This window comes from Epinephelus moara, chromosome 24 (genome assembly GCF_006386435.1).
Source record: "Epinephelus moara isolate mb chromosome 24, YSFRI_EMoa_1.0, whole genome shotgun sequence".
In the NCBI taxonomy this organism is placed as follows: domain Eukaryota; kingdom Metazoa; phylum Chordata; class Actinopteri; order Perciformes; family Serranidae; genus Epinephelus; species Epinephelus moara.
Window position 1 is genome coordinate 24,070,469 of NC_065529.1, and position 67,819 is coordinate 24,138,287.

A 67,819-nucleotide genomic window follows, 5' to 3' on the forward strand; every position below is an offset into this window, starting at 1 on the left:
AACCAACACCGTCCAGAGAAGATGGGTATGATATCACAGATGAAGTGGTGGTGAGTGATGTTTGACTGTGGGGTCTGTTGGCCCGGCCTTCCCCTCATGGCTCGAGGCCTCTGGCTGTGTTCATTGGTGACAGTGTACGTAGCCTGGCAGCCTGCATTCCTCTGCCTCTCCCCACACAATGGTGAGTATCTGCAGCATTCCTCTGTCTGTGTCCGCTGTCTGAGATGCAGCCAGGCCTTGGCAAACCCCAGCACTCAGCCAAGAGGTTGGCACCAGGTTTAACAGATCCTGATGGACACATTTGAGTGTTTTCAGTGAACAGCAGCCATCTGTAGATGTTACTCATTGTGTAAAAGTGTGTCATAGTTACATCAAGAGCGAACATCTTAGTCACTATTCAATAAAAAGGCCTCTGCAGAACAGATTTTGAAATAATTTAGGAGATGATGATGCTTCCTCTTTAACCTGCTTCATCATCTCGTTCTGGGTTTTTTTTCCGCACAATTGCTCCTTCTCTCCATCTGTTTTAAAAAATGCAAGCATGTCTGTTCTAAATCGTTTTCACTGCTCTTTATCCTTCTCCAGCTATTTTGCTTTCTCTCTCTTGTTCTGATGCCACAGCCGTGCAGACACCTTTCCCTCCTGCTGACTCAGTAGCCAGCCTCAGGCGCTGTGGGCTCGGGGTGTTGGTGGCGGGGGGGAGGAGGAGGAGGAGGTGGAGGAAGGGGGGGGTTGTGTGAGGCTCCCACATCAGGCCCACCAGCCTATCACATGCGAGGGAAAAGAGCTGGCTAATCGTTTCTACAATGGCACCCTGCACACTGTCACACAGTACTACGAACCGCTCTCCTCGCCCAACACTTCTACTGTATTATTGTGCTGTTGCTTAAAAAGCCTCATGTGATGTATGTAAGTGCGCAAACATACCACACCGAACAAGGAAACACACTGTTTAAAAACCACATCTACTAAAATATGTCCATGTAAAATATGTGCAAGTATACACATACGTTAATGCATACCTTGTTTTAATGTTCTCCAGTATTGCAGGTGCAAATATACACTTACACTTCAAGTAGGTCAATCTAAAATGCTCTACAATTTTGGAAAGTTTTAGATGATGTTAAGCACTCATAGTTTTAATATTTCACCCCATTATGTCTTTTACAAATTACACCTAGACATTTGAAATTATATTTACTGGAGACAAAATAATAAATGCACAAAAAAACTATTCTAATAGCAAAATTCTTCAATAATAATTAATAGTGATTTTTGCTTTCTGCACAGCAGTCATCTGAATTTTACTGTTAATGAGGATATTTACAAAATAGAAGAAATTTAAACTGTGCCTGTAAACAGAGTCTTGTGCCATATATAAGAGCCACTGATTAATGAGCCTTTCCCAATAACATTAAAATACAGAGGAGCATTATTCATTGCCGTAACCTATCTGGTTATTTTCTGCTACATCCTTGATGTTCACAAACGCACTCATCTACGTCATGTACTCCCAGAGCAGCGAGCCGACCTTCAGGGATTAGGCCTGTTTTCGGAAGGAAAGTGTTTTTGCACCTGTGGTGTGATTTTAGAGCTGCTTTCTCTCAACAGAGGGGTGAGGGCAAAACTGTCAGGGGGTCACACATGAAAAGAGAACCTGGTTTCCAGGCTAAAGGGTGGTGCCATTAACAGAGCCACCTGGCCAGCTGAACTCTCACTAAAGGAGGAGCGGTGGGAAAGTCTCCCCTGGCAGTGAAAAACTCTCTAAGATGTTCAGCACACAGGCCCAGCTGAGGTTAGAAACTCAATTTACAATGTGACCACTTATCACACATAATCACAATGGCCTTGGAGCTATTATGGTCAACCAAATATTTTGTGTAGTCCTGAACTGAGAACAATCTGTTGTCAGGAAATTTGCTTGAGGATTTCAAAATGTAACAGGACAGAAGAAAAAAAAAAAAGAACATAAATGAAAACAATCCTCCGGAGCTGGCTGGAGGAGCGCGGAGCTGTGTGTGCCGTGGTTGTTGTTTCTCTCTTCCTCTGTTAATGAATGCAGAGGTGATCTGTTTGTCTGAGGAAGAGAGCAGAGGGGAAGCCTGATTTCCACTCCATTTTATCTGTGCCCCACAGCCCCTGCCAGTCAGCCCCCTGTGCTCCCACATGCCGGGGTCCCACAGGAAGCAGCACTCCATGAAGGGCAAAGGTCAGGGAAGGAGGGAAAGCCACTCGTCCTTTCATTCACCACCAAACCATCAAAACACAGCAGTGTGACTGCGCTCCTTCCTTTGGCCGTCTTAAAACAATAATAATAATTCATGAATAATCATGAGGTAACATGACTTCTTAAAACTCACAGTGTGAATTTATGTGTCATTTAAAAAATGTATATGGTCATAGAATTATGTCACAGTAGAATGGTATTGGAGGTGATGTTTTTTGTGTGCTTTTAGTCTCAACTGCACACAAATTAATCAATTTACTTTTACATTTTTTATACTGTTTTTATATAACATAAGCAAAATTGGAAATTAGCACCAGCCACCAGCCAAATGGTGGTAAAATATGCAAGTGATTGATAGATTTGCTTTACTTACCAGCCTAAACACAATGCTAATCTATTAAGTAGCGGATAGATTTTGGAATCCACCATCCACAATAGCAAGTGGACAAAAAAGTTAATGTTCAACCCTGATTATAAAACTTAAATACCATAATTCTAGTGTCCACAGATGTTATGTTGGATGCATCTTCTTGTACTGATTTAGGATTTAAAAGCATCTCCCTTTGTGTATTGTGAATATGATTTTCAAAAATGTTGAAATAGCTCTCATAAGACTAACAAATCAAAAACTAACATTTATAGTATGTCATAAACTAAGAAAACTGTGCATGTGATGCAAATATTTCACTGTGTGGACAGTTCTTTTGAAGAATAGTAATTCCATCAGCAGGTGAGACACAATTTTAAAAAGTCACAACAGGTTTATTGATCCATAGCAAATTAAAAACAGAGTGAATGAAAAACAATTTGCATAATCATATATTATCTTAAAAAGAAAAGCAAATAAGGAACACCGTCTGTCCAGCAGAATCAGATTCATAAAAATAATAGAAATGTCATTTCTAGCATAATTCCTTTTGCGTGTTGTCTATTTTAAGGAAGCAGGAACACAAAATATAATTTGATCTACAAAAACTAAGCAAAGCAAAATCACCAAAATGAAAATTTTATGAGTAACTGAAGCAAAAGCATTAAAGTTGTATATTAATAAAAAAGGGAATATTCTCTGATTTCAAGTATCTCCTTTCAGACAAAATACAGATACGCCTGTATAAAATAAAAACATCTCATACATGTCCTGCATGCATGCTTCATTGTAATTTTCCATTCATAACTTGTTGCCTAGTTGCATTAATTACAATTATTTGAGTGATATCCGTATGTCCAACATTAATTAAAACTTGATGAATCCATGGGACTGTGTGTTTAAGAGCAAGACGAGCTGTCAACATAATGCCTCCCCATGGAAAACGATCAGTTCTGCAGGAAATCAACAAACTCACATTAAATACTCGGGTGAGGAAGGGTTGTCACTGGTAGACCCAGTTTCGTGGTAACAGTTTGCACCGGACAGTTTCTCACATTTTTGTTTGTATGCATCCCTCTCTCGCATCAGTCTGTTCAGTTCATGTTTCAGCTGCTCGACCTGTGACACCAGGCTCGTCTTCTCGTGCTCCAAAACGTGTTTCTGCTGGACGCGCTTGTAGCGGCAGGACTGTGCGTAACCTCTGTTTTTCAGGGTCCGGCGCTTCTGCTTCAGACGCATCACCTCGTCCTTGCTGAGGCCTCTGAGGAGTCGGTTGAGCTCCCTGACGGACATGGACACCAGCTGGTCGTCTGAGAAGTGGTTCTCGGCGTTGGATCGTCTGTCGTGGCGGCTGTGCTGCTGCTGGTGGTGCGCACCGAGGACCTGCTGGTCCTCCGGAGACTCTGGGGACGCGCACCCCACGTCTTCTTTGAGATATGGGTCTTGACAGTGACTGCTGGGGATGCCTTGCATGTCGGGGTGACCCGAGAGTCCCGGGTAGTGCTGGACAGGCTCGCTGAGGTGTCCGTACCCTTCGTATTCAGCTTGGAAAGGTGGCGGATGGTGGCCGTGCGGCACAGATGGGTGTCCCTGCTGCGCCGTAGCGCCGATTAGGGCCTCCATTGCGTCCTCGGGTGTCAAACCGAAAGCTTGGGGGTACATTTGCTGAGGGTAACCCCCGTTGTTGGGTATCCAGAAGTGGTTTCCCCCGGCGTTATTTCTCTGCTCGTTTGGATTGAGGTTTGGTGAAGAGGGTACCGAGTTGCAAGGGGTACTGCCAGGGGTGGAGGAAACAGAGTCCGGTCTTTGAAGCTGGCTGCATGGCCCGATGAAGGAGCGGTCCATCCCCTGCATCGCCTCCTTCTTAACGCCGAACTTCATCAAGTCGAAATCGCTGACGAAATCCATGGGGGTTTTCTGCAGTCCCAAGTGTGAATGCGCTTCAGCGGTCATAATAAATGGCAAGCTGGTCTCTTCAAAGAGCTCCAAATGTCCACAGCTATTTTCATACAGTCAATCAAAGCGCGCAGTAATTCCAAACTTTGATTTCAGCTCAGAAAGAGAGGAAAAACATGCGTGCGTAAAAGCCGCCCACCCTCTCAAACTCTGTGCGAACTGGTGAATCTGCACCGCGCAGCCTTTTTGCCTTCAGTCGCAACACACCGAAAGTCCAGTGATACCAGAGGACCGGACGCACCTCTGCCTGCTCAGGAGAAGCGCACTTTCTTCATAAAGCTGCATTGGCATGATGTCACGCCTTCCAGGCTACACCTCCACGCTTCTCTCCAATGAAAACACGCAGAGGAGGGAGATTTGCATAAAAGCTGCTACGAATCTGTCCCCACGAGCTATTCGTGATAATCATTTGACCAGAACCTATAAATGTCTGCACAGCGGCACATTACCTTATGCAATATGTTTTTTTTCCCTTGTTTGACTTGTCCTCCATTTTACATTTAGGCCTGTTTGTCCCACAGGAGTGTTTAAATTTATCAAAGTGTGTATGAAGCTCAGTCCCACACACACATACACACACACACACACACACACACACACACACACACACCCCTGTACAGGCAGTACTTTCATTGTTTTTCAAGCATATCCACTAAACATATGGCTTTCTTTTGCTTACTTCAAACATATATAAATATAACTGAATACAATTTTATTTCAGCCATAATTCGATTTATATTAATACCCGAATTTGTGGTGGTTTCTATACGTTGTCATGACAGCCTAATTTCACTTGAACAACAAAAAGGCTGCACAACAATTCGTTTGACATTATTGTGGTGACTGTGCTCTTTAGTTAGTACACAGGAAAACACTGACATCTTGTGGCCATTGGTCCACACTGCAGAAGTCCCAAACTGGACCAACTCAGCGCTGAGGTGAAAACCAGCACAGGCTTGCATGAGTGCAAGATGAAGCAAACGATTTTTGTGACCTGTAAACTTAGGATCATGTTTTATATGTAAATTAACATAATTAAGAAAAACATCCACGTTGTTAGACTGATTCAGATGAAAACATTTTAGAAATCATCATCATATTACAAGGCGTTCCAGATCCTTTCATGGTCTGTTTTCTTAATTGTATGATTTTTGCTGTTTTGATCTGTGTTGTCTTTGGAGATATTTCAAGCTCTACCACTCTTGTATTGAATTTACAATACTAGAAATTCTGGGGGAATCTGTGGAAGAGACCTCAACGTATTGTAGTTAATGAGCCACACACAGCCCAGTTTTATATCCAGCGGACCAGTAAAACCATGGCAGAATAACCTGTGAATAATGCCAGTTCTTTTAGTGTAAAGAAGTGCAAGCACATTCTTTCATCCATTTACAAAACAGATAATGAACAGACTAAAAAAGAGAAATAAATGTGATTTCAACAATATGTCTCACCTTTTCCTTATTCAGTCAGTCTACCTTACTGCTCAACCTAACCAACCCAACCAACGAAGGCAATGAGCACTAGCCAGTCAGAGGGAAAGTGGGCTGGGTCATGCCTTCACCATTATAGGAAAAGAAAGTTTGTGCCTTACAAACCATTTACAAATCAAAAGTTTTGGCAGTGCCTTACCAATAGGGTTCCACCAATATTGTTTTAAGATAGAAGTCTGATACAGATTATTTTGTACTGAAGTGGCTGATTGAAAATATTTTGCAGTGTTCACTATCTTTAAATGACCAAATAAGTTTTCATTGTTTTTTTCCAGAGAACTATATTCTGGTCCTCTGAAGCATTTTGTAGGCAAGTGGCGTACGGTAATTGCCATAAGCTATATGCACACTATTGTGCATATCATCTCATCACATGATCAAATAGAGACTTTTAATTGGACAACAAAAAACAGGCATATTACCGAGCAATCGTCATTGCTCACAGGGGCCTGTTTTCCACAAGACATACTGCTGGAGGCTCCCCCAACTCACGGGCCCCAGGACCCATCGTCTATATTTAGGCCCCTGAAGTTGGCTACTCACTGTTTAAACTGCTCTTAAAACCTGGCACCTCTTAGCCATCACAAGTGCATCAATATCAGGTGTGCAAAGTCATCTAAAGGGCCAGGGGCTGAATATTTGACACCCCTTTCTTAGACACTTGCTGATTTTACAGTGGGTCGGCACAAGGCTCCGACAACCAGAGGAGGGCAAAGCATCCCACCAGAAATCACGAGCCCCCCGACAACAGCTCTTTAACATCTCTCACACAATAAAAACCTGGCATGTTCCAGGATGTGCTGTCTGATTCAGGCATGTCACCCCTAGTGGTGTCCAGAGGTGACAAGGCTGCACGGGATATCAATGGGTTAAGCGACATTCCTGCCCTGAGGTGACCCTCTCAGTCAGTGCTTGCTCCAAAGATAGTGAAAGCTTCACTGACAAGATAGAGGACTCAAGCCAAAACCAATAGAAAGTGCTGTCCGAGAACACAGAGGCATTGTTTCACTCAGCTTTAGTTGCTGGGAATAAAGGAAAAGAGGAGACAGTGAGGCTGAGCAAGGACTGTTGAGGGACACATATAAGGATTTATGTCAGCACGGCAGGGTGACAGTATGTGGTATGCTAATGATAGGATGCTTAACAGTAAGTGCACATCACCAGCAGACACGTTTTGCCACAAAACAGCCACACCTCGTAACATTTAATTTCTACACACGATCAAAGCACCAACAGCTCTTGTAAACAAGGCTCCACTTTATTTACATCTGACAACTGAGACCATTATGCTGACATGGATATTAATTTCATATCAATTCTGTGTGCCAACCTGCCTACAAACTCCACCAATCATGTAGCTTCTTGTTTAAGGTTGGGGCTAAATGCAGTTGGGGTTTAGGTCTGCCAATTCTGTTAAAGTAGGCAGGATTTATCTACTGCCTGAGAGGCTGGAAGCACAAATGCTTTCACATCCCAAGGCCCACTTTACACGTACTGTGCTGCCATCGATTATGAAACTGATGCAGAAACCACATATAATAAAAGACAAGCACTGTCACTAGTGTGTTTTTCTGGTTTTCTGTTGCCAGACAACCACATGATGACCTTTAAAATGTGACCTTATTCAAGTTTAGCCAGGCTGACGCATGACGGTGTGTCTTCTAGGAAGCTGTAACATCCATAGCCACCCAGAGTTTTGTCTATTTTGTGTCACAAAAGAAAACAGCTTGCATCACAACATCCTTTAACTGGCCGTAGCTGGCCGATTAGCACCATGAAGGCAATTAGCAAAGGTTGATCATGTGGATATCAACAGGCATTCACTTGCTTCTCCCAAAATATGAACAAATGTGACTACTGGAGAGATGTCCTATGTACTGTCGGAACAGCCAACAAGAATACTAGTGATAGCTTCAGCCTTAATAAAGGATGAGAAAAAACACAGGACCACTCTTTGTTGGTGGATGCATTATGACTGTGTCAACCTCACAGAAATGTACGACGTCTTCTTTCTGTATACATAACATCTTTCCCTCATGGCAATTGGGGTTCTTTGTGTTTCAGTCGCTATTATGTAAACACAAGGGGCTGTAACTAAGAGTTAGCTTCACTTACCTTCCAGTCCACTGATAATAAACATGGAGCGAACAAGTAGCGTTAGGAGAAAAGCCATGGCCAGACAACATAAAGGAGAAGTCATGATTGCTGGAGAACAACTCAGGTATGAAGAGAAAGAGAGAGCAGGGGAACATAATAAATATCTATGATCAGACTCACAGGAAATGCAAGGTTTAAGGTTAAACATATGGCTAATCTGAATCTCATTTCAAGGTTGAGACTTCATGATGGAAAACTTATAAAGGACCGACGCTATCATCTGCGCACGTATCCCAACTGCTTTGTGGCACAGGAACTTATAGACTGGCTTGTGAGCCATAAGGAAGCTCCAGATCGAGCAACAGCTGTCTGCCTCATGCAGCACCTCATGGACCATGACATCATTCACCACGGTAAGAAGGAAGCAACAACAACAACAACACACATTTCAGCAAGGGAATATTGGAAGACCTCCTGTACAAATGAAAACTAGGATTACCGCCTGGCAGTTGTATGTCTCCATGGACCAGTCAAGTTGCAGTTACAGTTTACATCCATGTTTGTCCAGACTCACATGTAGCCATGACAGTAGACAATCTTTCAAATGTGGATGTTGCTGCAAAATAGCAACATATTCTAAAACGTGGTTGCTTCACACACATCGTCAACCCAGTAGCATTCAAGATCTATGCAATCAGCACAGTTTCAAGATGGACACCTAAGATTAGTGTCACCAACTCAGTGTCCGACCAAATGTCTCCTGTCTTTGTTCCCGAGTAATGGCATTAAATAATGGCAGAACGTTCTGTCATCACTTCATTATTTAACCCTCTTGGACATTTCTGTGAAATTGTGTCATAATAAGCATATGAATTCTTGACCTATGGCCAAAAACACATTTTTGAGGTCTAAGGGACTTTTGACCACCAAAATCTATTGAGTTCATCCTTGAGACCAAGAGGACCTTTGTGCTAAATTTAAAGAAATTCCTTCACAGTTTTCTTGACATATCATGTTCATGAGAATGAGACTGATGCAAGGTCACAGTGGCCTTGACCTTTAACCATCAAATTCTGATCAGTTCATTGTTGAGTCCAAGATGTGCCAAATATGAGCAAATTCCCTACAGACGTTCTTGAGGTACGTAGTCCCCGAGAATGAGAGGAGCATGGTCACAGTGATGTTAACCTTTGATCTTTGACCACCAAAATCTAATCAGTTCATTGTTGAGTCCAAGCGGACGATTGTGCCAAATTTGAAGAAATTCCTTCCAGGCGTTCTTGAGTTTTCACGTTCACGAGAATCGGACAGACAACCCACCACAGATATTGCTGGCATGGAGGCGTAAAAATGTTACTGTAGCATCATTCAGAGACCAACTAACTTATCTAAAACTGTATGTTGCCTTTTCTTAGTCTGTGATAAGAGGACAGTATTGAAGGATGCCAAACTGCTGTACCGTTTCCGTAAGGATGACGGAACATTTCCCTTCAATACAGAGGTGAAAATCTTCATGCGAGGACAGCGACTCTATGAACAGTAAGAGCTGCTGTTTGTTTTGTGCTGTGATTCTCTTGTTTGACCTTGAAGTCAACTATTACAGTCGTGATCTCTCTATGAGCTGGGGTTAAAATTCCACACACAACAAGACAGTAATATCCAGTCACATCTCCTTCCAGCACTTTTCAAAAGTAATTTGCAGGTTAGGACACATCAGATCAGTGTTTTTGTGTCTGTTATAGTCTCATAGCGGACAAGAACTCCATTCTGCAGCTAAGAGAGGAGCATGGTGTTGCATATCAGCGCTCCTTTCCTGGCTGCCAGTTGATTGACTGGCTCCTTCAGAACGGAGAGGCAGAGAGCCGGCGTCGGGGACTGGAGCTGTGTCGCGCATTGCAGGAGCATGGCATCATTCAACATGGTGAGGGGAGTCCTCGTTTGCCCTTTGATGTACAGCACCAGGAGTAAGCGGGCTGTCAGCAGCTGCTGGCAGTGGGTGGCCAGCTGGGACTTTTGCAATCTAAAGCAAATAACACCCATCAACTTTTTGTGAAAATACCATTAAATCTATAACGTGTTGTTTTGTGCTCTCTCTCCCAATCCCATCACTAGTGGCAAAGAAGCATGATTTTTTTGACAGTGGACTGCTCTATCAGTTCTGCATCAATTTTCGCCGCAGACGCCGCCTATCTGAACTGGTAAATGAAAGTGAACAAAACGATGACGAAGGTGTGGCTGTGTCGACACCAGAGGACAACCATCATGATAGTCCATTTGCTCTGCGCAAAAACCCATCCCAGGAGGGCAACAGTGCTTTCCAGTCTGGTAAAAAATAACTCTCCGCACTTTTTGCCCTTTACACACTTCTTCTGTGAATCCTGATTATCACATCATGATTTTACTACTAATTCAATCCCAGTGGGGTCAGGTAAAGATGTAAAACAGGCTACCAGTGGACGTCGAGGCAGCTTGAATTCCCTTCAGCTTCACTCTGCTGGATTTGCACCTCTTGTCCAAATGTCTTCAGCTTCAGTGGTGAGATACAATCCTAAATCAGGCAAGTGTGTAATTAATTTTCATCAAATGTTTCAAGACACCTTGTATATTAGGGTCCAAAATTGGAAAATGGTGACTGTTGAAATGTTTTAATACTTTTACAGTGCTTAGAAGACATTTTACATGTGAAGAGATATTGGCACCTGGTGCACCTTTCATCAAGAAAGTGTTGACGGTGAGTTACTATCATGGCTAAATCATGGCTATTTAAGAGCTAACAATTACAGTACCACCAGGATTTTAACAGCATTCATTCTGTATAATCTGAATAGTACTCCAAAGTCAAAAAGTGGATAATTAAAGCATTTATCTGTGATGCAAGTGAGGGACAAAACTGAGGTACTTCTTTCAAATGGAAACTTGGGATGAGCTTTGCCCACAGCTTTTGTGGCATCAACACAAAAGCATTCTTGTCTATTTACCATTTTAAACAAAGCATTAACTCGGGCCCCCTTCACAACTTACATTAGAAACAAGACACATTCCTGGAGAGATTATTTTCCACATGAACAAATGAAGCTGCATCTCACCAAGAATAAACCACATAGATTCCTTTTAATTCCTAAAGAATTAATGTGTAATTTATCTCACCCTCCTTCCATCAGGTGATAGGAGATGCCCTGGGCTGGGGGTTTGTTGTCAGAGGCATGGCTCCCTGTTATGTGCAGGCTGTTGACCCTGAAAGCCCTGCAGCATCTGCTGGAGTCAAGGTATATACGTTACATTCATGATGGCACTGACAGAGAAAACAGTAATCTCAAAGGAGTCTGAAAACAGCACATATTTGACTCTGAGACAAAAAGCAAACCCATGTGCTTCACATCATCTTCTTTAGGTGCGGCAGTTTGTGTGCCAGGTGAACGGACAGTGCGTTCTCTACATGAACTACAAGACAGTCTCAAGACTGGTGATGACAGGGCCCCGCATTGTTGTACTGGAAGTTATGGAACCACTGGAATGACAACAACTATCTTCAAGTCTGTGCCGAGAGGAAAATTTGGCTGCTTACAGTGGTCTTTTCTTTGCCTCATCAGAAATAAATCTGCCTCTTATTTGCTTATTTTGAGATGACCAAATTCTGATCTCTTTCTACCCTGACGAAATAAGGTGCAAAATACGCCTAATAAATCAGATGACTTCTTTTGCTGTGCTCATAGGATTCTGAGAGGTTTTTCCGCTCTGAGAAAAGATAAGACATACAGTTGAGACTTGGATTTGATCACTGAGACAAATTTCTGAAATTGTGCACACTCATTCATAAGTCAATCAAAATTTCTTTCTTTCTTTTTCTTGTTATCTCATTGGCTGATTATTTCAGACAATGATTACTACAGTGAAAGAGGAAAATTAGCATTTTACCATCTCAAATCAGGATTAGGTTAGAGGTTACATCTCAGGAGCTGAATTTAGGAAGTATGAGGGAAAATGGTCAAAATCTCACATTGATGTTATATTGAGCTCAGTTAGACTATGTCTGGGAGAAACAGGCTGGACAAGGACAAGATCTTATTATGAATTTTCCTTTCCTCTGGGTGTCTTAAAGTCTTTGGCTCTTGTTTCAGATGCAACTACATTTGCTGGAACTGTATTATAATACTATGAATGTATTTGTTTATTAAATTATAGACTGCTATAGGCAGGGTACATGTGCTGATTTCTGGGGGGAACAAAATCAATGAAAATGGTTACCTGGGTGGCAGCAAGAACATGATAACTACAGTACAAAGGGTGTTGTGTTTTCATTAACCTGCAGTCATGAGCAACAAATGCCATCTTTTTGTGACTGAAAATAAAACATTGCATTAATACGACCCCAACGAATACTAACTTTTGGCCATCCAGCCCCTGCCCAGCACCCTGCTACGACTTCCGTCTTTTTGTCGTCGCCATTTTGGATTGAGAGTTGGCTCACTTAGAGCAGATAGCGGTAGCTAACAGGCTGTCCCGGCCACCAGTGCAAGTACAAGAATTACCAAGAGGAGTACTGGTAGTCAATAGTTTCTGGAGTGTACTGTTTTCATTAGATGTGCACCACCCTGTCCCGCCTTTCGTCCCTCCAGCTAGCCGGGAGCTGCAGCAGAGCAGATGTGACTGCTAACCAGCTAGCTTGGTTGGCTAGCTGTGGAGCTGAGCATCAGCACCGGCTCTGAGGAGAGCGAACACACCACTACCAATCTGCACATCCCGACCAGCCACTTTAACTTCTTTGTTCGCCATTTATGTTGTGAGACGACCCGTGTAAAACAAGTCCTCAGACGTATCACAAGGTGAGTGCAACGCGTCGACTGAATTCGTCAGTGAAAATGAAGAAATAAATAACGCTAACCGGCTATGCAACGCTAGCTTTGGTGCTGGCTAAGTAACGTTAGGTAACCAAGCTGATATGAGCGGGCAACACGGCTAATGTTGGCTAGCAGCTCACAAAGCTAACAACGTGTATTGTTAATTTCCCCCAAATCACTGGATATAGCGGATGAAGACAGGTCACAGATCTGCTGTGTCTCAGTTTGTCTGATCAAACCAGCTCTTAGTCAGTGATGAAAGCTAACTTGAAGCTTGCTCTCAGAAACAGTGCTGGGCCCCTGAAGACGCTGAAGTGTTGAAAAAAGATAACGTGACCCTGCCATCAGAAGTAAATATGTTGCCAGTGATCTATTGATTGGACACAAGTGTTGAAGGGCGTGTCACCTGAAGTCTTTTTTTTTTTTTTTTACTATGTTAGTGGTTAGTGATTGAACCACAGTGTTTAATTATAAAACATATTGAATACTTTGCTTTCTGTGATTTGTCTTAAAATTAAGACTTTCTCAGACTAATAAACCATTTATTTTCTGTTTGTCAGGAGACATGTATCAACTTCCAGTTAATAACCTTACAAGAATCAGGAGGGCCAGGAAGCAAGTGAAGAAAGCACTTGGAGACATTGGACTGGAGTTCTGCAAGGAGGCAGCAGAGGTGAGTGTGCTCTAGTTTCATGTGAGTAAAAGCTCCAAGTTAGACTGAGAATCATGGCTTACCATGGATGTTTAGCGATAACATTCATTCATGCTTCAAAACATAGTGTTAGGAGTGTATCTCTGTGACATTCTTTTATATCTATTCAGAAAATATGTGAAAGAAATTAAAGGCAGGGTAAATATATGCAAACTCAGCAGAATTTGTCCAAAGCCAGTGTGGCCATACTATTATTGTGCTTTAACAACTCTAATAGACATAAACAATCACAAGATATAGACGGTCAGTCAAATACATTTACTTAACAGCCAAAACTTACAGTAACTTAAGAAAGAAAAAGATAAATAATAAGAATCGAGAGACACACACAGTAAGACACTTTAACCAAAGGGACAGATTGTACCTGACAGCTTCAGTATAGTCTAACTACTCTTTCTTTATACATATTCTTGAACAAAAAAAATTAAAACAGCCCTTTAAATCATTCTGTGGAGAATTCATAGTTTGACCCTAACCACTGAAGTATGCATCTGCTTTAATGTAGTCTGTGTGGTGCTTAACCCTTGGAAACCTGGAGCGATATCACTTTTCTTGTGCTGCGCTCAGACACCTTTCACACATATTCAGACCTTGGAACCCTGAGCAAATTGGTGCAATATCTTTCAAAAACATGGGGAAAAAAAGGCAATGAGCATCTTGGTAAGAAATGTCACACAAATTGCACAACTCATTTTCTTGTTTTTTAACATTCTCTTTTTCTTATGTTGCTCATTGCCTTCTTCCCATGTTTTTAAAAGAAAGAAAGTTTGCTCAGGTTTCAAAGGGTTAGAGGGAAATTTCTTTTGATGCTCCTCATTTTCTGTAATAATTACAAATTTTCTAGTAATACTCTGCTTTTTTCCCTATACATAACTAACAGTGTCTGTAACTCAACTAAATCTTAAAGCTTCAATAGCCCCAACTTAATAAATAGTCTATTAGTGTGTTCTCTTGGATCCACTTTATAAGTAATTCTTACTCCTCTTTCTGAAATATGAACAATGGCTTCATGTTACTAATGTTTGTGTTGGCCCACACTTACACACAATAACTTAAGTATCGCAAAATAAGTGAACAGTACGTAATTCTCATTGCTTGTAATTTAACACACATTATGCTTTGTTCAAAACAAAATATTTTTTTAGACACCTTTGCATGATTGTGTATCATTACAAATATGCCTCAATCTTTTCACATCTGCCCACAGGAGTTCAAAGAGTTTTGCCCCGATGAGCAATTTGTAAAGGGCAGTCTTTGCCTTGATATCTGCGGATGGGATCCATCATCCTCTAAAACACAGGTAAATCGTATTTCTGTGCACAAGGCCTTTTGCGAATGCATAGGCACAAATCACCATATTTGGCTTAATGCCATTGTTTTTTCCTTGATGTCTTTTAGGAATACAGATCGAAGCCATTTTGCTGCACAGAGTGCCCATTTTCTTCCAAATACTACTCAGGCTACAAGAATCACTTCCGCAATGTACACAGGAAAATCTTTGAGAGTAAAATTCTGCTCAACTGTCCATACTGCACGTTCACTGCAAGCAAGAGAACTTTGGAGACGCATGTTAAAATATTCCACATACCCAGTTCAGCACGGCAGAATTATGGGAACTCACAGGCAGCAGCATTGGGAAAGAAGGACAAAGCGTACTTTGATAGAGTCAGACAGGGAGATGGTGTGGAGAAAGCAATGTACTTTTGCAAAAAATGCACGTTTCGGGACACGCTCTACAATGTTGTGAGAAGGCACATTTACAGGGAACATTTTCAGCATATTGTCTCACCATATCTTGGTATGGTTTCCGAATCGTCTGTCAAAAATGGTGCTAATTCTGTCAATGGCAACAACATCCTCTGTAAACGCTGCCAGTTTTCCACTCGTAGCTATGAGGCTCTAGTACAGCATGTTATAGAGTACCATGAGCGCATTGGTGCTCAAGTAACCACCATGATTGGACATGCTAATATTGTTGTTTCCAGGCCTCAGTCCTTGCCAGCTGCTCCACAGAAGGCCCCTCTGATGATTAGCAGGGGCCACACACTCAGAGCTGACCAAATAGCGCAACCAGTAATTGGCTATTTAAAGCCAGCGCCCCCTAGTGTTAAAAGTCAGTCCTCCATCACAGCCAGTCAGGTGCATGTCACAGTTCCTGGCAACAGCACTGTGGCTGAAAATAATGCTGGTGGTGTTAACACAGCACAGACACAGAAGTGGAAGATATGCACAGTTTGCAACGAGCTCTTTCCTGAAAACCTCTACAATGCTCATTTTGAGAACGCACACAAGGCAAAGAAAGTGTGGGCACTTGCCAAGTACATCATGAAAATCCACAACTTCACTAGCAAGTGTTTGCTTTGCAACCGCTATCTGCCCAGTGATACACTGCTAAACCACATGCTAATCCATGGGCTCACTTGTCCACAGTGCCATGCTGCTTTCCACAATGTTGAGAAGCTGATAGAGCATGTGGCCCAGGCTCATCCTGCTGACTTTGTTGGACCCCCTGGTGCATCACCTCTGACCTTTGATCTCACCATTAAACAAGACAAGTCCAGAAATGTACAACTCGTTGTGCTCACTTTTAACATGAAGGAATCTGTCAATGGTCAAGATCAGTCAGCTGCTGCTCAGAATAGTGTTCCACCTCTGGTCAAACTAACCGCTCCCAGAATGATTGAAAAGAAAAGTGAACCACTTGCTAGAAGTTACCCCTCTCAGGCTAACAAGACTGAGGTTGGGAAGACTCTGTGTCCACTGTGTTTCACCATCCTCAAAGGTCCCATCTCTGATGCTTTAGCCATGCATCTGAGAGAGCGACACCAAGTGCTCCAAACAATGCATCCTGTTGAAAAAAAGATGACATACAAGTGCATTCATTGCCTGGGAGTGTACACCAGTAACATGGTTGCGTCTACAATCACACTGCATCTTGTGCAGTGCAGGGCTGTTGGTAGGAACCAGGCAAGCCAAGGCTTCAAGTCTCCCCTGACCCTCAACTCATCCGGGGCTGGCTTCCTAAAGAGGCAGCCACCAACACAGGCCATGTCCAACCCCAAGAGATTAAAGCTGAGCAAGGACTCAAAGATTTCCTCGACAACCGTTGGAAATCAGTCCGAATCCGATGGCCTCGCTCTGGATCCTAGAAGCTATGAACACAAGACTTATGAAGCTAGGAAAAATTTCTTGACTGCCTACTTCAACCGGCGACCATACCTCTCTCCTCAGGAAGAGGATAAGCTGTCTGCAAGTTTGTGGCTTTGGAAATCTGACATTGCTAGTCACTTTGCAACCAAGAGAAGGGCGTGTGAGAGACAGTGTGAGACCAAGAAGGTGTCCGTCCTGCTCGGCTTTGACATGCACGCTCTGAAGAAAGTTAAGCATGACTTGATCTTTGAGGAGAGCAAGCCTGTTGGCACCTTAGTGGGGAGATCTGTAGGCTTTAAGTCTGGTACTCCAAGCACAGACCAAAACAAGCAGGTTGAGACACTAAACTGTACCTTAAAACTCAGTACATGCACAGAGACAATTTCCATTGATTCAGACAGTGAGCCAGAAATAGAGGAAAGACCAACCGAGAATGGAAATGTTGACACAAACCAAGACGAGAATGTAAAATCTGTGGAAACGGTAAACCTGACAGAAGAGCCAGAACCTTTGAACACGGACGAGCCCTCTAAAGAGGAGAGCCCTTTGCAAGATGGGAACACAAACGCTTGCATGACTCTCTGTTAGTGTCCCTGCTTAGCAGTGTGCCTTGGTTGAGAAACGGTGTATAAATTAAGACAAGGAAGAAAAAAAACACAGGCCTACAGATGGTTACAAATCACAAATATTTGGTCAAATGGCATGGGTGACTAAATTCTTCAATTCCAGGTGTTAACCTTGTTACCAGTGTTGGAAAGAAGAAAAAAAAGTTACATCATAGCGCATAAATATATGGCGTATGTAAGTGACATTGTATATATTTAGCCATTGTTCTTTGTTAGTTTCTTCATACAATCTGTGTTATTCACCTTTTAACTGTCACAGGATTTATGAAATGAATATGGAAGCTTCCCCACCTCCATAGGTTTTTTTTCCCTCTACTGTGACAAAAAACTGTATCATATTGTCATTTCACATTTAGAACGTGTAGGATATGCTAACTGCTTATGTACATGTTTTAATAAATATGTTTGTTAAATAAAAACGTTTTGATTTTTTTTTTCCCTACACCAAACACTCAATTATCTTTAGTGCCAGGTCTTGAGAAAACAGCCATTTTAAAAACATTATGTAGAGAACATGATGAAGCTTTAAGAGAAGCAAAATTGGTTGGAAGGAAGGTTTATGTAACTGATGCCTAATCTTAACAGGGACGTAATGGAAGATATGCCTAAAATGTCTTTTTTTTAGTTGTATAACTTTGTAAGGTGCAATTAGCGGGAGATAAATTAAAAAAAAAAAAAATCTGCAGGTACATGCTTTTGTAATAGTTAAGTGGAAGGCATCAGCTATTGGATATACATTAGGGAATTTTTTATTCACCACAGTAAGCATTAAAGTGTTAAAAACAACTACAGATGCCTAAAATAAGCTTTATATACAAGAGGTACAGCAATAGCTAAAACACTGCAAACATTTTACAAGCGAGGGGACCCCATTGAGTTCATTTTCAAGTAAAATAAAACATCTTAAGCTTTTTCTACATCATATCTTAAATTAAGATGCCATATTTTTTAGTATGAAAACAAATGATGCAGGCAGTTTTGAAGAAAGTCCATGTTGATTTGTGAATGTGAAATTTACCTAAAACAGACTTTTTAGATCTTCAATGAACAAACATAAATACATTATCATTATATACACACAGAACTATCCATACTGGGGCACATACAAAGTCAAAAAAGTAAGGGAAAGAAAAAGATGAAAAAGTGATAGTCTGTAAATCCAGAATACTGTCTCATTGTTTCATAGTTCATTTTTATTGCCTTTTTATTCTGAAGCCCTGTTTTTGCAGTGCCATATTGTTGTAGATTTGATAGTTAAGTTCAGAATCTGGTTTGGAGTCTGCCCACTTCTTGTCATTGTGGAATCTTCCCAATAATAAAAATGATTGTCCAGATAATATACAGTGGTGTGAAAAAGTGTTTGCCCCCTTCCTGATTTCTTACTTTTTTGCATGTTTTCCACACTTAAATGTTTCAGATCATCAAACAAATTTAAACATTAGTCAAAGATAACACAAGTAAACACAAAATGCAGTTTTTAAATGAAGGGTTTCATTAATGAGGAAGAAAAAAATCCAAAGCTACATGGCCCTGTGTGAAAAAGTGTTTGCCCCCTAAACCTAATAACTGGTTGGGCCACCCTTAGCAGCAACTACTGCAATCAAGCGTTTGCGATAACTTGCAATGAGTCTTTTACAACGCTGTGGAGGAATTTTGGCCCACTCATCTTTGCAGAATTGTTGTAATTCAGCCACATTGGAGGGTTTTCGAGCATGAACCGCCTTTTTAAGGTCATGCCACAGCATCTCAATAGGATTCAGGTCAGGACTTTGACTAGGCCACTCCAAAGTCTTCATTTTGTTTTTCTTCAGCCATTCAGAGGTGGACTTGCTGGTGTGTTTTGGATCATTGTCCTGCTGTAGAACCCAAGTTCGCTTCAGCTTGAGGTCACGAACAGATGGCCGGACATTCTCCTTCAGGATTTTTTGGTAGACAGCAGAATTCATGCTTCCATTTATCACAGCAAGTCTTCCAGGTCCTGAAGCAGCAAAACAGCCCCAGACCATCACACTGCCACCACCATATTTTACTGTTGGTATGATGTTCTGTTTCTGAAATGCGGTGTTACTTTTACGCCAGATGTAATGGGACACAGACCTTCCAAAAAGTTCAACTTTTGTCTCGTCAGTCCACAGAATATTTTCCCAAAAGTCTTGGGGATCATCAAGATGTTTTCTGGCAAAAATGAGACGAGCCTTAATGTTCTTTTTGCTTAGCAGTGGTTTTTGTCTTGGAACTCTGCCATGCAGGCCATTTTTTGTCAAATCTCTGTCTTTTTTGCCAGATACATTTGATGCAAAATTTTAAAGGAAACCTCTTTAACTTTGTTATCAAGACAGTACTTGTCCCCAACTAGCCAGACTTTCTGCCAATTAATTTCATCATAAATTGAAGCCCAAGAGTGTGTTTAATTGAACACATCAACTTCTCTGATGAATATACATCTATTAGGTGTGTCAGTGATTGAATCCTCGATTAATGAACCTCTCAAAAGCTGTAGCACCCCCCTTGGCAATGCATCAAAAACTATTACATATTCTTTGGGAGAAACTTTTAAGCTTAATTTGGAGAAGAATTCAGTATATGTCAGTATATGATATTGGACTTAAGAGATAAAAATGAAACTGAAATTGAATTGAAATTACAGTTTGTACAGCCCTTTGAGGCATGTTTTGTGATTGGTATACAATGAATTTTGACTTGACTAATCTGCAAAGCACTTTGGGTTGCCTTTGGGTATGAAATGTGCTATATAAATTTGCCTTGTCTCGCCTATCTCCCCCTCAGTATTAAGAAGTTGTCTCACCAACACAATGCCATTGTGAACCTATTTCACATAATTAAGACATTTTTTAATGTTGAACATTCTTATTGTTCCAAATGAAATAATTAGCCATTGAAAAATTATATTTGTAAGACTTTTTCCAGGCCAGCATAGCTTGTTTGTGTAATTTGGCTAACTTTACAGGTGACTTATTTATGTTGTTATTATATTTTAGTAGAAAATGAACTCCATCTATTAAATTAAATACATAATTAGGGAAGGTATACCGAATGTTATCATTTGGCTTTAGTCAAATTAGTTAACAATTTCTCCTTAAAAGTATTATTAATGTTTCAAACTTAGTACCTCCAGACTAGGACCCTACAATACCAGACCACCCTCAAACATGCTTTTCCAATGAATTTGCTTTCATTTCACGGGCCCCTTAATTTCCGGTCTGTCTCCGACGTTGATTGGTGCAGCGGCAGGAGGGGGCGGGACTTCTGGCTGGTACAGTAGCAGAATTGGCCAAACGCCAGCGTGCATCACGGTCCAGGCCACAGAGTGCAGCTGCAAAGATGTCCATATTGTGTCTGCATTCACAACTACAGCTTTTAGTAACTCCGTAGCTGCCCTCTGAAAGGGGAAACAACCTTTTAGCAGCTGTAAGTATAACTGTCAATAATTATTACCTCATTTCCGTCCCACGGGTGTAGTTTTCAGTTGGTTTTGAAGCGTCTCCTGTGGACTGTTTATAAACAGCTAGTTAGCATATGAAGCTAAAACTGGTAGTATCTACGTGACTTGTAGTTAGAGCTGTCAGCGGTGGCAGGTTGGCATCTGGACGCACATATTTGGCATCATATACATCGTAATGATTTAATGCCGCTGGAGTTTAATATACTGAGCTCGTGAGGCTGCTTTTTAGCTAATGTTTGCTAGCTCGTGCTTATTTTCAAATGTTTGCTAACGTCACAGTATTATTCTTCACATTCCAGCTATCCATCAGTTTATATTCATTTCTGTACAATAAAATCTATCAGCAGAGTGCTAAAACGTGAGGTGAACAACTTACACACTGTTATTGTGTACTAATGCAGTGCAAATACTTCAAATTAACATAAAATTAAAGAGGAGCTACGCCCATTTTAAAAGTCCATACATGGTATTCCTATCATCTAAGACAGTCCAAAAATATCGTCAGCATCATCAGCTTTCTCCCAAATCCAAAAACTAGAGTGCTAAAACTCAAAGATGTGATGTCATCAAGTATAAAGTCTAGAGCTGCTCCAAAAGCAATGAATTGGTTCAGATTTTACAGATGACACTGAGCAGCCAGGGGAATGTGCTGAGTTCTGAGTATATGGGTACATTTTCTATTTCACAAATGCAATCACTACAACTGAATAAAGATCATCAGGGTATAAAAAAGGAAACAAAAAATTTGTGGGTAAACAAAATCAGGCTCCCATTAATTGTCCATGGAGCAGCTCCAGACTTTATCAGGGTGTCTACAGGTCCTTAAAAAGTCTTAAAATATCTTAGATTAGATTGTCTTAAATTCAGAGTCGATGTGTCTTAAATATTTGCGGTCACATTACCGCGAAATTTTTCCAGCCTGACAGACCCAATGACTGTTTACAATCATTGGACAGACTGAAGAATTACAATAACAAATAGCATTTATAACAGCGATGAGATTGTTTTTGTTTTACATTAAACACATTAAATTTAACTCATGCAAATTTTTCCTTACTGTTCATTTTGATCTGACATCAGTGTGTATACTTAGAGTACTTACTCATGTGTCTCTCACACACACACACACACACACACACACACACACACACACACACACACACACGGTGTGTATTTCCTTGCAGGTTTGGTCTCAAGTTTCATATAAGGTGTGATTAATTTAAATTTAACTTTGTTATATCTGTAGGCACCGTTATTGACATCACAAGTTTGTGCTTACCTCTCTGGTTTCTGGCTTTGAGAGATAGGAGGTCATGATTGAACCTTGTTAATCTAAATTTAGGTGGTGTCCCCCTTTAAACTGAAATGCCCAGCAGTGACAATGTAACTCACAGTCTTGATGTTCTCTTTGATGGTTTTCACACCTCAAGTTTCAAGTGTCTCCTGATAGATTTCCATGTCATACAGAAACTAATGGCTTACAGGAATTGATGGCACTTCTTCTCACCCCTCTCTGTGTGCTTCCAGGCTGCTACTGCTAGCTGCAACATAAGAAGAAGAAGCTCTGATGTGACAGCTGACAGAGAGGAATGGCAGGAGAAACCATAGGATCTGATTAGGCTGGCTGTGTGTTGGGGGTTCACAGTGTGGAAATAATGTCGTACAGTAACAGAGAGCTGGTGGAGTTCTTTGTAAGCTACAAGCTGTCTCAGAGGAACCACCCGACCTCTCTACTTAGGCCAGAGGGTGCTGAAGGAAGGACTGAGCGAGACAAGGCCAGCTCAGCTGCCAGTAACGGCTTGCTGGTCAACAGCAGGAATGGGGGAAGTCAGCCGGGGACGTCATCACCCCCGCATGGTGACATAGAAGCTGTAAAGGCAGCTCTGCGGGACTCAGCAGATGAGTTTGAACTGCTTTTCACGCAATCATTTAGTGACCTTTCCTCGCAGCTAGACATCACTCCTGACACAGCCTACCACAGCTTTAAGAGCGTGATGGACGAGGTGTTCAAGGATGGAGTCAACTGGGGACGTGTAGTGGGCCTGTTTGCCTTTGGCGGTGTGCTGTGTGTGGAATGTGTAGAGAAGGATATGAGCGAGCTGGTTTCCCGCATCACAGACTGGATGACCACGTACCTGGATGAGCACATCAATCCATGGATCCAGACCCAAGGAGGATGGGTGAGTCAGCAGAGGATGAACTCAGCATGCAGCTTTATTTATGGCACTGTGACTGTGCCTAGGGATGTGTCGACCCAATACAGATCTGTGTTCTACACAGTGAGGTATACAGATTTTAAATGTGGGGGGGGGGGGGAAGAGCAGATCAGCACTCAGTATTGTCAGAAACCCTGAGTTGAAGTATTGGAATTATCTGAATTGAAAAAAGTTGGATCTAACTCACACAGTTTAAAAGAAAAAACACTGAATATCTACCACTTGATTGTCGAATCTTCACTGCCTAGATGCTTCAAAGGTGGCCCTGAAAACATTGTAGCTTCATTTTCATGGAGTACAGCAGCTGCAGTCAGCTGAGAGTCACAGCAGTTACAAATTATTCCAAGGACTAATGGCCAGAAATTTGTCAACAACCTCAATCATTGTTTATCACAACCCATAAAAGTTACTGAATTTTTGATATTATTGACCACGCCATAGGATTTAAAAGAAGATTGTTTTTGTGAGTTTGTCTTTGTTTACATAGCAGTAACAATACCATAGATTTCAAACAAAAAATGTGTGTTAAATATCTTTATACCTGTGCACATACCATATATAAACATTTACATAGATACCCATATACTTAATATATATACATATATTTAAAAGTTAGTACCAACAACTCGTGTGCTATTCTGGTGTTAAGTTTGGCATTTCAACATGGGGGTCTGTTAGGATTGGCTCTGTTTTGGAGCCAGCCTCAAGTGGCAGTTCATTTTTTGGCTTCATTTAACAGCCTCGGTGGTTGCTGCTTGAAAGAAACCTAGCTGTTGTTTAACAACAAAATTTCTCCTTTTTGTCTGCATCATTTTTCTTATTCCAGGACTGCTTTGCTGAGATTTTTGGGCAGAACAGCGCTGCAGAAGCGAGGCGATCTCAGGAGAGTCTGAGAAGATGGCTGCTAGTTGGAGTCGCGCTGCTCATGGGAGTGCTGGTCGGTGTGGTCATCGCCAAGAATCACTGAAGGTGCCGCATCTCGTTCACCACGGCACACCCTGTGTAATGCTACGCCAAGAACAGTACAACTAAATAGTTGATGTTTACAAAAAGCCCAGTCTGCTTGTGCACTGACAGAATGTGGAGTGGTTGAAGCAGTTTGTGGGAGTATCCATAAAATGTAGCTTGGTGAGCTGTAACACTCCTCACCCCGCTTTGTCTTGTGTCTTTTATTTTTTTTAACACACAGCAGAGATTTCAGATGTTAGAGGGAGTTAATTTCCAGACTGGAAGTGCTTTAAATTAACCTGATAAGCTAAGAGACAGTGAAACAGATTCAGCTGGTTTGATGAGACTGCTTATTTTTATTTTTTTCCCTTTGTGTGTTATCCAAGGACCAATTTTTTATAACTTACAAACTGACGGACAGAATATAAGTTATACTTCCTTTTCACTGTGTAATGCTCAGCTCATTTTGTTGGCTGTACTGGAGTTTTAGGCATGCTTGAAAAATAAATATATTTATGTTTTTCTTGCGTCTTTTTTGTGTGTTTTATAGATCACCTTAAACAACTAGTTTCAAAATGCACAAATGTCTGTCGTCAAGCTGAGCCTTTTCCAACAAACTGTAATATTGCATGATAACTCTAGTTGACTCCAATAGAAATGTCATAGCTTCCTGTTACAATGTCATATTATTACATAAAGAAACGGCTTACATCTCAAATTTATTCAACAATTCAAATTCATAGAATTAAGTGAAAGCAAATGGCAATTCAGTTTTATTATCGGGCTAAAAAATTACAATATTGTGAGTCCAAATTGTCTCATTTTCAGGTACAGAGAAAATAAATTTACAAGTAATAAATACAGCATTTTATCTGGAGCAGATGCAGTGTGAGGAAACCTTTGGGAGATGTGATGCATTGATAAAATGGCCTAATAAACAGATACTTAATCTCATGGATCAATTCATATGCAGCCTAGATAAATAGAGTAATGCCTGCACACAAAGTTACGTTGGTACAATCCCGGTTGGATCCTCTGTCAGGTCAAAATGCTGTTAATTCAAAATTTTATATTTATACAATATAGACATACAAAAAAAGAAACAGAGGACAACATCCACCAAAACAACCACAACAAAATTTACCGCACAGTCCAATGACACAACTGAGTACTTGCAAATAATACTATTACTGAGCAACTGTATGTGGGTCTATCTCAAGACCATGGCCAAGTACGTTTTATAATAATGAAATGAATGTTTAATTTGTGTGTTAATACACTTGAATATGCCACCACCACTCCTCCGCATCCAAATTATTTTTACACGAATACATTTTTGTAAAAGTGTTCAAATTATAAGGTTTAGTATGTCACTGGTTGTAGAAACAGCTCTATCAAATACTCCGCATTTGACTTCACCACACGACAGACTGTATAGCTGCGGTGGAAGTGGGCCAATCGTGTTGCATTAAATCTAAGAATGCTTGCCATCAGTGACTGGCAGCAAGCAAGACCATACAAATAATCATTTTTTTCACAGGCCTGGGTGCAAAAAGGATGGATTGCAGGTATCGTTTGACAAGAGAAGTTTCATACTCCATTATCTCGGTCAATACCGAAATGGATACTGATAATAAGCCCTATACATAAAACAATTTCCATGCTGATACATCACTGAGTACATTACATATATAGGAAGTAGGATATATACATAAAATACTTATTATACATTTACCAAAAATATCCCCAAAGTTTGTAAGTTATATAAAAGGATAAATTCAAATTTTTACATGACGGAATACACTAAAAATGTCTTTAACTTAATAAACTTAACTCATACACATCATGTTCTTTCTACTAACATACACGTATGTGATCATCAAGACTGCACAAGAAGCTATACCCAAAATAGGTCCAAATTCACAGAATCTCAGTTTATAAGAAGTATTTTATTTTAGAATCTTGATTCACTCCTCCTAGTGTTAGACATCCAAAAATATAAAGCATGGACACTTAACTTGCTTTGCCCGGGAGCTACTTTTGCAAAGTGTCGGGAGGCAAGTGGCCAGTTAATAAACCACCATTTATCATATATTTATCAGTATGTGTAATAAAGGGGGCAGCACTGTCGCCTCACAGCAAGGGGGTTGTGGGTTCGATTGCGGTCTTGAGGAACTTCTGTGTGGAGTCTGCGTGTTCTCTCGGTGTCTCTGGGATTTCCGGCTTCCTCCCACAGTCCAAAGACATGCAGGCTGAGTGAATCGCTTACCTTAAATTGCCTGTAGGTGTGAATGTGAGTGTGAATGGTTGTCTGTCTCTATGTGTCAGCCCTGTGATAGTCTGGTGACCCGTCCAGAGTGTACCCCGCCTCTCGCCCAATGTCAGCTGGGATAGGCTCCAGACCACCTGCGACCCTGAATAGGATTAGCCATATGGATAATGAATGAATATAGAATAAATAAACATTTTTGACTCGCACTAGTCAGGTGTGCACAGGGGCATTTTTATTTGAGGACATTCAGGGCTTAGCCTGCACCTCTGTAGGGCGTCTGGGAGGATCCTTCCCCGGCCCTTTTTCTTGGATAAACAACCTCTATTTTTTTGCATTTTACACACTCTGACACCTTATTTGTATTCAAAGTACAAAAAACAGCCTCCAGTGTGAATCAGTTTATTTTAATGGTAAATTAGAAAGTGTTCGGCAGCGCCTTATCTGGCCTGCAGGCCCTAAATTAAGTATCAGTGGTGTAAAGCCTTCCTCAATTCATATTCAGCTCAGTACCATTATAATATGCATCAACAGTGTACATGACTATATGAACTCCACACACACACACACACACACACACACACACACACACACACACACACACACGTGTTATCTCTAAACTGCAGTGTGACGGGTTTTACATCCTGTGTCAGTTGGTGAGAAACTGGAGCTGCAGTGATGTGTTCTTACCTTTGGGGGGTGCACGAGCACCACATGTTTCAACAAGACTACACATCATGCAGTGGTGGTTTCATTTACCTCTAATGTTTTTCTGGCTGTAGATATGACAGCGCAGTTTTGACATGTGTTCTGTTAGTCAGAAATGCATCTGTTTCCTCCTCCAGGAAGGCTGTAAATTACACACCATCAAAGCATGACTTTGCCCAAAGATGGTTATAATCTATATTTTAAAGTCTCCCAGAGTGTCGAAGATTAAACAACTCATCCAATCACTCCCCTGTTGTAATAGTTTATACTACAACTAAAAGCACTGTACAGCTCTGCAGGATAGAACATGCTGAGTGGGAAGAGAGACAAACACTGAAGGAGCAGGAGAGAGAAGGCCACTAACGGACGACCTTGTGACTTAACTTGAGCAGGCCTGTGGTTGCTAATCTATCCCCGTCATTTGTTGCCATTTCCCCAGAGCAGAGCTGGCGGCCGCAGCAGATAAACAGCAGATAGAAACAGTTCATTTTTTACATCTCATGTCTTTTTTTTTTTTTTTTTTTTACACTTAATTGTCTCATGATTCTTTCATTAGTTCTGATCATTCTTGAGGAGGGAAACAATGCGGACTTTCTCTGCTTTAGTGTGATTTAGGATAAACTTTGGGTAAATATGGTAAATGGACTCACATAGAAAACCCCTTGTTTCATGCTGTGACTTCAAGGGGCATTAATACACCAAATTCCCATCAACACGGTCCCGGGGGAATCAGGGCAGTGAAGCATAACAATGGCTGACTGCTAATGAAATTAAGAAAATATCGCCCACTTAATGGCTTTGTTCTGCTCTGATGTCAACAGGCAAAATGCTTATAATCAAAATATCTGCCTCAGAATTGGTTTATCCTCAAAACACTGATAGGACAGACTCTGTGTATGTGTGTGTGTGTGTGTGTGTGTGTGTGGGGTGTAATTAGTGGGTGGCGTGCCCAGATGTTCACAGGGCCGTGCATAAATGAAAGTCTTATTTCTCCTTAAGGTCTGCAGTCAAGCATGCACAAATCAGCGTGTGAAAACACACTCAGCGATGTGTCTGATAATTTATACATTTGTCTCAAGTGTGTGCCCACAGATTATGAAACCTGGCTGGATTCATTTGACCTTATCGTGACACATTGATTTTTAAACAATGAGGGAACTCATTTGAGCAACAAAATAGAGTTTATCCTTATTCTTTTACAACATGTGTATCCTCCTTACAACTAAAACCAATAAAGACATTTATAAAATAAATCCACCAACAGCAGTCCCATTAGTGCTATCAGACGATACCAACGATCTATGTGAACTCTTTCTGGCGTCATGTCCTCATACATGTGTGTACATGGTGCCCCTCACTGACTAACTGACAGGGAGTGTGAGTGTGGCGGTGCCAGCAGCAGGTGGATGGTTTTGGCGTCTGTGGTCTCAGTGATAACCTATCAGTTATCTCCCAGTCCTGAGTGAGCAACCCCAGCCCTGCTGCTCAGCATAACAAATACACGGTACACACATACCATTGCATTGCTGCCCGTATTTTAAATACGATTTCATTACTGAGGAAATAGCAGTTAGAGGAAAATGACAGCTTATTGAATGTAATTAGTCTAATCAGTTACAAAGACATGGTTACAAGTTTGATCAGTATGAAACTGTTATCTCTGGATTAGCTGGATATAGAAAATCACAGTAGAAAGTTAAATGTCTGTACAACTAAAGTATTGCTGACATCTACATAGAAATTCTGTGATGATGTAAGACATAATTTGAAAAGGTCACTTATGAGTATAGTCATTAAAAGTGGTGTAATTTCCTGAAGTACTGTACTTCAGTTGTGTACTTTCATTTTTTGCACCTCTACTCTGTCACATTTTTTTATAATATTATTTTTTTTTACTCCTTGACAGCGCTCAACAATGAGGATCGATTTGTGAGGAAAACTCACAGAAAACACATTGATTGATCTGGGACAGCAAAACTATGTGAAAAACATCTGCTTACAAACTCACATACTTTGTGCAGTATAATCCAAGTCTCATTTATCCAGTTATGTGCTCACTTCTTCCCAAACACATGCATTTTTGCTAAAACCGTAGCGTTAGAGTTGGCTTTAAAGAGAACGTAGATAAGTTTCACTTTCAGTTCAGTTTTAAACAGTAAGGTTTTAGTGAAAATTCATGTGTTTGGGAGTACCGAGCATAGGACTGGATAAATGAGACTTGGATTATGCTGCATGATGAGTTGTGTGAGAGCTTGTAAAGTGATGTGTTTATATAGTTTTGCCGTTGTTAAATGTGGTCCCAAATCAAACTATAAGTCAATATGTTGACCATTTTCCGTGGAGGTATGCAAGGCGTGTGGGTGAAGTATTCCTTTAAGTAAGATTTTGAGTGGAGGACTTTAATCTGGAATGTTTTTACTCTGTGGTATCAAATTTCCAGAATATGAATACTTCTTTCGGCATTTAATGTTTTGAGTGTTTAGCTCTCTCTTTGACCTCTTTAGGAACAAGTAAAACACATGTAAGAAACTGTGATGTCATGAAACAACTTGTAACTTATCTTAAGTTCTTCTCTGTCCTTTGTATTCAAGCATGAGAGTGTTATGCATGAAAAATCCCCCTTTATGAGCACACACACAGTGATGAGTAATAACGAATACAAACATGACCTTGCCTTTGTGTGTAATTGAATCTGAAGCCCAGTTGCTCATCAACTGGCAGCGCTGGTCTAAATATAAAACCACTGCGTAAGTGTTGCACTTTAGTTGGATGTTTGTCACTTCTGCAGAATGGAGAATTTGCATACCCGCTATGTACAATTACACTGTCAAAGTGGAGCGCTGCCTGTACAAAGAGACCATTATACCTGAGCAGGGGAGTACAATGACCCTACACAGGAGGCTTTACTGTGGTCACGTCACTGAGCTGAACAGATGAACTGGGAATTCAAATGACATCATAAACAAAAGCCTTCATAACTCCAACAGAATAAGTCACACATTTTATTATTTCCCCAGTAGAGTTTCAATATGGTAACAGGAACTTTGCAAATACAAAACAGACCCGTGTAACACAACACCAAAGTATGATTTCACATTATTAATAACTGAAAAGGGATGAAGACTGAGGCAGCCGAATCCTGCTTTGTGTTTGTATTTACAGCTAAAACAATTCTCTTATCAGTGTGTTTACATGTGCAACAACCTCAGTAGAGTGATTTTATCTGACTTGATAATATCTACTAAAATACAGTTAAAATAAACAGAAAACATGAGTCATCCAGTGTAGAAACACATATATACAAATTCACACATATAGCTGGCAACCAAGCGTGCTGACTCCGAAACCTGTACAGCTTGCAGCTGCCTGTTTTGTCACTTCAGACCAGCGTGGGCATCATGCCAGTGTTGAGGTGGTGTGTGTATTGTAAGGAGGCGGAGGGATGCAGGGATGATGGTGTTGGGATGAGATGTGGTGTGTGGCTGTAGGTGAGGAGAGTCCCGGGGCCGAGGGAAAATGACCCGCAGTTGTCATCCAGGGAGGGAGCCTGAGGCACCGGCTCAGAGTACTGCTCAAACATGGCGACCTTCTTGCTCTTTTTGTTCTTGTTGGACACTTTTCTGTTGCGCGTTTGGATGCAGTCCTTCTTCATGGTGAGAGGCCGGTTGACCTGGGAAAAGAGCAAAGTCAGAGATTTTGTTTACAAGCAGATTTTGGCTTAGTTTGGGAGGATTAAAAAAAAAAGAAGAAGAATATAGATATGAGTTTCATCCAGGCTGACTTACATTGTGCAGTTTAAAGTAGAGTCCACAAGCATTACACACAGGCTCTCCATTGGCGTTGCGTCTCCACAGTGTTGTTATGCTTGTGTGGCAGTTGGCACACAGTGTGCCTGCCCGCTTGCTGACAATCTAAAACAAGGGTGTCGGTTTTGTTTTAACATTTGGGGGGACATACATGAGGTGGGGGGTTTGGGGTCTTCTGTCAGAACATTTTGAGCATGAAACACTTTACTTTGCTGCATTGTGGTGAATTTTTATGCACTAACATTACTAATATTATACACTTAATTTTGTCAAAATAAAACTCAACTGCTACTTTCATGTATTTGTTGGGAGGGGACAAATACACATGTTCTAAATATTGACATCAGGGTTTTTAAAATTACTTAAGCAATTGTTTATTATTTGTTGAATACATCACAAAGTACATCTATCTGTGTATCAGAAAGGTGTGTTGGTGTGTGTCTTGTACCAGTCTCTTCTTGGGTCGGATTAGTGGTCTGTTCTGGCCGTTCATCTTGTGGTACAGTCCACAGGCGTTACACAGGTAGTGGCCTGTACCATCACGACGCCACAGAGGGGTAGCTGTGGCTCCGCAGTTAACACACTCTCTGGCCTCTGTTCAAAATCAAAAGTACACTGTTATTAGTGAACTTCCTGGTGTATCAAGAGGTTATTACAAAATGCATGACATTACAGTCCCATTTCTCAGCAGATGGATTTGCCCAGTTGCCCAGTATGCATTGTGGATTTTCCAATTTACATTTTTCTGAGCACTTTAAGGACTTCTTGTTCATGTTGGCTTAAAAGTAAAAAGAGATTAAGTTAATTGTTGACCTGAATTTTTAGGAGTAATTTGACCATAGCCAAGTGCAGTGGCAGAGTGAGGTCATGGGATACGACTGAAAGTTCCAGAGCAGCCACTAAATGGACCTTGTGGTGGGATTGTTTTGTTAATTGCTGCTTCCAAGGTTAACAATGAAGTCTAAATCTTAAAGATCTTAATTTTTAGATCACTGACTGATCTGAAATCAGAGAAAATTCTCACCTGGAGTGGATATCCTCATCTTATTGCGGAGTTTAGGGGAGTATGAGGGGCTGATCCACCCTCCAGGGCTGTTGTAGAGGGCAGCAGAGTTGTAGTCTTGTGGGCCTGTCATGTATGAGCTGTAGGGGCTCAACATGTGGGGATGGGAGTGGGACGACGGAGTGTACACACTTCCAGCAGCAGGAGTCAGATTCAGAAAACTGCTGCCGGCTCCCAACCCTCCCAGCGGGCTCAGGCGCTCGGCTTTCAGGGCCTCCTGAAGCCGGGGGCTCTCCCTGCCCTCTCTGCTTGGAGACAAGTATCCGTCCCTGGAGGTGGTGAAGGTGGAGGTGACGCTGGGGGTGTAGAGGGAGGTCGAGGTGTGTGAGTGCAGTGGGGTCTTGGTGAGGGGGCTGCCGCTCCAGGTGGAGGCAGGGGGGTTGTAGGGTGAGCTCAGGTGGCTGCCAGGCCCATCCAGCAGCTGGAGGTTGCTGAGGAGGCTCGGTGAGGTGTAGACCTGTCGAACTTTGGACAGACAGAACAGATTAAGTCAGATTATGATGTAGATCTTGGATGAGAAGATGGATTTGATGGGCAACAGTGGGTGGGAGCACTGACCCGAGCTGTGTCTGTAGGTGGGTGGTGCTCGGCTGTGGCTCGGGTTGGTGAAGAAGGAGGGCAGGTTGGTGTAGTCTGTGTCCTGGCTGGAGAAGAAGGCCTCTCCATCATCTCCTGGAGGCAGCAGGCCAGACTCAGAGGAGAAACTGGCCAGAGGGTCTGAGCTGAGCAGGGCTGGAGACACCCACTGGGACTGCTCTGATGAATCCTCCATGCTGACAGAATAAACCTCAACCTATAGCACGACCACAGGGGGATATGAGAAATCTACAGCGCTTTAAGATTTCTGCCAAATGCATCCTGTCAGGAGTATATTTCAAAAACTTAAAGCTGAAATCAGATTTTATTTTTTGCCAGCAGTGGTAATGCATGCCACAATTAACTGCATCTGATTTACTCTTGATTGAAGCAGACACATTATCACCACACTCTTCACTTCATAATAACCAGTGAAACTTGAAGTTATCAGGGACGCGATCTCTCGACAGCAGGCTTCTTCAAACTTCCTTTTCTAGGATCCTCATTTGACTGTGGCTGAAAGTAAAAACTAAAAATAAATGGGTCTATAAACGTAGTGATGCAGCTAGTGACCAAACGGTTAGTCAGTGGCCTTTCCTACAATAGGTGTGCCAGTTACAAGAATGCAAAATATATGTCCTCTGGGACGCCGTGCAGGGTGGACAAACAACACTGCACTCCAGCTAAAAAAAGAGATTTTTTCTAATTGAAAGTGTTCACAGCAACTTCTGTCACTCTGCCCGAAGATCGTGTGTCATTTTCACGCCAGGCTTCTCAATTTCTGAGTGGTATTCTTATTAAGTAATTGTTCAGTGGTGCTGAAATAAGTCATAACTACAGTTAAGTTACAATTTTTAGTCCTTGAGATGAAAAGCCCATTTGCTGCCCTTAAAAATATTTTTAAAATTGCTGCTGTAAAAAAACTGATTAAAGTGGATAAAATAATAAAAGTGCAGAACGTCAAAGCAATATTATGAATATAACAATAACAGACCCAATGCCACTCTTGCTCCATATCTTTAGAGGAAAGAGAAGAGGAAAGAGAAGAGGCTGATAGCGTCTGATAAAGTCTGAGAAAATCTGATAGACAGCATTATTATAATGCTAAATATATCCAGCTTGATATCACATGACTCAAATCTCATCTGATTAATAGAAATCTTAGACTTGAAATATGACAAATGTAAAAACACGGCAGAGTGAGACGGCATTTTGCGGAGAGCCGATCACATGAGATTACACTCAGGAATCCATAAGTAAAAACACAGTTATATAGATTTAATTATTTTAAACTAAACTGCTTTTTCAAATATTACCTTAATGAACTTGAGATTTAATTATTATCCTAACCGAAAGATGAATGAGTGGGCATTTATTTATATTAATACATTTAACATGAAAAGGATGAGATATTTAATTTAACCCCAAGTCACCTAAAAGAATAATGATCATGATGATAATTGATCCAAATTAATTTTATCACTAATTTACACAGACCCATGGTGATAAATTTAGGGGGAAAAAAACCCAATAATAATAATAATAATAATAATATTAATGATAAATAATAATAAAATAATAATTAAATTAAAAAGGAAACAGAATCTCCGTCACCTCAAAGCAAAGTCCTCACCTCTCATATCTCTACAATTCCCAGTCAATCAGCTAATAAATGGCCTTGGGTGAAACCTCACCAGTGAAAGTCCCAAACACATGAATATGCTTTCACAAGACTATTCTTTACTCAAGCAGCTGGATGATATTCTGGTGTCTGCTGAAGAATAAGACCAACAGGAGACAAAAAGCTGAGGGGTCACCTACCTGAGTGGATGTCACAGACGAGTAAGGTGAGTGGTACAGCAGGACGCAGGGTTAAATGTATGGGGCCAGGTGGAAGGTGGAACAGCTCGACTGCTCACTATAGGCTGATGGCTACAAGAACAACTTCTCCAACCACCAGCGAAGTTTAGGGCTAAGAGACAGTCCGTGGGAGGGGTTGGGGACAACTTTTTTGAAAGACACACCTCTTTGGTCCAGAGAGAAAAAACTGGTAGATGTAACATGTAACAACTCTCAATGTGTTATCATGTCTAACTGTAATTTAGGCACAAATAATGTTGTCTTGTCAAAGGCTTTTTCTAAAGTGAGTGAAAAAGGTGAAGGTGTCAGCTTTAAATCTTGGTTCCTCTGCCCTTCCTTTATAGCTGTGTGTGCTGGCAGTGCAGTACTGATAACATGTTTGTATCTGTGATGGTTTCCAGAGAGCACGCACCACTTTAAAAAGCATATCAGCACCAAACTATACCCAATATCAAACAATTAGTTATAGCTGCTAGTTATTTTGCGCAGTTATATCTTTATTTGTATATGTCGACACATAGATGTAACATGAAGGACTTCACACAGCTTTTTCAGGCAGAGCAGGATGGGAGCTTTTTGTCTGTTGATGAAATGTGCATACAGCCCTTGATAAGACAGAGCCCACATGGAAAAAGAGTCGACAGACATTTGAACAAAGCAAAATGCAAAGACTCAATTTCTTTGTGGTCCAGCAAAGCTTAGAGTGGAACACAGTAATGCAAATCAGGAGAGGAGCTGCAATCATGGGGGAGAGATATCGTCTGGACATGGCCTGGCGGTGCACAAGCCTGACACTGTCCCAGTCATTTGATAGTCAAAGCAGCTCCCCGACTTTCCTCTCTCTTTGTTCATTTACAGTTTTCAGGGAAATCAGGAGAGAAAAACAGTTGGGAAGAATTGAGGCCTTTTTTTATTTGCAACACTTGGCCTTTTTCCTGCATTTTAAGAACCTGCAACAGTTAAATTGAAATGACATCCTGAAGTGAGTGGGAGATAAACCACATCAGTTAGGTCAGATGCAAATCAATACCTACATCATGGTAACAGTGGTGCAAAATTGTAATTAAGTCACTTATTTCCCTAAACTTTCTTTCTACAGTTGCTTGGCATGAAAGTGTCCCGCAGCACTAACAGATATAAACTGCAGATTACAGTAAAAGATAACTCCCGGGATTTTTTTAATAAAGATTATTTTCTGGGCCCTTTTCCTTTAGTGTATAAACAGGCAAAGACCACAGAAGGAAGAGAAGGAAGAAAATGCAGCAAAGGACCCAGGTCAGACTTGAATACTGGCCTCTGTAGTAAGGACACAGTCAAAGTACATTGGGTGCACCCTCTGCCAGGTGAACCACTGCTGTGCCCCAGTGCCACAGAATAACTACATCTCTAAACAGAGACGTAGGATACTGAACGCCCCCCTTCATTAGGGCTGTAGCCGCTACCATTGAGGACACTCAGGTCATGTCCTTGATATTTTTGGGGGATGTGGAGAAACCTGTAACATGTGTGAAGTGACATTTTCAGTGGTTTATCAGCTGTAACCTGCTAGTGTAGTGATCCCTGACTACAGCAACTTGTGTTTTATATGGTCTCATAAAATCCTGTTGTTTTTTTTAAAGATCATTTGTTGCCTTTATTGACAGGACAGATTAAGTGTGAAAGGAGGAGAGAGAGAGGGGCTGGCATGCAGGATGGAATCGAACCTGCAGCCACTGTTAAAAGAATATTGACTTTGTACATGGGACACCAGCTCTACCAGACAGCTCTCCCAGCTCTGCCTGCTGAGCTGCTGTGCACCCCTCATGTCATTTTTCTTGAAGGGGTTTTGTTATCTATTATTTTTGCAATATTTACACAAAGCTTGGACTTTATATTTTTAAGATGTGTCAAACAGAACAGCATCAGTGGAAGACTAATTATTGTTCCAACCAAACCAGGCGAATAAACCACACTTCTTAACTATAAAAGCTTCAGTTTTGTAGAATCGTGCCTTCATCCCTGTTTTTGATCCCCTTTACATGAAATTAAAATGTAGTCTCACCGAGGAGGGCATAGACTGCTGAAAGTTAAAACCAAACATTGTGAGGAATTATTTTATTAACTCTGGTTGATGTATTTTACAGCATGACTGCACAGAGGCTGCTGGTAGTGCAGTTCTTTAAAATATTATTTTAGGCATTTATTTCCTGACAGTCTTTTGAGAGGTGGCAGAAAAAGATAGGACAGTGATGGAAGACAAACCTTGTGCCACTGCAACATCCCTAATGCAATTTATTTTTCTGGTTGGTGTATGGATACAGGCTTGCTTTTGGCACTGTTGTCTCAGCAAGAAGGTCCTGGGTTCAAAGTTTGCAGATAAGGTGGATTGAAAACTTGAAATTGCCTGAATGTGTGAATGTGTTTCAGGACAACCTGTGCAATATGTAGCCCGCCTCTCACCTAGTGCATGCTGGGTAGGATCCAGCTAAACTAAGGGAATTAATAAAAAAAAGTTTTGGAAATTGTTGTGTGTAAGTAATGAAACATAACAGCAAATTTATTTTCTGTAGCTGACGACGTAACATGGCTCTAATATGCATCAATGCGTGACAACATTTTGTTCACCATCACATATGTTTTCTTCAATCGATTGAAATTTTGACCATGAAAATGTGTGGGAACCCTGATCAAGTGCTGCTAGTTTACTGTGTTATCTACTTAAGGTTATTCCTTTCCCTCCACTTGATTTACTGGACTCTTAAGGGATAATAATAATGACACTGAATGGGAGCCATGAGCTGCCTGAGTGTGTGTGAATGAGACTAATATTAGGAGTGAAATGAAGTCTCTGTGGCAGTGTGGACAGCTGGGCAGGGATGTGGCTGCTGCCACTGTGTGAGCGGGCTGCTCTGCTCTGATAAGAGGTTATCAAGATGAAAGGAGGAGGCCAGGAATTACAGGCCCGCCGCTCGCTGTCATACAGCAGCACAGACGTACACACAGACCTACAGGACATTGCAGCATGTTCGTGGTCGTGTCATGTAACTCATAAGCATGCACAGACAGACACACACACATGACATTGCCCGCTCAGTTGACGGTATCTCGACAGATGCAGTGTGAGCCGAGTTGGGAGGTTGTGTGAGCTCCTGGTGACGGATGGTGTTGTGTGTCACCAGTGGACTTTGGGGACAGCTTTCTAATTCCCAAGAAACAGGCTTCTGTGTAGGCGGTGGTCTTATCTCTGCCATGCAGGGCGGCAGCAACATGCCCAGGAGAGCTCTCTCTCTCTCTCTCTTTCTCTCTCTCTCTCTCTCTCTCTCTCTCTCTCTCTCTCTCTCTCTCTGTCACACACACACACACACACACACACACACACCACACACACACACACACACACACACACACACACACTGTCCTTCCCATCGGCCTTTAGTTTTGCCCCTTTTTCTACTTACATTTTTAGTCAACAAGGAATAACAAGAACACATGTGGTTTCACGTGATGTTTTGTGCTCAGGCAGTGTGACATGAGTTTGTGTCTCCTGCAATTACTAATAAAGTTAGGTTGTTGAGGTGGTTGAGTGGCCAAAGCTTTGCGCTCCAGTGCCGCTCACTGAGATATCATGGCATTTTATATTGCTGATTTTTGTGTAATCTCAGTATTCTGCTGCACCTCTGACTCTCAACAAGACACAGATATGCAAAAGCAGGTCAACGTTACCTCAGTGTGTGTAACTAATTACTTCTCTCACCTTTTTTCACTTTCATACTCATTTCATTTGACTTATTTTTACTGTAGTGCAGCTTCCTGTTTTTATTTTTTGCTGAACCCACCTTAAGTCATTATTGTGTGTGTCCTGTTGTATAATGTATATTTCTGCAAGTCTGTGATTGTCAGTAGTCTCATCTTACTATACTTTATGGCATTATGCTAACCTCTTAACATCCAGTTTTTCCCTTTTATTTCACCTTAAGTAGCTTTAGGCTTGTTAAAATCATCTATCTGGTAGTATCATTAATATACTGCATACTCTGTATTAGCTTGTTTCAGCTCTTCAGTAAAGCTTTATAATGTTTACGCTGAGTGAAGCATTCAGACCTGAATCTTTTTGTAGTTTCAAAAGAATGTTTTGTCATGTCAGCATCTTTACATCAAATAGAAATATTCTAGATGACATATGTGTCATTTCATACACATTTATCCAAAACCCATCCTGTCATATTTGGCATCTTTTAACACTAAGAATTTAAAGAATTAAATAAACAGTTCTTTGGGTTTTAACTATGTTTGGCTACACAGGATGGGTTTTGTTATGACCAAGTATTGTTTTAACTGTTAAACCTACAGAATTTTCAAATATATTTTAAAGGTTTACTGTGATATTCACAATTTAAAAGAAATTTAAAATAAATTTAATTGTATTTCATGAAGGCAGATTAATTTAAAATGTTTACATATTACTCTGATTGAGAAGAAAAGCTGAAAAATCAAAATGGTAAATGTAGGTACTTGAACTTGAATGTGTTTCCTGCATTTACTTTGAATATTGAGCATTTTTTAAAAGAATTATATGATATAACTTTAATTTCAGCTGAAAAACAGATTGTGAAAAACAGTGAATCACTTGACATATTGTAAAGTAGACATCACCACCTGGAGGACTCAACAGAAAGGAAATCCTTTGAGAAAGGTGAATCACCTGAGGCCTATACTGCCCCCCTGTGGTACAAAAAGAAACTGTCCAATATAATCCACAGTAGATTACATGTCAATTGATTTTTTTAAATTCAAAATTACTGTTTTACAGTGACGTCAAAGACAGAGGTCATCCATCCTTTTTATGAAAAACTGTATCTCTGAAAATATAGAGTAACAGCAGAATAGAGCTAAAGCTAGAGCTGTTCGTGTTTTTATTTCTGCAGCACAATCACCTACTCCTCACTATACTTTGTCCCAACTTTATTGAAAAGTTTTATCTATCTATCTATCTATCTATCTATCTATCTATCTATCTATCTATGGGTTTTTGTATTATTGTGACTTTTATTCTGCAGGCAGCTGAGTCTTTGGGTTGTGACTCAGACAGGACAGAGGTCAAATTACGTGCCAACCACACAGAGCTGGTCACATGGTGCCTTCAAAGGCTCTTTAAAAAAACTGTAATTTGAAAGCGACACATGGTCAAGAAAGACAGGGGACACCTGTAGAGCTCAGATAGCTTTGGACACTTTTAAGACACAGGATGTAAGAATCTATGTTCAGCAGAAAATTACATATTTGGATCTATCTGGATTTACAGTAACACCAGTATTTTCAATATGTTTTAATATTTTCAATATGCTTAAATTTGACACAAGGGATTCCCAACCAGACTTTGATACCTAGCATTGTAGAGAGGGCTTTTACACTCACTGTGGACATTCACGCAAGGAAATAGATTCATGGTAAAATATTGTTGAACAGTTAAATAAATCAAATAAAAATAATGTATAGAAAATAGTAATAATAATGATAGATAGATAGATAGATAGATAGACAGATAGATAGATAGCTTTATTGTCCACCTTCTCAACACATCAAAGGTACATACAGACACATAACACAATGCACCATAAAAATTTACAGTTAAAAGCCTAGTCCCAATTAAACACCCAGTCCCCACACATTTTGACAAATAAAGGCCTGTCTCAATTAGAGGCCTGGTCTGGGTGCCAAGCTGTTCATTTTTTTGATAGAAGATTTTCAGATGTATAAAACCTGGTTCTTGGCTACCTAAAATTATGTGTCCATTCCTCGATTACCCTGTAAATTATTCATATTCCTTTAGTCCGTAAGGGTCCTCAGATCAAAAAATGTAAAAGAATTGATATGTTATTCATTCATTCTTTCATTTTCTGTAACCACTTATCTTGTTAGGGGTCGCAGGGAGGCTGGAGCCTGTACCAGCTGACATTGGATGAGAGGCAGGGTACACCCTTACCAGGTCGCCAGACTATCGCAGGGCTGACATATAGAGACAGACACCTACGTCCAATTTAGAGTCACCAATTAACCTAACCTGTATGTCTTTGGACTGTGGGAGGAAGCTGAGGACCTGCAGAATAAGCACGCTGACATAGGGAGAACATGCAAGCTCCGCACAGAAAGCCCCCCCACCCTGAACCCTCTTGCTGTGCAGCGACTACGCTAACCACTGCACCACCATAAATAGATAATAAGTAAATGAAATTAGATAAACAATTTGACTGTATTTCCTGTCTTTGCCGAGCAGCAGTTTTGTGTAAAAAGGATTTAAAGGCCTGTCCTATATAGACGCCTGTCCCAAATATAGGCCTTTTGATTTCAGTGATTTAGTGTTTAGTGTAGTTTTGCAGTATGATACAATAGTGCAAATAGGCAGGTAGGAGCAATAAGTTATGTTAACAGTAAAAGAGAGCACATTTTTGAAAAAATAGTAGTGTTCCTTAATACATTAAAAAAAATATTATAATAATTTTTACTTTTCTTCTTCTTCCTCTTCTTCCTCTTCTTCTTCTTCTTCTTCTTCTTCTTATAATACAGTTGAAATAATATTAATTTGTTAGACCCAGACTCAATGTTTCTAACACCCTGATTAAAATCACCATGACACACCACTGAGACATGCGTCAAATGTTGGAAAGGCACAATTCCGAGGGGTTCCTGAAGGCAGCAGCAGCTGAAGCTCCAGTGGAAATAAAGCCCAACAGATGTGACCATGAGCGACACAAAAAGTCCGGTGACACTGAAAATAATCCTCATAGGAAACTCCGGGTAACGTGGACTTGCTTTTTTTTTAATATTGTATCTTGTTGTAAAGCTTGTGTTTACTGCGCCGTGGACAGTTGTTTCACTTTCATTTACTCTAAGATTTATTAAATCCTGCGGTCCAAATCCTACTGGATTTTCCGAAACGTTATTATTATAACAGTGCAGTGTGTGAAAAATCCGAATTGCCAAATGTCTGTGAAAGGAGAGAGATATGTGTTGTACCTCTGTATGATGTTTACACAGGGTGGGAAAGTCCTCCTTCATGAACAGATATGTGAATCACCGCTTCACCAACATGTACCGGGCCACCATAGGCACTGACTTCCTCTGCAAAACAGTCACCATAGACGGGGACACAGTCAACCTGCAGGTCAGTCCACCTGCCCGGCCACAGTGAGACACCGCCACACATCCATGCAGGAGCAGCAGTACATGGTGATATTAAAGGGGGGTTTAATGTTCCCTTAGATCTGGGACACAGCGGGTACAGAGAGGTTCCAGTCTCTGGGGACACCTCTGTACAGAGGAGCCCACTGCTGCATGCTGGTGTTTGATGTCACATCCAGAGCCAGTTTCTCTGCCCTGGTGGAGTGGAGGAAGGAGTTTCTGATCCAGGGCGAGCCCCAGGACCCATCCGACTTCCCCTTCATTGTAGTGGGCAACAAGACTGACCTGAGCGACAGGGAGGTCAGTGAAAGTGCCATCCTTTAAAGTGACGCAGTGAACCATAGATGCAAAAGTTTAAAGGGACCATTCATCCCAAAATCAAAAATACATATTCTTCCTCTTATCTGTGGCGCTATTTATCAGTCTGGATTGTTTTGGTGTGAGTTGCTGATGTAGGAGACATCAGCTGTTGAGATGTCTGCCTTCTCTCCAATATAATGGAACTCAATGGCACTCAGCTTGTGGTGCTCAAAGCGCCAAAATAATACATCTGAAAAACTCAACATCAATGTCTCTTTCCAGAAATCATGACCCGGCCACTCAAGATAATCCACAGACCTGGTTGTGAGCAGTTTCATGTAGGAACTATTTTCCTTCAAACTGAATGATGCCAGCCATCCATATCATCACAAGAAGGAAATGTACATCTACTGTTAGCTCACCTGGCACCACTGATGTTACAGCTCAGCCGAGGATGACGCCATTAATGTTTACATCCCGGGCTGTCACAAGCACAAGCCCCTCGTCCGTAGATGCACGCTTCACACCAAAACAATCTAGACTGATAAATAAAACCAAATTTAAGAGGAAAAATAACCTATGTATTTTTGATTTTGGAGTGAACTGTCCCTTAACTGGTGTAATTTGAATGTTGTTATAATTATTATACTTATCCACTACATGTATTTGATACCTTTTGATAACTATCTTCACAAGCTGCAACATTAAGGTGATGAACACGTGAATGCATCAATAATCATAAACTAGTAACATAATATATAATATTCTAAGATGGGCCATTCTGCATAATTAGTATTTTTACTTTTGATACTTACAGTATATTTTAGTACTTTTACTTGTAACAGCATTTCTGCACTGTGGAATTATTAATTTTAGTTAAGTAAAAGATCTGAATACTTCCTCCATCACCGATTTTTGTTTGCTTCATCATCAGTTGCTTGTCATGCTGATCAAAATGTATGATATTGGTTCTCTGTTGAACAGTTTTACCCCTCAAAACATCCAGGCATCAGTTCATTTCACGAGTTATTACATGCTAAATTGCTGAACCGGTTGTCATATCAATCCAATCTGTCAAACATATTCCCCATACATTTCTATCAAACAATTTTTGTAAACGTGTCCTGAATTAATGACGTGCTCTCAGGTGAATCTCAACTTTCATTAATGAAGGGGAATGTGCGAAGTGTTTGATCAAGCAGTTCTCTGAAATAGCTCATAGGTGCATCTTATCTCAAGGATAAGACGTTTCAAAAGATTCTCTCTGTGCTGCATCGATAGAGAAGATATCCGCTGTGATGTGGATGAGAATCTTTGGCCTGACAGAAAGGAACATGTAGAAAGACTGCACTGCAGTTCCCCACACAGCACTGCGTGTCCAGCTCTGCCTCAGGGGTGTTTCTTATATTTACATTTCTAATATTGTATGTTTTTCTTGTGTGCTGTGTGGTGCTGTAAAACAGCCTTGTGTATGGCAGTGACACGGTCTGTCAACAAATTAGAGTAGAAACAGTAAAGACATAAATGGAAATATCACCCTGTCTCTTGCAATCAATCTCCGTCATACAGTCATGTGTAACTTTGTACTGTTGAAATTCATATATGCGCCATACAGGAAAAGTAGAAGTGCAGCTTTGTGCAATTTAAATCACTATCATCAGAACCATAGCCATTAACACGTTACATTGTTAACAATGACTAAGCATTTTGACTATCTTGTTTGTAAACAGTGACAAAAGGACCGTCACTCCGATGGCAGTGACATATTTACTTTAGAGAAACAAACAAAGGATTATGAGCAAGTTACAGGCTTTTGTAAGTAATCCATTGTGTGGTGCTACTTGTATGAATTGATAAGAGAAATGGACTTACTCTAAATGTTAAGGATGAGTTGAGAAATGTGCGAAAGTAAATTTCATTAATTGTGAGCTGTTCTCTAATATTACAATATTACATGATGTGAGAAATAACTTCCCAGTGTTGCAGCTTGTCACCAAACATTTCTACGGCACATCTTGCTCACATATTTATTATAGAACTAAATTTGTGACTTTGAGATTGTTGTTACACTTTACGCGCCCTCTGCTGTCATGTCAGCCCTGTTTGATGTTCGAACTTTGACTCTCTCCCTGCAGGTGTCTGGCAGGAAGGCCCTGCAGTGGTGTGAGGAAATAGGAGCAGAGTACTTTGAAGGAAGCGCAAAGGAGGATCTAGATGTGGAAAAGTCATTTCTGAGAGCGGCTCAGAGCGGCTTACGACAGGTGATTGAGTTACTTCTTAATCTTTGTAGTGAAAAATAAGAAAGACACAAAATCTCCATATGTTTAACATGTTTATTTTTTGATGATAAAAGATACATTACTCCCTACAGTACAAAAAACACACATTGGAAAATACAGGACATTTCCAGATAACCTGCAAACAGCCGAGAGAAACTCGCAACACCTGTGAGTGCTGAGAGCAGCACTCGTCCCAGTGTGGGAGGGAAAAGTTCAGAGAGACCTCGACACTGCTGATGATGACCTATCTAACGAGGGTGCAAAAATAGTGACCCAGCAAAGGTACTGTGGAAGGAAAGGACACAATTGTATACCACATGGAGAGAGGAACAAACTCATTAAATGTTTTTTTCTTTTTTTGAGAACCTTCAGCTTATGGTCTAACTTAAGGCATCACTACTAAAATACACTGCTTTTGCATGCATGTCTAGTTTTGTTCAACAGACACACTGACACACACAAAAATTATGAATGCATATGAAGAGAAAGTTCATTTCTAGAAAGAAATCGGGAGAAACCACAAACGGAAGCCAAGGCGCCAGCCGGAGAAAAGGCGGCAAGCGAACACCTTGGCTCTGATCTTCCTGGCCGTTACCATCACAACTGAATCCGCCCTTACAAAGTAGATATACACTCATGTCCGGTCAGAAACCTCCTCCCTGTACAAATCCTTGTATTGTAATGAACCTAGCAGTGATTCAGACTCCTACAGTGAATCAGCTTGACAGAAGCAAATTAGAACAATCAGGGAGACTATATATATTTATATATATATATTTGTTTCTTTTATAAGTAAAGACACAAAAGGCAATCAAGAGATGACCAACATGTAAAAACAGTTTGTTACAGGTAATTATATAAAAGGCCAAGATGTTTTTTTTTGTTTGTTTTATTCTTGCTCTATGAACGAACTAATTTACAAGTGAGTACACTCCGGCTATGTAAGCTTTCTTCCCAAGACATCCCCATTCAAAGACATACGGGTTTACACATCACAGTTAGCTTGCACACCATCTGTAGTCTGAAATACAGAGCCGTGGAAGGAAAAAAAAAATTAAAATTTATTAAATGGATTCACATACATCAATAGGATAGGGAAAATATGTCTACTAATATAATTTGCCATTCTAAAAATTAAAGAAGAGGTTAGACACCACATTCATGAGCATAAAAAGCGTAGGACAACTGATCGGGATATCAGGGGAAAAGGTATGAAAAGATCTGATGTTGTTTTCCTCATACCCCGTGAAATTCCATGTTTGGCAAACAAAGCAACACAAGCATTGAGTAGTAAACAAAGTAAAAACTCTCCTCTCCCTGGGTCCACTTCAAAGTTCCCTTCAGTCCTATAACCTCTGCGGGTTCTACTTGGAACAAATACAAAAGTCTTTCTCTCGTTCATAACCACCTGTTAACAACAAGAACATACAACCAACTGAATGAAGATTTTTAAAAATATAGTGGCAACCTCAACACAGCCACCGGTCTTCCCACCAACACAAACTATGGGGATGAACAACAGTTAAAAAAAGTGATGTTTTTAAAAATGCACACAACATACACATACACACAGGAGAAAAAAAAGCTTAAAAAATACAAAAATAAACTACACAAAAGATCTTCTGCGTCATTGCTTGCTAATTTTTTGGGAAGATTTTGCAAGATTTTTTTTTTGTGTGCTGCAAGTCTCAGTCCTAGCAAAGTCTGTCATTCATTCTCTACAAATCTCTTCGTCGTCTTTTTTTTCTCTTTTTGTCCACTTTGAAGTGTCGGCAACCAGTCCTCATCTTGGGGTAAAAAGCACACAGTGATGACATTACCAGGAGACTGGAGTCCAGTACGATGACTACAGACTTGGTTCTCGATGAAGCAAATTTGAGCAAAAAGGAAAGGAAAAAAAAAAATTATGTCCTCTGTCGCTGAGGACAAGTGCTTTATTTGTATCCATACCGATGTTTCCTCTCATCTAAGCTAATGCCTCCACAGCCTTTTTCAACACTGTACATCATTTCGTGTAGTCTCTCTCTACATCCCCCCAGGATTCACAAAACAGAGACAAAAAAAAAGAAAAAGAAAAAAGGTAACATTGCGCTCAGGCTGGCTCCCAGTTTGTGAAAGATGTAAATGCTTCTCTATACTGCTCAACTACTGAAACAAGCCAAAAATAGATGTTAAACGATGGAAGGGGATGTGACTGAAAAAGATAATGTGCTTCTAAGTTTGTGTTGCTCTAAAAATAGTACAACCAACAGAACGAGGAGGAAGGAGGGTTTTTATCTACAGAAACATCTCTCAGATTGACTTTCATCTCAGCTTCATACGGTTGTTCTGCCTCCAATGCTGTCTTGATCTGAGACTTGAGGGTGGAGGATGACATTAGGATGAGGATGAGGAGGTGAAGGAGGGGTGAAGGTCAGTCTTCCTGATAAAAGGACAGCGAGTGGAAAAAGGACAAAAGACTGGGAGGGATCTCTGGGCAACCTCACTGGTCCGTCCTTGCTTTCTTTGGACCAGTAGCCTTACTGCAAGAGCACACATAAAAGCAGAGTGAGTTTGCATGTTTTATTCATCAGTGTGGCCTGTGTGCACGGTATGCGGCATCAATACTGGACTTACGTATCAGGAGAGGTGCCTGGTCTTTTGGGGGCCGGTTTTGCAGAGGCAGCATCTTTGCCGGATTCTACAGAGCAGAAAAATTGTTAACATATATCTCTTTGTCCAATAATGACCTGCTTACTTACTAATATTTGGGTATAAGACCTTGTCCACACGTACACGTTTATTGAAAACATAGCTTGTCTGTGCGTTTTGGCTTTTCATCCACACACTAACTACATTTTAGATCACTGAAAACTCGTCTTTTGAAAACCTCTGTCCAGGGCAAAGATTTTCAGAAACTCTGTTTTTAATGTGATGTGTAGACAGATAAGTTTTTAGCTTGAAACATCAGAGTGTGTGCTGTTACCTCCTTTGTAGTGCTGGCTCTAACCCCATCAACAGGATTTTTACATTTTCACATAAATTATCTTCCACTATATTAAGGAACAGATGCGCCAGATTGCGCCATGGAGGTCAGTGCTTCAGGAAGCCTTCTGACTGGCCAACATCATCTTCTTTGCGTGGTGTCAGGATTGCTGCCTGTTGGTTTGGCATGCTCTTGGCATCACTTCCAATTGTGTTTTGCTTTTTTATTTCGACAGGGACTTCTTTAAAACCGTGTGTGTTGATGATGTTTTTTTACGGACGAAGGAGGGAAAACCCTAGTTTCAAAAATACCTGTGTGCGTGTGGACTAGGCCTTAGGACTAGGTTTGTGAATCTGTTTGCTTACCTTGAAGCCATCGAACTTGGGTGGCGGGACCGTAGCCCTTCTCATTGCGGGCGGCGATGCGGAAGATGATGGCTGGCTTGGTGGTGTAGTCAATGTGGGCGTTGGAGAGGCTGGACGACTGCACCAAGCAAGAGGGGTTGGGTCCACAGTACACACGCATGAAGGCTAGTTGTGCCGGGGTGGAGGCCTTGGCTTCAGCTGTCTGGTTGCTCTGGATAGCCAGGTACACAGAGTATTCGATTATCTTCCCCGACGTCACTGAGGGTGGCTCCCAGGTCAGATGGGCACCATCTGGGCTCTGTGGAGGGAGAGTAAAAGATTATTATGCGGTGCCTGAAAGCATGGCTCATGAGAACAGCTGGTGTTATCGTCATGTTTACACACCTGTATATCAATTCCAAAAAAAGAGGAAAACAAGGCAAGCGCTTTACTGATGTGTTTACCTTGCTGATTTTGATGGCGCAGGGTGCCCCTGGGAAGCCTGGTAGGCAAGTTTTGAAAGCAGAAATCTCGGAGAAAGCTCCGCGACCACAAGCGTTGATTCCTGCAACACGGAACTTGTAAGCTGTTCCAGGCTGCAGCTCCATTTTCTTCATCTGGCTGTAGTCTGGCATGATGCCAGAGTCATCCTAAAAAACAAAACAGAGATTAGAGATGCACTGAGCACACTAACACACAGTCATCTAAGCATGAAAGGAGCCTCCTGAGACACTTACATCTCCTTGAGAATCATCTCCTGGCACATAGAAGTGTGTGACAACCATATTTGTCACTTTAACAATTCCAACATCAAACCACTGGTTCTCTTTTTTTACAACAGGCTTCACGGGGGTTGGCTGAGGGGCTTGCTTCTGTGAGAAAACAAATGATACATGGTTACATTTCTTCTCTCTTTGACCTTGCTGAACCAGCCAGATGTTGTACAATAACTCACCTCTCCCTCAATCCCATTGGCGACCTCTGCTAGTGCGGCTGCTGCTTGCAGCTTGGCTGGACTTGCCACTGATACAGAGGGTGCAAATGTGCTTGATGGAGCGAGTGCTGTGGAGTGAAAGGCACAACACAGAAAGGTCAATCTACTGTACAAAAAGATATCCAAGGTATTTACTGAGGAAAAAACAAAACAAAAAAAACACCAAGTCTTACTCTCAGCAGTGGTGCGTGGCAGCAGTGACGCCACAGCACTGGTGACTGCGGCAGCCATCTCATTGTGTCCGTTGCTCTCGACAGAAGGGTCGTTGAGGCTGTCAGCAGGGGCGAGACCTTCAGTGGGCAAGTTTGTGTCCACGCTGGCCTGCTGTGCAGCAGCCTGAGCCTCCTGCAGCTGCAGCTGCTGCTGCTGTTGGACCAGTGCTGCGAGCTCCTGCTGGGTCAACATGATGGGGATGTTGGTGGGTTGCTGGCTCTCTCCAGTGGAATCACCTTCATCTGTACACATACAAAATATTTAAGAATTTAAACAGGCTGCAACCATGACAGCCCTGTGAGAAACTGCTGAATAATTCAGTTGTTAACTGTTTGAGAGCAAAGAATACATTTATTTTTCCATGTCTTTTCCACTTTACTAGAGACAAACCTTGAACTACGATGTTACTGTTTAAATTCAAATCAAAACCAAATAAGCAGAGAACAATGACTATAGTTAATGACTTTAGTTGTTCTTCTATCTCAGACATGTTAGGATGTTACATACCTTGACATGTTTCGGCGGAAACTTCCGCCTTCCTCAGAAGTGTTACTTGGTGGTGGTTATGTCTTCATCAGTTGATCTGTCAATCAGCTGATATAAGGGAGGCATGACCATCCTGTCAAAAACTGACAGGACGGTCACGCCACCATCTGATAAAGACGCGTCACAACCACCACCAAGTGACACTTCTCAGGAAGGTGGAAGTTTCTGCCGAAACATGTCAAGGTATGTAACATCCTAACATGTCTGAGATAAAAGAACAACTAAAGTCATTATCAGAAACTAAAGACATAATGAACACCACTAATGACTATAGTTGAACTCACTCATTACGGCTTGCTGGGCTGCCTGGAGCACAGCCTGGATAGCGAGAGCCTGGGCTTCTTCAGTAGCTGCTGCCTGAGCAGCAGCCTCTGCCGCTGCAGTAACAGCCAGCTCCTCGTCCGACAGCCCTGTCACCATGAGTGTGGCACCCTGACCCTCAGACATCAGCTCTGAGGGCAGATTCAAGGCTGTAGCTGTGGCTGCTTCTCCCTGAGAGAACACATTGCACGTCATATAGACAATCAATATATCCCTGACTGAATGGACTTCAGGCCCACACTGGCTTTTTTGTGACATTACACTGTATTTACCTCTGCTTGCGTCTCCATCGCGGTGGCTCCCTCCACTGCAGGTGCAGCTTCTGCTGATGCCGTCTCATCAGTTTGCATCGGTTCCTCTGTGGAGCTGGCAGCAGTACTCACGCTCTCTGTGATTGATGAGATCGACTGGAGAGACACAAAGTTGAAACATACAGATGGGTCACAATGGGGAAAAAACAATTAGGAAATGATGTCTCCCACATAATGCCATCAGCTAAAGACATGCAGTCTTCAGACAGAAATCTGCTGAGATTACCATGACTCAGCTGTGGTCGTTAGATCATTTAATGATTCTGCCAGTAAATTACTGCACTTACAGGTACAGAGGGTCCAGGAGCTGGTGTAGACTGAGTGACAGTTGTGATGGCCCTGCCCTGGGTGGTGGTAACCATGCCAGTTGCGGCAGTGGTGGAGGCCGCTTCTGTGCTGCTGGTACCTTCTGTTGCCTCCTCTGTCTGCTGGGCTGCTGGTAGACACAAAAACATAATTTAAGTTTGACTTTATACAATAAATCCATTGTACGTCCTGGATGCCACCCAAGAATCTAAAATGTGGCACATCAGCGCTTCTATTTTTGCTGTTTCTGTTAAAAGAGCAAGAACAAATGAGATAATGAACATCACAACACAAATGATTAAAACCTAATGAATGTAGCAAACAAAAGGTTTCAGCGGGACTGCTCATTTTTGGACTGCTGTATTTCATTACCCTAGTGAGCTGACGCAATAACAGTATAAATGGGTTTACCTGTGCCTTCGCCTGTCTCCATGCTGCAGGTGGCAGTGGTGGCTGTGTTGGTGGTCCCGGTTTCATGTGTTTCACAGGGCGGGTTGGAGCAAACCCTCTGGACCTGGCCTGTAGCTGTGCTGGTCTGGTCACCTCCCATGCTGGAGGTGGCTGTGGACGGGGTGTTGGTGGTCCCTGTCTCGTGTGTTTCGCAGGGCGGGTTGGAGCAAACCCTCTGCACGGTGTTCGTTTGGCCTGCATTCATGTTAGATGATGCCTGGGTGGATGTGTTGGTGGTGCCGGTCACGTGAGTCTCACAGGGTGGGTTGGAGCAAATCTGCTGGACTCCTCCCATATTAGCCGATGCTGTGGTTGCTGTGTTAGTTGTCCCAGTTTCATGGGTCTCGCATGGTGGATTGGAGCACACACGCGGCGTAGACATGTTTGATGATGCAGTTGTGGCTGTGTTGGTGGTGCCTGTTTCATGGGTCTCACATGGCGGGTTAGAGCACACTTGTCCTGCTTTAATTGTAGCAGAGGAGGTGGTGGCTGTGTTGGTGGTTCCGGTCTCGTGGGTCTCGCAGGGCGGGTTAGAGCAAACCTTTTCTGCTCCCATGGTGGCAGAAGAGGTGGTTGCTGTGTTGGTGGTTCCGGTCTCATGGGTCTCGCAGGGCGGGTTAGAGCAGACGAGGGTGACGGTCCCAGAGCCTTCTCCAGCTGCTCCAGCCTCAGTGGAGCTGGGCTGCTCGGAGGTTGGTGAAGCCAGGATGGACACTGGGAGATCCTGCACTGGTTGAGCTTCTACACCACTGGGAGTTGTGATCAGAGTCACCTGGGTGGGCTGGTTCTGGGCAGGATATTGTGAAGCAATCCAAGTTATTTTTAAGTCATGCAGCATGTTTCATTGTCAAAACGAAATACTTTTATTCTCTGTCCATTGCTCTTATCCCAATTTTTCAAATAGTAGCTCAGTCATTGTTCTGCAGTTATTAAGATTGGGTACCATTCATATTTGAAATGATACCAGTACCCTGAATTCTGTACTAGTATTCAACTGAACCTTTTTTCCGGTACTTGACTCTCTCTTTTCTTCTCTGAAGTATACTGTGTGCAGGTCAACAAGCGATTCTGCTATAGAGCTAAGTCTCTGTCTGTCTGCTTGCTTGTGTGTGTCTGCTCATCTCTCTTGCAATATGTTTAGACACAGCTGACAAATATGTGGAATAGTATGTAATTTAAAAAAACACAATCACAAACAGCAGTGATATTAGGCTGTTTCTAAAATAAAACAAAAGAAAAAAGACAAGACACAAACTGTTGGCGCTGCAGCAATAGTTTTTGTTCGCTGGGAAGCCGACAGAGCTCCACAGCTGGCTTTCCAGCTTTGGGGCATTTCCACCTCCTACCTGAACTCAGCATTGTCACCCAGATGTGCTCTGAGATGACAAAATTTGACACCAATTGACATAATGTGAATCTGTACTCTACAGTACTGACATAATAGACGGTACCCTTCAGACTACTGAGTTTGGTACCCAACCCTAGTAGTTTCAACAACGGGCGTCAACACCCTGACCTTTACAGCCTTCTTCTTCACTTGTAATGTGGTAATTAAACACTTATAGCGCACACTGCTGCCATGAGGGGTTGCTGAGGGACAGTGACCTGCAGGGTCTTACCTGCACTGTCATGGTAGAGGAGGGCAATGCGGAGGCAGAGGTCAGGCTGGTCTGAGCAGCTGACACAGTTATGGCAGCTGGGCTGATGACCTGGCTGGACAGGGTAGCAATGGTTCCCAGTGTGGTGATGGGGGTGACCAGAGAGGCATTGGAACTGTCCACCGTGCCTCCTGCCAGGCTTGAGGAGACTGTGCCAGTGACTGTCCCAAGAGTGGTGACACCTGGAAGGAAAGCAAGTAGCATTAAAAGATGAAAGAATCAACAGTTAACTGTACAAAATATGTACCAACATATTAATGTGATCCAGTAATAAATCACTGAAATCAAATGACACAGTTATTCTTACCAGTAGTCCCCTTGACAACCAGAGTGGTGACAGTGGGTTTAACAGCAGACACCGTCACTGGTGTAACAAGTCGAACACCACCGACTGTGCTCATGGGCACAGTGCGCAAAATAGTGCCAGGCTGCCCTGGAGCACCCTTCAAAACCACCTGGAGATACACAATTCAGGTTTAGTCTCCTCACGTTTAACATACACAGGCAGCACATCAAAATTGATATCTATAAAGACTACTGCACAACGTCAGCTTACCTGCGTCAGTCCCTGTTGGCCAGCGGCAGTGGCAAGTTTGGGCACTGCAGTGATGATTTTACCAGGCGTTCCAGTGGTCATCACCTTTGTGGTAAGGATTGTGATGGGCGTTTTCATGCCTGCACTGCTTGTTACACCTGCAAGGACAAAAGCAAAGTAAATTTTTGTACAATTATGTCATCTCAGGACACACTACCCGAATACCAGGCCTTGGCTAATTTACACCTGCAAATAGTTTGTATCATTGTTTTTATTCACATTAGTTGCCAATATGGTCATAACGTTGCAGGTAACAGTATAAAAAAATTAACTTAAGACTGCAGCATCACTACTTCTGTTGTGACATGCCAACACTGCTCATCTGGAATTCCAACCAGATAAAAACAAAGAGAAACAACAACAAAAAACCCCCAAAAAACTGCTCTCAGTCATAAATGTGATGGTTACTATGATACACATCTGTGACACAGTAAAATTGAGCAAGTTTAGACCTGTGGCTCCAGGCTGTGTCATGATGGCCGACATGGGGATGGTCTTTATGATGGTGGTGCCTTGCTTAGTGGTGGTAGGAGAGACACCGCTGATGTTGAGGATTGTGGGCTTGTTTCCTGTGCCTCCTGCCTGGGAAGTGGTGATGATGGTTGTGGGCTTGCCATCTGCAGAGGTCACCAGCTTCAGGATGGTGCCGGCTGGGAGGGGACCCTTTGTCTGGGGAGAGAGGCCCACGTTATGCAAACCATTTGGAGAAACACATCTGGTGCCTGTCTCAGGAGTTTTAAGCTACCTCCTGTTTTTTTCCTGCACTCATGCAGATAGCTGACCTGTATGATCTGTGTGAGAGGGTTAGTGGAAGCCTGGCCTGTGACAGCTGATGTCTGCACTGGCTTGGTTTGTACCACAGACATCATCTTGCCAAGGTTGGAGATCTGCCGACATAGGAGAGAGACTCAAGTTCATGAGTCGCCAGAAAACATCGGACAGCACAGGGAGTTCAGTGGGAAGGTGAACCACTGGTGGCTCTATAAATCATTTCAGCTCTAACTGACCAACAGTCATGCAGATCACTAACATCATGCTCCCTGTTTTCTTAGCAGAATTCTCCAACAGTCACTGAAGGCCAACCTTTACTCCCTCCCCCACTGGTTCAAGCTCAGTGCATGTTGTCACCATCTTGTGTGACAAATAATTAAAAAACAAAACATACACACCAAGTGCGACAAAACAATTTACAGAACATGATATACAGCATGCGTGTGAAAGCACCAAAGGGTGCTCTTAGAGTGGTGTTCCAGTATTACACTGTGCTACAGAGTCCTGTTCTCTTACCAGAGTGCCACTGCTGCCCATTGTGAGGGGACTCTTGACCAAGGTGATGGTCTTGGTGACTCCTCCAACCACAGTGGTTACCACCTGGGCCTGCTGTGCCACTGTGACTGCACCGGACTTGTGCACAGTGATGATGGGTCTGGTGGTGGTGGGAGAGGACGCAGTTGCTGTGCCCACCTGGGCTGCAGCAGTTTTCAGCATCCGGGTGGCTGGGTTACTGACCTAGACGCACAACATTATTTTAAGAATTGACCTCTGATTGACAGAATGCACACAATGTTAGCCATGCGAAGGTTTAGTGAGATCTGTACCATGACTGGAGAGGCCATTTTCACTGTGGTTGTGCCAGGGGAAACGGCTACTGTTTTGAGAATTGTGGCACCTGCGGGAACATTGAGGACAGTGCCAGCAGAGGAAGGTGGTATCTTCTGTGTTGCTGCAGCTGCTGCTGCTAAAGCTGCCATGCCACTCATCTGAGGGCTACTTCCAATTGGCTGGGGAAAGGAAAGAATTTTTTTTTGTAAACATTTACTTATCTGATAGATTTCATGCAAAATCTTCAACATGATAACAATGCAATGTAAAAACTGTTTATACCGATCCTTGGGTGGTTTGGGCAGGAACTACCATTCGAACACCTGGCGGAAGAGATGTCACAGTGACGGGGGATTTCCCAGGCTGGCTGGGGCGGACTGTGACAACAGATGTGCCTGTGGCAGACTGTTGAGCGGCAACCTTCAAAACAGCTGTAAAATGAGGAAAATGACAATTAGTCTTTCTGTGCAGCTTTTTTTGGAGTTGCTTTCTCGTGTAGTGACAACAGCAATAGATGTGGAAGGGTTGGGAAAGAATCATTGGTCCAAAGTGTAATACCTGTCTGGGGTAGGCTTTGAGCAGAGGGTGCTGCAGCAGCCGGCGCGGGGCTCTTTGGAGAGTTCAGAGGCTGCACGGGGGTGGCACTCATGGCTGGCGAGGCTGCAGCTGGAGTTGCAGGGATGTCATATTTCTGCAGCTGCAGTAAGTAGGTGTCAGCAGTTGAGACGGCGCCCCAGCTCACCTCAAGAGAGTTTGTGTTGGCACGGACTAACTGCACCCTAGCAGGGGCGTGTGGTCGCTCTGGGGAGGTGGAGGACAAAAAATTAACAAAAGTGACACTATTTTAAAACCTGAGCCACTGAAATCAGTCTAAATGATAAAACTGTGTTACAGCACACCTACCTGTTTCCAGGTACCAGAGGTCTTTACAACAGACTTGGTTGTTCCAAGCTTTACGATAACCATCACGGCCGCTCCAAACGTAGAGTCTGGAGTTGATGGCCACAGCGCAGTGGCCAGCACGGGCCCTAGGGATGTTGTCTTCGAGAGTATCCATCAACACTGTCTCCCAGCACATGGAGTCTACAGAAACACATATGATACAATAATTAACACCAGGGAAGTCCATTTTACTCCAAACTTCTCAAAGTGTAACAAATACAGACTTAGACAAACCTAGATTTAGGCAGGCAAGAGTGTTTGTGCACTTCCACTCCTTCTCATGTGTGGCCACTTTGACATCGTCCATCACCAGTGGAACCCACCCTCCAAAAACATACATCCTGCACATTGAGAAAATGAAATTAGTGAGATGCCAGACCAGAGCCTGTTCTTCTGGGAATTCAAACATGATTATATACAACATTCAATATGTCACTGCTTTTCTGCAGCAGTTCACTCACTTGTTTGTGATGGTGGTGGCAGAGTGAAGACTTCTGGGGAGCGGTGCAGTCCCACTTACTGATGGTTTGTTCCATGTCAGGGTATCTGGAGACAATGAGCAGCAGAAGGACGTTATACAGAAACCTTACATAGTGTGGGGCTCTTTGGGCGATTATGTTCAATCCCCTTTGGTCTGCTTGGGTGTAAATAGCAGCAGTCTCTGAGTGGTACCAGCAGGGGTATTTACAGGTTTTATGCTGTAATTGTTCCAGTCACACTTTAAGAAACCTACCAATATCGAGAGTCCACAGATCTCCAAGGCGACAACCGCTCATCCCTCCATAGATTATCAGGCGAGATTTCCTGCTCGTCTTTTCTGTGTATACCACAGCAGTGTGGCTCTCACGGGGAGGAGGCAGAACTCCATATGTGATTGGAATATCCCATCCAACCACACTGGAACCCGCACGAAGCTCAAGTGTGTACAGATCATTCAGGTATCTGAGAATGAAAAATAGACAGATGTCACCCTCACGTTGCTCAAGAATCTCTTGCATCAAAGGGCCCTGCTGGAATAACATCTGCACCTGGGAATGTTGTTTTTTGGGTCCTCACTGTCATTGGCTAGTCCACCAAACAGATAGCATTTGTTGCCAACCAGGGAAAAACTGTGACCGAGTCGAGGACAAGGAGGGGGGCCATTCTTCGGGTTTTTTGCTTTCAACTTTTTCCATTCCCATCTGCTGGCCTGTAACAAAAAAACAAACAAAAAACAAACATGGTCAAAACAACATAGTACAAATTGTTAAGGTTATTGCAGATGCTGTAACAAAAACAAGTTCACCTCATCCTCAATTCTGACAGTCTGATAGGAATTTTGTGTTAAAACTTAGGACAAAACCACACTTTTATTCATTTATTTTTAACCACTAAGCCTATTTCAAATGTTTCATTAATTTGTCCATTTTTACTTAATTTAATATTTATCTATTCCATTTCCAAGTGGCAGACAATCCATCTGGACTTTGGTTGACAAACTTGATTGAGACATACTCGCTTTATGTCATAACCAGAAACAGAGCAAATTTATAACTTATACTTCCTTCATTGTGTACAAACTGAAGCTTTTGTAAGTAGGACAATACAAAGACATGTCTTGGCATAGTGCACTTGGCAGCAGCAGAATAAACTAAGGCAAACTAATTTAAATTCCTCTTTAGGTTGCCCCCGTCCTCCTCAAGAAGTTACTTCATCAATTTTGAAAAGCAGCTGCTGAACTATTTAACCAGCTGCTGGAACATGGTGAATCCTCTGAATTCTGAGTAAGGAATTTTAAGAGTCAATTCTGAAACACTCAAGAAAGAATCACAATGCATCTAAGAAACTATTATTTTTCTCACCCTTGGCAGTTATTCATCAGTGTGGGATGGGGTTGGACTACAACCTTTGCACTGCATTAGCTATTTAGTTTACTGCTTTGAAGTACACAGTCAAGATGAGCAGACTCAATGGCACCCCAACAACTATACAAAACACCTCCAAGTCGGCATTTGATAAATCAGGATTCATGTTTTCAATTAACTGCAGTCAGTGACTTACTGTTACTGTCTGTAGTGGAACTGCAAAGATGGATTTTATTTGCCTACGCACCTATATTATAGCCTTGAACGAGAACTTAAACCATGTATTTTCTCACTCTTTTTCTACACCATACACATGCACAGATAATGTCCACTTTGCTTAGATTTTACAATATGAACAGGATAGCTTACATATAAAATCATTGATGGTATTATGAACAAATCCATCTCCCTTTTATGCTACAATAAAAGCAATTTCAGATAAAGCTAACATATCCAGAGAAGTTTGGTTCCATCCAACACTTTTGATTTGAAAAACACTGCAATACCTTAATGTGAAATTCAATACGAAAGTATTTTCCACTGAAAGATTACCTGTAGTTCATAGAGATCATTGCTGTACTTTCCATACTCCACCATTCCACCAAACACCAGCAGTCTTGTGCCATCACAGACAAACCCATATGCAGCACAACCAGGGGGAATATCACCACGGACTGCTGGGATAAACCACTGGTTTGTTGCTGGAAATTAAAACACAATAATGAAAGCAAAGTTAACATTTGAAGCCTACACATATCAAGTCATTCAATGAGAAAATAGACCAAAGTCTGCACCAAGGGTTTAGGATACATAAACCAAATTTGGTGAATTAGTCTGACCTTATTGGTTTATGTGCAGGAAATTGGGGCAGAGGATATACTTAAACCAACCAGCATCATCCATTTTATTTTAGCCCGCCTTTTTTAACGTGCATCAAACCCCTTCCCCAGCAGAGGGGGCCAAATACAAGCCGACACGGACTTGCTTGGCCTATTGAGGCCTGTATGCTACTTAGTTCTGCACATCACGAATCGAGCTCTAGCATTAAATGAGAGCTGTTTTAAGGCAAAGACGCAATGTGAGAATGTATTTTATGTTATTTCACACTTGCATATTTATTAAGTAAAACATGACCAGTGAACCATCAACCAGTAAAGTTATGCGTGCAAAGTTAATCTTACCAGTGTTGTATACATGTAATTCATCCACAATCCCTTCGTTTCCACCGCCAAAGACAACCATAAGCTCCTTTATAGCCACAGCTCTGTGACCATGTCTGGGCCGGGGAACGGGACCGGACCATCCGAGGACCCGTTTCCACCGCGGCTGCAGAACCGACGCCGTGGTCCCAGACACCGCGGACCCAGGGGCAGACATGATTTCTGTCAGAAAAACAATAAAGCAACATTTGTCTTAACTACTTAAGTGTCAGTAATGATTACACGTTAACGGCTATCAACAACAGCAGCTAACCGTGCACTGTGGCTAACTTCTAAAACAGAGTGCGGTCGTAGCGGCTAAAACAGTTAGCGGTTAGCTTCGGTTAACAAACACATTCAATCCAAAAAAACAACAAAAGCGGTTTAGCTTTCGAGTAACCACTGGTTTATAACCATTAATATGGATTTGCAGCTACAGTTGTGCTAATAAACACAATGAATCTTTCATACACCTAAGTTTTGTTCTTAGTTATTTCTAACCATTGAATTCAATCCATGGAAGCAGCCATCTTGTAACCAAACAAACCCCCGCTAACGCTACTGCCAGTCTGAAAAATGGCGGAAGCGAATGAAAAAGAAAAATAGAGGATTGCAAGCCAAGTACACCGGCATACTAACTCAATAATTAAAAACAATTAAATACATTTGTAGGGGGTCAACAAAGCAGAACCAAGTGTACCTGCAGCACAAACTTAATCCACAGTTAGAACTGTTAGCAAGAGTCGGCTATTTTCATGCTTCTCTGGGAGTCGCCATATTGTAGCTAACAAGCTTAGCATTTTCTGCAATCCCTCTAACGTAATTATTTACACTATAGAAATATTTGAAGCGTATTATAGCAGCTGCAGTGGTGTGCAAGACACTTGCCGTAGCTTCTATCGAGTAACATATTTAAAAAATACTAAAGAATAAAGTAAAATCTTAGTATCCAAGTGAATCCAAACGTTAGCTATACTCCGTTAGCGCTAGCGGCTAGTTGCTCAACCTAATTTGCCCAAGCTAACAGCGTTAGCATCTGTCAAAGCGTCGCCAAATTTTACAATTAAATGCAATGTAATTTCGCCTAATTTTGGCGTGCATATTTTACCTGATACAAATGTCGCTGCAACAACACTCCTAAAACGCAGCTAAACCGAGTAAAACTGCACAAACAGAGTGTTATTATGTTTCATGCCGTCTCTGGAAGCAGCCATCTTTTCGACAATCGGCCTACTTCTACAGCTCCCACAAGAAAAATGGCCGGGCGGTATGCCACAACAAAACATAACAAACCAAGGAAAGGCGCAAATATTTCAGATTTTTACTTACTTATTTCGATGCAGTAATTGCAAAAACACGGGTATGTGGTCTGATCTTGCGGTAATAATCCAAATTCATTCGATTTGTGAAGAAGTATTTCCTCTCATGCCTGCCTGGAAGCTGCCATCTTCTTGACAACCAGAGGCGGAGGAAAATGGAAGAGAGTTGGCGTCACCCAAAGTAAACATGGCGACAGAGACCCGCTCGCTGACCATTTCATACAGAAACGCCTTTACTTTGTGTTATTTGTCATTGTGATTCAGCGGAGGATGCTCGGTTTAGCGAGGTGCTTTAAAGGACACTTGAAATCTATAAAAAGTAAACATATCACGAGTTTCAGCAAATTACAACAAGTTGCGTTATAACACTAGGCTTATTGTCCCTTACTAAAGATGGCGACATCCGTGCTGAAACCACTTTTATTTTAATATTGTAGGGGATGCTGATTTTATTCCTCCCTAACCCTACTTATATGAGCATATACATGCACAACAATAGTGTAAAAGCTCTAATTTACATATATAGCGCTCACATATACTACACTTGACACACCCACACCCACTATCAGAGCGCCCTCCACTGATACAAGTACTGCATTACTATCACCATCAATTAACACATCTCCCCTCTTCAAATCAGTACATGTCCAGCCATATTTCTCTGCTCTGAAAGACAAGAAAATGCTCCAAAATGTGGAAGTTTTAGAAGATTACCAAACTTCTCTATCTACTTTTGGTTTATAGAAGTAGATCCATGGGTGTTTTTGTCAGTAAACTGAAATGTTTCACAAGATAGTCCCCGGTTATTTTAAAACTGGCTTCTGAAACACAGACGTGATGACCAAAGGAACTATTTGATTAAAGGGACGTTAGTCACATTATTGTACAATATGGGGCTGCTACTTAAGATTTTGCACATTTGCAGGATCAGCATCCCCACTACATTTGGCTGTCAAACCCTGTAGCTTTTTATCAAACCTGAACTAAGATGTGGTTCATATAACTCACTGTTATTCCAGTGATCTTGGACACCTAAATTGATACTTGGATGCATGAAGATCTTATATTCAGACTAAAAACCATCACACAAAGCACTTGATGTTCAGAATCAGAATAAGCTTTATTGGACAAGTATGTGTGTGTACATAGAGGAATTTGAGTTTGTTATTTTGTTGCTCTCAATGTACACATAATATACACAGACCACTGCTAAAGACAAGGACATTAAAGCTGAGCAAGATGAACATAAACTAGGCTACTATAAACATTTGACTATTATGTACAAGTATAAATTAATAAGTACACAGATGAAAACTATATAATTGTATAATTTCCTGGTGAAGTGGATGCTTGGTATTACAGGGTTTTTGCAGAGAGATTGTTCATGTCACTATGGAGTGGTGTTACCTGTTCATCATAGTGAGGGCCTGTGGAGAGACTGTTCATGTGGCTGGTTGTTTTGGTTTACAGTGGTCTGTAGCGCCTCCCAGCGGAGAAAAGTTGGAACAGTTTGTGTCCTAGGTATGAAGGTCTGCAGTGATGTAACAGGCCTATGTCCTTACTGAGGAGGTGAATAATGTTTCCTGAAAGGAGGGCAGGCTGGCACCAACGATTTTTTCTGCAGTCCTGACTGCCCGTTGTAGTCTGATGGATGTGCAGAGAAGACACTGGAGTAGAACTACATCAGCAGTTCCTGAGGTACCTTCCTGAAGGAAGTTCAACCTGAATGAACCCCCTCAGTTCATCCTGAAGTGCACTGCCATCTCCATATTAAAAAAAAAAGAGGCATTTTTGCTTTATTTGATAGTGAGAGAAAGAGAGACAGAGGGGAGAGATGAGTTGATGTGCAGTAAAGCATGCATGCTGGGCTTGAACCCATGCTACTGCAGTAAGGACTCATCCATAATGGTACACGCTCTACCTGTTGAACCACCAGGGTGACAGTCATCTCCACCGTTTTTAGAGCATTCAGTTCCAGGTTGTTCTGATTACATCAGAGGGCCAGCTGTTCTCCCTCCTGTCTGTATGCAGACTCGTTACTGTCCCAGACGAGGTCAACTGACACAAAACACATGTAGATATCAATATCAACATTAACATTAACACTAATATTAATATATTTGGTGGTGAATTTTTTGTTGTTGTTTTTGTGGTCTTATCATACTGTAATTGATTTCTCCTCTAGGATCAGGGGAATGGGCTGTACCCTATTATGTGATGTGTATCACTGGCTTTGGCTTTAAAGCATTACATATATTTTACAGTTTTATGCAGAGGTTTAATGCCTGTTGGATCATCCACTAACTTTATAAAAAATGTTCTTTGTAGCCTGTGTTTACTAGATACTACACCACTGTTTTTATGGTTGCTACAGAAGTGCTACAGAAGTTTCCATGTGCCAGAGACTAATGACCTTTCAGCTTCAGAGCTGAACCTGACCTCTGACCTTAAAATATAGCAAAGAGAGACTTTTTTTCTTTCAGTATAAAAATATATTGTATTATTTGTTGCTTCAATGACACATATGAAAAAGCCATCAAATTACTGCAAATAAAATAATGTGCTCACAGTATACAGCGCAGCCTGTCTCATTCTAGTGTTTTACTTTGGTTGTAGAGCAAAGTTTTAATGCAATGCAGTGTTGGATAGCAGACGTATGTTGTTCTTGTTTTGTATGTGGTCTGCAGCTTATAATGGAGACATTATGTACAAATGAATAGGGTAAAGAAGGGGGCTGTGGTACTCACTTACATATTTTATTGATGATTCAGTGTGCTGTCCTTATCCTGGAACAAAAAAAAACCCAAAACATTTCCATGTGCAAGTCATAGAGTAAAGAACCATAATTACAACTTAAAGGCCCTGCACACCCACCCAAGTGTTCTCAGTAACTTGGTCTGATTAAACCCCGGCTCAGGTTGAAGATAGGTCGAGCTGTGCTGAGAACTGGGCCTACAAGAGATCACTGGACTTCATGGGTGTCCAGGGACTTTGAATGTGGTTGTTTCAGTTTAGATATGAAGCAGTAGTGGTGCAATGACCAACTTGTTTCAGTTAATTACAACTACGGTAGTCTCATGTAGCCAGACCTGTCTCTCCTGTCTCTGTCAGGGCAAAAGAAAGGTCTAGAAGCGCACATTATCATTTTGCTATCGGGTGAAAAAAAAACACTCTGGCTTGTTTGTATTTCTTTAAACCAATCACAGTCATCTTGGGCAGGGAGTAACTTTTTTCGGATATTTGCATGTGGGGAGGAGAGCACTGTCATTGAATGTCACAAAAAACAGTAACAGACGTATGTTGACTGTGAGATTCAACATCTAGTGATAAAAAAGACAAGACATGCTTTATTGCACGATCCAAATCTTCATCAAAAAAGGACTTTTTCAGCATGTAGGTTGTTAGCAAGGAGGAGGTTGTTTGCTGTAGGGGATTTTGAAAACAGTAACACGCAGAAAGCAGAGGGGGAGGAGCATGCCAGCCTAAATAGCTGGCTAATGGCAGGTTTATAGCCACATTCTACATCCGGTGATTCAGACTATAGCCAGATTGACTGACAGCGTCACGATCAGCCTTGCCTCCGCTGCTTAGGTCATGTTTTTGCTTTGTGTTGCTTCCTGTTCACCTGTTCTTACTCCTCCAATTAGTCATTCTCTACTTATACCTGCCCAGTTCCCTTGTTCTTTGTCAGTTTGTCTGTGGCTTCATTCACACATTCATCTTCTTGCTTGTGTGCCATTCTGGTTAGTTTACTTTTCTGTGTCTCCTTTGTTACTGGATTTACCTCTCTCTCTTCAGTTTTTTGTTGCCTGTCAGTTTTGTTGGCTGTACCAGCTCTTGATATTAAAACTTGCTTTTGTTTCTGCTATCTGCCTGCCTGGTGTCTTACATTTGGGTCCTCCTTTTGAGCTGAAATAACAGTAAGATAAAAAAGTCACAGTAAAAACCACCACTTGCATTTAATCAGTTTCATTATGTAAAAAGTGCAGCCACTCCTTGCACCTTCTAATACCCATTTCACATAACCGGTGAAAATTATGATGAAACAGAATGTGAACAATTTTGTGTGGAAGTCTTTTAACACATATACACAACACTCTTTGTTAACATGTCGTCATGATTTCTCCTCTGCCAAGTTTCAAGGTGAGCACTCATGCAGTGGCTCAGTTCAGAGCCTAATTAAATGACATGTCACGCTAATGAGTGACCACAACATAGGGCTGCACTGAAATTTTATTAGAATTGTAATTAGCAAGTATTAGCATTTTGTACTAAACTGTGCAATATCTATACTTATTACATGTAATAATTTGAATTCAGCCATTCAGCCTGTCTATTCATTATATTTTGCGTTTTTCTGTTCTTTATTTATTGTATTGCTTTGTGTTGTTGTTTTTTAAAGTTGATACGTCTTTATTTGCTCTACGTCCATTGCTGCCGTAACAATAGAAGTTTCTCCACCGTGGGACTAATAAAGAATTCTCTCTTATCTCTCTCTTAAGAATAATTTTCCTAATATTGATTCAAAGACCAAAAAGGTTAATAGGTCAGTTGTACAGTAGGTTGGCACAAACCTTTGTAACATACTTCTATGTAGGCTAATGCACTCCTTTTAATTTAAATCTATCAAAATCTCTTCTTTCCTTTGACCAGAAAAGGGATTTAATTGGTTGACACATTCAAACAGATTGGAGACTCATTAGGTGTGTCATTGAGATAGTGATCTCAAGAAACACAGCCTAATCCATCTACAGAATGAAATAATGGAGATAGCTGAACTTCTGCAAAAACTTACAGGAAAATTGTAAAAGTATTTACTTTTTTCCTTAAGTGAGCTTTCTTTACAGTTAAAATCTTTAATTCCAAATCATTTTTAGGTGTATCAAATGAATGTCATGGTCATTATCATGACTGATCTGACATGTAATGCTTATCATTCTCAGCCAGTTACACTTAGCTTTTTAGAAGACACTAGGAATTTCCCATAAAAACAATATATAGACTCATACAGAAGTAATCCACATCAATCATCATTTATGACCCTCTATAAGTGTGTGGCGGTGGGTTTTTCTGCAGAGTTTCTGCCCTCTGCTTGTACTTTCTTATTTTCTGTGTTCAGGACGTTTATGGGTGTGAACCCCCACAGTGCTCAGGTGAGGTCGGGGATTTATAAATAGAGTAGCTATAAGGTGCCAGACCATTAAGCAGTAGGCACCCAAGAGACACAGCTCCTATAAACTAAACTAAACTAAACTAAACTAAACTAAACTAAAATGTAATAATTCACAGTAATGCAGCTCATCTGTCTTGCACCAAAGGTACTAGGATTGACTCAAGGACATACTTTTTGCCTGTTTTTACATACTATTTCTTTTCATTGTCACATTAACAGTCAAAAACGTGTGTGTTCACCCAGCAGCAGCAGGTTAAGCAGGTCAGTGGCGCTCAGACAAACACCTTGACCTTCTCTGATGCTCTGAGCTGCCGGTAATGGTTTACACACGTTAAGAGTCTTAGGAAGCAGCTGGAGGACTGAACTTCAAAAGCCTAAAGAGATCATGATGTAAAGCCTCCCAAGTGACATGGATCAAGGATTATAGCAGCAGGAGGTGGAGGCTTTTGAGGAGGTGTATGTGGGTTTTCACTGACCATAAGCATCACAACAGAACAATGTGCCTGCTTCTTTCAAAATAACATTTACTTGTTTGTGCTATGACATCTATTTACCAACATTGTGTGACCATAGAGTCAAATGTTGTAAGGAATTTGTCACAGATAAGAGCACACAAGATCATCACTGCTATGAAATATGAGTCTGAACCATTTTATACACAACACATAGCATCATATCCAGAGTCTTGTCATCACACCTCTTGAACATTAACAATTAGCTGTTTCTTGTCCACATTAATACAGATCTGTGCTGCACACCTGTGACAAAAAGTATAGATTCATGGATTTACTTATTCTGTCAAACACTGTATTTGCAGCAAAATTATAAGCCACCTACCTTTACTGTTTGTTGCTGTCCTTGCATTGTGTAAATGTAAGAAGAATCACAGAGGCATAAACCACACAAAGTGAATGACAGTGTTTATGATGAAGGAACAAACTCCCATCCTAAGGCTCTTGTAAGCCTGCTGTTTTTCCTATTCTAAATGCCAATTATCCTAATTGCTTTTGTCCTCAACCTATTTGAGATGGCGTCTTATTCAAAACCTCATTAACCTGCTTTGTTATTATTTGTACATCATTGTACACAATACGAACGACTGATGGTTGGCAGATTTTTTTCTTGTGTTTATCAGCAATGAAACATATCAACAACATCTCTTCATCTCTTTCCTTTTAGATCCAATATTGTTTATATCCTCCTTATGAGCAACTTACTTCAAATATTTTTCAATGAACTTAGGGATTCAGAGTTTTCCTAACCATCCTTTTATTCTAAAAATCTCTTCACTGTCTGCTGCTACTAGTCTTAGGTTTTAATTCTACATTGATACAGGGCAGTGACCCGTTTGTTTCTGCATGTCAAGGAAAGGAGATGGTTGTAGTTTCTCTCCATGACCTATATAGTATTTTAAAATCAGAACATTCATTCATTCATCATCCGTAACCACTTATCCTATTCAGGGTCAGGTTGGGGCTGGAACCTAGCCCAGCTGACACTAGGTGAGAGGTAGGTACACCCTGATCAGCTCACCAGACTATCAAAGGGCTGACACATCAGAAAATCAGAAAAATGTGACATGTAACATTGTTCTAAATTTTTTTTTAGAACAATGTTATTGCTTTTAACAAGTGCCATTTTGCCAAGATTCTTTTTAGCCCCTGATCTCTGTGTATTTTGTGTCTGTTGTTGAATATTGCAAAAAAACACGTGCGGTGACGGATGGAGTAAATACATTGTAATATACATGTAAGTACATTTACATGCACAGTTTAATTCCACTTTTAATCGGAATGAAAGGTCATTCCGATTGAAAAACTGTCATTCCGATTGAAAATTAAATCCGATTAAAGGGGGTGGTTTATTCCGTTTGTCATTCCGAATGAAAGAATTTTGTGTGCATGTATACACTCATTCCTCTTTAAATTCATTCCGGTCTTTCTGCGCATGCTCGTTTCCTTGCCCTTCTGGCGCGATGACGTATATAGCGTCATAGCAACGGGCATAGCAACGGGCTGCATAGCAACAGGCTGAGATAGAGAAGTCGGACTTGTTGCACTCACCGGTTTCCATTCACCACAGCACGGTCTTCTACCTCCCTTCTCCTCCTCAACAGATGGAGCATTAGCAGAACAAGGTTGTTGTCATACTACTGCTTCAAGAATATAAGCAAAACAAGCCCGAAAAACGCACTAAGAACGGCATCGTCAAACATCTTGTTATCCGGAGCGAGGACTACAGTGTTTTCTTCCGGTAAACATAAAAACGTAACATCCGCCCCGCCCCCTATCCAATCAGAAACCTTCCCTGACCAAACCTCGCGCAGACCTGAATAAAGGCGATTGAACTGATCTCCCATGTAAACCCTCATTCGGAATGAATATTTCCCATGTAAACTACCTGGAAAGACTTTAATTTCGAATGATTTCATTCAGATTTATTTCATTCCGAATGAGAAGCTATCATGTAACCGTAGGCATTGTGGTGATATTTTACTCCGTCTGTCACCGCACTGGCATTTGCGACTAAAAATAGTTTTGTGCGGGCAAAATAAATCATTCAGCACGCTGTGTGAGTACAGATTTCAACCAGCAGCAGAAACGAAACGGCGAATCCCACCAGTTGTGGGTTGAACGGGGGTCACACGGACAGGAATACGTATTCCTGTCAAATATGGCGGCGCATGATAACAGCTTACCGGCGACGGAGAAGTCTGGCTCCAGGTGAATAACTTGTCATGACTGCCCAAAAGTATCTGAACAGCTGAGCCGTGGCTGCACACAGTATGTGGCGTATCAGAGGAGAAACGAGCCGTTCACATTTCTCTCTTTGTGGCAGGTAACGGCCCACAAACCTCACCGCACTTTAGGGACTGTTCTTTACTTATGAAGGGACTGTTCTTTACTTGTCAGGGGAGGAGGGTGG

The 67,819-nt window shown here is 41.6% G+C and overlaps 7 protein-coding genes across 10 annotated transcripts; 4 read left to right on the forward strand and 3 right to left on the reverse strand.

The window, feature by feature from the left end:
• Window positions 1–2,968: 2,968 nt before the first annotated feature.
• On the reverse strand, window positions 2,969–11,345 carry mafbb (v-maf avian musculoaponeurotic fibrosarcoma oncogene homolog Bb). The gene is given in 3 exon segments (XM_050037554.1): window positions 2,969–4,511; window positions 11,288–11,300; window positions 11,302–11,345. Coding segments are annotated over 3 exon segments (1,002 nt in total). The 3' UTR covers window positions 2,969–3,566.
• si:dkeyp-97e7.9 (DEP domain-containing mTOR-interacting protein) lies at window positions 8,155–12,409 on the forward strand. Its single transcript, XM_050037553.1, has 9 exons — window positions 8,155–8,264; window positions 8,375–8,553; window positions 9,556–9,679; window positions 9,883–10,061; window positions 10,253–10,465; window positions 10,560–10,697; window positions 10,801–10,871; window positions 11,302–11,406; window positions 11,532–12,409. Exons 1-9 carry the CDS (start codon window positions 8,182–8,184, stop codon window positions 11,655–11,657), a joined length of 1,218 nt encoding a protein of 405 aa, XP_049893510.1. The 5' UTR covers window positions 8,155–8,181; the 3' UTR covers window positions 11,658–12,409.
• A 181-nt stretch (window positions 12,410–12,590) lies between these two features.
• adnpa (activity-dependent neuroprotector homeobox a) lies at window positions 12,591–17,898 on the forward strand. The gene is made up of 4 exons (XM_050037552.1): window positions 12,591–12,963; window positions 13,539–13,651; window positions 14,898–14,990; window positions 15,089–17,898. Exons 2-4 carry the CDS (start codon window positions 13,544–13,546, stop codon window positions 17,426–17,428), a joined length of 2,541 nt encoding a protein of 846 aa, XP_049893509.1. The 5' UTR covers window positions 12,591–12,963; window positions 13,539–13,543; the 3' UTR covers window positions 17,429–17,898.
• Window positions 17,899–20,744: 2,846 nt separating this feature from the next.
• Window positions 20,745–24,616, forward strand: LOC126386641 (bcl-2-like protein 1). The gene is made up of 3 exons (XM_050039110.1): window positions 20,745–20,895; window positions 22,457–23,109; window positions 23,972–24,616. Exons 2-3 carry the CDS (start codon window positions 22,585–22,587, stop codon window positions 24,110–24,112), a joined length of 666 nt encoding a protein of 221 aa, XP_049895067.1. The 5' UTR covers window positions 20,745–20,895; window positions 22,457–22,584; the 3' UTR covers window positions 24,113–24,616.
• Window positions 24,617–30,058: 5,442 nt separating this feature from the next.
• Window positions 30,059–34,492, reverse strand: gata1a (GATA binding protein 1a). Its single transcript, XM_050039041.1, has 6 exons — window positions 34,337–34,492; window positions 32,498–32,732; window positions 31,901–32,404; window positions 31,325–31,470; window positions 30,856–30,981; window positions 30,059–30,740 (listed from the first exon to the last, which is right to left on the reverse strand). Exons 2-6 carry the CDS (start codon window positions 32,709–32,711, stop codon window positions 30,450–30,452), a joined length of 1,281 nt encoding a protein of 426 aa, XP_049894998.1. The 5' UTR covers window positions 32,712–32,732; window positions 34,337–34,492; the 3' UTR covers window positions 30,059–30,449.
• Window positions 34,493–40,973: 6,481 nt separating this feature from the next.
• si:dkey-13a21.4 (uncharacterized protein LOC494576 homolog) lies at window positions 40,974–44,484 on the forward strand. Its single transcript, XM_050037140.1, has 5 exons — window positions 40,974–41,149; window positions 41,390–41,516; window positions 41,615–41,833; window positions 43,969–44,094; window positions 44,205–44,484. Exons 1-5 carry the CDS (start codon window positions 41,094–41,096, stop codon window positions 44,289–44,291), a joined length of 615 nt encoding a protein of 204 aa, XP_049893097.1. The 5' UTR covers window positions 40,974–41,093; the 3' UTR covers window positions 44,292–44,484.
• hcfc1a (host cell factor C1a) lies at window positions 44,153–59,927 on the reverse strand. Of its 4 annotated transcripts, none has more exons than XM_050037138.1 (28): window positions 59,732–59,927; window positions 58,385–58,585; window positions 57,756–57,904; window positions 56,388–56,548; window positions 56,093–56,301; window positions 55,821–55,905; window positions 55,594–55,700; window positions 55,321–55,500; window positions 54,976–55,218; window positions 54,700–54,848; window positions 54,414–54,596; window positions 54,103–54,324; window positions 53,598–53,702; window positions 53,268–53,484; window positions 52,777–52,913; window positions 52,528–52,675; window positions 52,182–52,402; window positions 50,524–51,349; window positions 50,094–50,239; window positions 49,768–49,902; window positions 49,459–49,666; window positions 48,589–48,870; window positions 48,377–48,483; window positions 48,159–48,293; window positions 47,886–48,071; window positions 47,443–47,740; window positions 46,729–46,792; window positions 44,153–46,634 (listed from the first exon to the last, which is right to left on the reverse strand). In XM_050037138.1, the coding sequence occupies exons 2-28, from the start codon at window positions 58,578–58,580 to the stop codon at window positions 46,595–46,597; spliced, it is 5,139 nt and encodes a 1,712-aa protein (XP_049893095.1). In that variant the 5' UTR covers window positions 58,581–58,585; window positions 59,732–59,927; the 3' UTR covers window positions 44,153–46,594. The 4 variants fall into 4 exon arrangements, with proteins under 4 accessions (XP_049893095.1, XP_049893093.1, XP_049893094.1 ...); XM_050037136.1 differs by having other exon boundaries at window positions 50,094–50,242; window positions 59,732–59,925; XM_050037137.1 differs by lacking the exon at window positions 59,732–59,927 and adding an exon at window positions 59,511–59,667 and having other exon boundaries at window positions 50,094–50,242.
• Between the last annotated feature and the right edge of the window lie 7,892 nt (window positions 59,928–67,819).

Coding starts and splice junctions, on each gene's coding strand:
- hcfc1a (XM_050037136.1), bottom strand. CDS start 58,580: ATGTCTGCCCCTGGGTCCGCGGTGTCTGGGACCACGGCGTCGGTTCTG. Junction 55,701..55,820: donor GCCACCACCATCACAAACAA/GTGAGTGAACTG, acceptor CTCAATGTGCAG/GATGTATGTTTTTGGAGGGT. Junction 55,501..55,593: donor TCTTGCCTGCCTAAATCTAG/GTTTGTCTAAGT, acceptor GTGTTTCTGTAG/ACTCCATGTGCTGGGAGACA.
- LOC126386641 (XM_050039110.1), top strand. CDS start 22,585: ATGTCGTACAGTAACAGAGAGCTGGTGGAGTTCTTTGTAAGCTACAAG. Junction 23,110..23,971: donor TCCAGACCCAAGGAGGATGG/GTGAGTCAGCAG, acceptor TTCTTATTCCAG/GACTGCTTTGCTGAGATTTT.
- si:dkeyp-97e7.9 (XM_050037553.1), top strand. CDS start 8,182: ATGGAGCGAACAAGTAGCGTTAGGAGAAAAGCCATGGCCAGACAACAT. Junction 9,680..9,882: donor GGACAGCGACTCTATGAACA/GTAAGAGCTGCT, acceptor TGTCTGTTATAG/TCTCATAGCGGACAAGAACT. Junction 10,466..10,559: donor CAACAGTGCTTTCCAGTCTG/GTAAAAAATAAC, acceptor ATTCAATCCCAG/TGGGGTCAGGTAAAGATGTA.
- gata1a (XM_050039041.1), bottom strand. CDS start 32,711: ATGGAGGATTCATCAGAGCAGTCCCAGTGGGTGTCTCCAGCCCTGCTC. Junction 32,405..32,497: donor CACCTACAGACACAGCTCGG/GTCAGTGCTCCC, acceptor GTCTGTCCAAAG/TTCGACAGGTCTACACCTCA. Junction 30,741..30,855: donor TCTACTTTAAACTGCACAAT/GTAAGTCAGCCT, acceptor CTCTTTTCCCAG/GTCAACCGGCCTCTCACCAT.
- si:dkey-13a21.4 (XM_050037140.1), top strand. CDS start 41,094: ATGAGCGACACAAAAAGTCCGGTGACACTGAAAATAATCCTCATAGGA. Junction 41,834..43,968: donor CTGACCTGAGCGACAGGGAG/GTCAGTGAAAGT, acceptor CTCTCCCTGCAG/GTGTCTGGCAGGAAGGCCCT. Junction 44,095..44,204: donor CTCAGAGCGGCTTACGACAG/GTGATTGAGTTA, acceptor TACTCCCTACAG/TACAAAAAACACACATTGGA.
- adnpa (XM_050037552.1), top strand. CDS start 13,544: ATGTATCAACTTCCAGTTAATAACCTTACAAGAATCAGGAGGGCCAGG. Junction 13,652..14,897: donor TCTGCAAGGAGGCAGCAGAG/GTGAGTGTGCTC, acceptor ATCTGCCCACAG/GAGTTCAAAGAGTTTTGCCC. Junction 14,991..15,088: donor CATCATCCTCTAAAACACAG/GTAAATCGTATT, acceptor GATGTCTTTTAG/GAATACAGATCGAAGCCATT.